Source organism: Oncorhynchus clarkii, chromosome 13 (genome assembly GCF_045791955.1).
Source record: "Oncorhynchus clarkii lewisi isolate Uvic-CL-2024 chromosome 13, UVic_Ocla_1.0, whole genome shotgun sequence".
Classification (NCBI taxonomy): domain Eukaryota; kingdom Metazoa; phylum Chordata; class Actinopteri; order Salmoniformes; family Salmonidae; genus Oncorhynchus; species Oncorhynchus clarkii.
Window position 1 is genome coordinate 54,756,934 of NC_092159.1, and position 72,089 is coordinate 54,829,022.

General features: G+C 42.4%; 1 protein-coding gene across 1 annotated transcript; it reads left to right on the plus strand.

Annotated features, from left to right (window-relative positions):
- The first annotated feature begins 19,785 nt into the window (after positions 1 to 19,785).
- On the plus strand, positions 19,786 to 40,997 carry LOC139365100 (lipopolysaccharide-induced tumor necrosis factor-alpha factor homolog). The gene is made up of 5 exons (XM_071102479.1): positions 19,786 to 19,895; positions 33,243 to 33,439; positions 34,978 to 35,046; positions 39,192 to 39,336; positions 39,520 to 40,997. The coding sequence occupies exons 2-5, from the start codon at positions 33,259 to 33,261 to the stop codon at positions 39,623 to 39,625; spliced, it is 501 nt and encodes a 166-aa protein (XP_070958580.1). The 5' UTR covers positions 19,786 to 19,895; positions 33,243 to 33,258; the 3' UTR covers positions 39,626 to 40,997.
- Positions 40,998 to 72,089: the final 31,092 nt, after the last annotated feature.

The following is a 72,089-nucleotide window of genomic DNA, read 5'->3' on the forward strand; positions in this document are numbered from 1 at the left end:
GCTGGTTGGTCGGGCTAATTGAGGTAGTATGTACATGAATGTATAGTTAAAGTGACTATGCATATATGATAAACAGAGTAGCATCAGTGTAAAAGAGGGGATGGGTTGGGGGGAGGGACACAATGCAAATAGTCCGGGTAGCCATTTGATTACCTGTTCAGGAGTCGTATGGCTTGGGGGTAAAAACTGTTGAGAAGCCTTTTTGTCCTAGACTTGGCACTCCGGTACCGCTTGCTATGCGATAGTAGAGAGAACAGTGTATGACTGGGGTGGCTGGGGTCTTTGACAATTTTAAGGCCTTCCTCTGACACTGATGCAACCAGTCAAGATGCTCTCGATGTTGCAGCTGTAAAACCTTTTGGGGATCTCAGGACCCATGCCAAATCTTTTTAGTTTCCTGAGGGGGAATAGGCTTTGTCGTGCCCTCTTCACGACTGTCTTGGTATGTTTGGACCATTCTAGTTTGTTGTTGATGTGGACACCAAGGAACTTGAAACTCTCAACCTGCTCCACTACAGCCCCATTGATGAGAATGGGGGTGTGCTCAGTCCTCCTTTTCCTGTAGTCCACAATCATCTCCTTAGTCTTGGTTACGTTGAGGGATAGGTTGTTATTCTGGCACCACCCAGCCAGGTCTCTGACCTCCCTATAGGCTGTCTCATCGTGTAGTATTGAGTCATCCATATATAGACACTCTGGCTTTACTCAGTCTGTGGCATGTCGTTAGTAAAAATGTAAAAAAGCAAGGGGCCTAAACAGCTACCCTGGAGAATTCCTGATTCTAACTGGATTATATTTGAGGCTTCCATTAAAGAACAGCCTCTGTGTTCTGTTAGGAAAGTAACTCTTTATCCACTTTTTCCAGCAGCAGACTATGATCGAAAATGTCAATCTGCACTGAAGTCTAACAAGACAGCCCCCACAATCATTTTCTCATCAATTTCTCTCAGCCAATCATCAGTCATTTGTGTAAGTGCTGTGCATGTTGAGTGTCCTTCCCTATAAGGTCCCTCAGTCAGGTATTGATTTTCAAGCTAGATGTAACTACAACGACCAGGGACCTTTTCAAAAGCCTCATCAAAATGGCAGTGATTGGTACTGTAGATGGTTAACAATAACAAATCAGACATTGAATATCTCTTTAAGCATGGTCAAGTTAATAATTATGCTTTGCATTATGTATTGAACCACCCAGACACAAAGATAGTCGTCCTTCTGAACTGAACACAGAAATGTAATTCACTTTTTGTCCTAAACACAAATTCTTACAGTGTGTTTGGGGCAAATCCAACACAACACATAACTGAGTAACTGCCTCCTTATTTCCAAGCATGGTGGTGCCTGCATCATGGTATGGGTAAGCTTGACATCGGGAAACGGGATGGAGCTAAGCACATTCAAAATCCTAGAGGAAAACCTGCTTCAGTCTGCTTTACACCAGACACTGGGAGAGGAATTCACCTTTCAGTATGACAATAACATACACCTTAAGACCAAATCTACACCGGAGTTGCTTACAAAGAAGACAGGAAATGTTCCTGTGTGGCCAAATTACAGTTGAGACCTAAATCTGCTTGAAAATATTTGGAAAGACTTGAAAATAGCTGTCTAGCCATGATCCCATCCTCTTGACAGAGGTTGAAGAATTACAAAAGAATAATGGGCTAATATAATGGGTAATATGTATACCGCTCTTAGACACTTACCCAAGAAGAATCACAGCAGTAACCTTCTGCCAAACATGTTGTGACTCAGGGAGCTGAATACTAATTAAATAACTCAAATCTAGTCGTTGTAGTTATATCAATCTTTAAAATGGTACATTTTTTCTTCTACTTTGACATTACCGAGTATTCTGTGTAGATTGTTCATTAAATTGTGATCCATTTTAATCCCACTTTGTAACAATACAATGTGAAGAAATCCAAGGGGTATGAATACTTTTGCAAGGCACTGTAAGACAAAAGAAACATGACACAGTGTGTGACTGATGAATCAGAGCAGGAACTGAAGAAATGTATTCAAATGCTGCAAGTGAATTCTAGAATTGAACAAATAACTATGCAAATGGAAATCATTGGTCGATAACCAGAGTAAGTTACAAAAATAGGATTTTGATTCCTATGCAATGTTCTACAAATAGTTCATTTTGTCTGCCAGAGGGGGCTGCTCGTCCTGGAGTGAAGGGGGTGGCATCGCATTTGTGGGGTAGACCTGGGGCTCATTAGGATATAAGGCGGGAGTAGGTGGGCGACCCATGTGATAGATGTTTTGAGGAGGTGCATGGGGGTCCTCTGGGTAACAGGGAGCTTGCATGCCCTGGCTGAGGAAGAGACAGCAGAGGAGGAGCAGGAGGGCAACATGTCCTGGGGAGGGTAACCACTGCTGGTCAACGACCCAGTGTTGTATCCAACATGTCTGACAGAAACACAATGACAGAAAGAAGGTTTTGATAATACAAAAGTTGCCACATTGATTGCAATCCTAATAAATAGAATAATATATATAATTTTTATAATAACAATGCGTGTATAAATGCTCAGCCATAACCTCATGTTATTTATTACATTTTTTTATTTTAAAATAATCTTCCAAAGACAAAAAATATCACCTCAGGCGGGTCACCCCCAAGACTGACCTGGCAACAGCGAACTAGCCCGAGTCCTGTGAGAACGAGGAGTTTAGGGTATTCCTCCTCCCTGGGAGGTAGCAGAGGAGACTGGGGTGTAGGGATATTGAGTAGAATAATTGTTCATGTCTCCATAAAACACCTCTACGCTTCAATATCGATCACAAAAACAAAAAACATCACTTCCCTGCAATAGGACACAGTGTGCTCGTAAGTCTTATTACCTTGATAAACAGCTTATTTTGTAAGGCATTCAAGCACCTTGCAACAACTAACCCCTAAACTCTTGCATAACACAAAGTAGCTAGCTAGCTAAAATATGTTTATTCATCTCTGGCACTTAATTCAGCTGACTAACGTTAGCTAGCTAGTAAATAATTGAAATGTACAACCACCACACTAACATAAGACCTACTGTGTAAATTGTTCCTAGACCATGGTTCTTTTGAAGTACTTCGATGTCAACTTTGCTGAAAGTCTTGTTGAAGTCTTCTCGTTGAAATCACAGCTAATGTTGCGGACAGGCAGTGAGTGGATCTCTACGGAGGTGTCTACGGATCTAGGGATCTCTCTAGCTAACTGACACGGAAATTCAAATATTCCCGCCCCAACGTAAGTGGTACTATCTAGTTGGTTGGGTGTGTATTGACGTGACGCTATGATGTCTCCTCTTTCCAAGTGCAAGTGTCATGCAGTTCAGACACCAGAAAACGTCAGTTTAAGTTCATGCACAATAATTGGGAGTGTACGATCCCAGAAATCCTTGTTAACGAGTAACCGGGCATAAAAAGGGTCAGCTGGAGCCATCTGAGCGGTTGGCTTCTGAACCCTCACCAGCTAATGACTTAACGCTGACTGTACTTCGGTCTGACCCACTACAGGCAGTCCGGCAGAAACCAGGCAGATGTTTTCATATCCAGAGCTTTATTCTCTAAGTCACCACCACACAGTTGCACAAACCCACACATCATTGAAGTATCTTTGTGGTTACAGTTAGAAATGGACTTGTGGTTCTGAAAGATAAAAACAGAAACACAGTGTTGGAAACTAAACAATAGGAAGATCTACACAGGAAGGAATGTCCTAACATTACACTTGAATAGGGATATTCACACAGCATATCAACATGTGGATAAACATCTCACTGGAGAGAGAGAGCTAACTAGTCTGACAAGCTAGATATATGGCCCTCTCTCTCAGGCCTGGTGGTGATCTTATCAGATCTGTCTCTGGGGTCATAAATTATACTGCACCTGCATGAGCTCCAGTTCTGAAACGTCTAGTCTAGACTGTTCTAGAGGCTTGCCCTGGTACCTGCAAATGGCAACAATAATGGCTACTATGAAAACGCTGCGGTAGCATGGGTATACAGACTATACAAATTACTCTAGACAAATATGCATCTACAGCGCAGATGCTCATGCAATCAAGGCGAAACTGGCACTTATGCAATATAAACAACATGGAGTATCTGAAATATACATAAGCTGTAGGATAAGAACATTACTTTAATACAGTTGCAGATGTAACAAGGTAACTTAAGGTAAATTACTTGCAGTCAATCATCATTACGTAGCATAAAACATCCCAACAATAAACCCCACAACTCACTTTCTTGGATGCCTGCACAATCTTCCTAGTAAACACAATGAAAAACCTTGGTAGCAAGCCAAAACTTGCATCTTCTTCTTGGAACCACATAAACACTCTGAGCTAGAGTGGGCGGGTGCAGTGTCCAAATGTGCATTCGGGCATGCTGATTGGCTGAAACTTCAGCGTTCTGATTGACAGCTGAGATGGAGAGATATCCACCCTAACGGGACTCTGGGAAAGGTCAGGTGCAAAATAATGGCCTTTTTTTTACATCAGGAGTGTACGATCCCGGAAATACTTGTGCCAGTGCGTGGTCAGGAGTGTGCTCCCGCTCACAATAAATTTCACTGATTGTGTACAGGTTGGAAAATACCCGGAAACACCTATTTTCATGCAGTTATCACTGGCTGTCTAACTGCACCCATACCGACCACACTCTCACACACACATACGAACACACACACTCAGGTACACACTCACTCACTCACACACGCACACACACACACACACACACACACACACACACACACACACACACACACACACACACACACACACACACACACACACACACACACACACTCTTCTTCACCCTGCTGCTGAGCCTATTGATCTACCTCCACAGTGTTCCTGCACACTGTTTCACATTGTTTATTATGGTCAGTTCTTGTGTTCATTTATTAAGTATTGTATTACCTTCTCTTTTTTCATTTACTATTTTTCTCTTGTCTATTTGTGTTACTTTTGCTACCTTACATTTATTCTGCACTGTTGAGGAAGAGCTTTAAGGCAGCATTTCATTGTACCGTTACACCCGCTGCATTCTGTGCATGTGACAAATAAACTGTGGTTAGATTTGATCAACATAGTCCTTCATTATCTCTCTGCAGTTACACAGGGTTCTACTCCATGTATACTGTCTGTCTGTCTGTCTGTCTGTCTGTCTGTCTGTCTGTCTGTCTGTCTGTCTGTCTGTCTCTCACCCATTGCTGCTTTATCCCCAACTTCTTTGCAATGAACACAATCTATTGACTTGTGCATCACTACTCTTGATGCATATCTTTTTGCATTGAACGCAATATATGCTTCATAGTTCGTGACGCATATCACTTTGCAAAAGGTTCACATTTTGTGGCTTATCAATTGATACCTGCCTGGTGTGGGAAATGTATGTTTGAGTCTTTCTCAGAAGATTTTAATAGTTTGCTTCACGCCATGTGAATCTCCGGTGGCCAACTTCGTTTAAAGAGGAACTTCAGCACTTTATAACCTCATATTCATTATCTTTACAAGGATACTATGTAATATTTCACTTCAAATGACAGGCATATAGAGACAGTCACGCAGACAGAGACAGACAGATAGACAGACAGATAGACTGTCAGGCAGACAGAGACAGACAGACAGACAGACAGATAGACTGTCAGGCAGACAGAGACAGACAGACAGACAGACAGACAGATAGACTGTCAGGCAGACAGAGACAGACAGACAGAGACAGTCACGCAGACAGAGACAGACAGACAGACAGAGACAGTCACGCAGACAGAGACAGACAGACAGAGACAGACAGATAGACAGTCAGGCAGACAGAGCAAGACAGACAGAGACAGACAGATAGACAGTCAGGCAGACAGAGACAGACAGACAGATAGACAGTCAGGCAGACAGAGCGAGACAGACAGAGACAGACAGATAGACAGTCAGGCAGACAGAGCGAGACAGACAGAGACAGACAGATAGACAGTCACGCAGACAGAGACAGACAGACAGAGACAGACAGATAGACAGTCAGGCAGACAGAGCGAGACAGACAGAGACAGACAGATAGACAGTCACGCAGACAGAGCCAGACAGACAGAGACAGACAGATAGACAGTCAGGCAGACAGACAGACAGACAGACAGAGACAGACAGATAGACAGTCAGGCAGACAGAGACAGACGGACAGAGACAGACAGACAGAGACAGACAGATAGACAGTCACGCAGACAGAGCCAGACAGACAGAGACAGACAGATAGACAGTCAGGCAGACAGAGCGAGACAGACAGAGACAGACAGATAGACAGTCAGGCAGACAGAGCAAGACAGACAGAGACAGACAGATAGACAGTCAGGCAGACAGAGCGAGACAGACAGAGACAGACAGATAGACAGTCAGGCAGACAGAGCAAGACAGACAGAGACAGACAGATAGACAGTCAGGCAGACAGAGCGAGACAGACAGAGACAGACAGATAGACAGTCAGGCAGACAGAGCGAGACAGACAGATAGACAGTCAGGCAGACAGAGCGAGACAGACCGATAGACAGTCAGCAGACAGAGCGAGACAGATAGAGACAGACAGATAGACAGTCAGGCAGACAGAGCGAGACAGACAGAGACAGACAGATAGACAGTCAGGCAGACAGAGCGAGACAGACAGAGACATGGAGCTGCCTGTCCTTAAGCAGTGTTAAGTCTGTTTGTTCCATGCTGCATGGTGTTACACTCTAGCTGGTGGTCCATGCTGCATGGTGTTCCACTCTAGCTGGTGTTCCATGCTGCATTGTGTTACACTCTATCTGGTGTTCCATGCTGCATGGTGTTACACTCTAGCTGGTGTTCCATGCTGCATGGCTGTTGGCACACATACATGATGATCCTATCGGTGGAGGCTTTTAGAGCGCTCGATAGGCGCACAAGCAGGGTTCGTCCATAAGGGACAACCAGGCATCCTCAACCTCCCTCCAAGGGAGCCCAATCAAATGCTTGTACAGCTTGCCCTCCTCTCTCTCTCTATCTATCTCTCTCTCTCTCTCTCTCTATCTCACTCTCCCTCTCTCCCTCTCTCTCCCTCTCTCTCCCTCTCTCCCTCTCTCTCTCTCCCTCTCTCTCCCTCTCTCCCTCTCTCTCCCCCTCTCTCTCTCTCTCCCCTCTCTCTCTCTCTCTCTCTCTCTCTCGCTACCTCTCTCTCCCCCCTCTCTCTCTCCCTCTCCCTCTATCTCTATCTCTATCTCTATCTCTCCCTCTTGCTCTCTGTCTCTCCTGGTGGCTGAGTCAGTCAGGTCTCTACTATGTGAAACAGTGACAGAGAGACTAAACTGGGCCTGTCCCCAGAGTTCCTCTCCATGTCTACTGTCTGTCTGTCTCTCTTTTTACTTCACTAAACACAGGTCAAACACTTAGTCACTTACCTTAAACAATGCCATCTCTCTCTCTCTCTCTCTCTGTGTGTGTGTGTGCGTGTGTCTGCGTGCCTGCAGCCATGTGTGCCAGTGTCTAACCTGGCACCCTGTCTACAGCCTAACTGTACACATGCATGTGTGCAAACAATGTGCAGGTGTTGAGATACAGATATTTGTGTCTTTAAGAATGAGAGCCCTAGGTCAAGTGTCCATTACCAATAACAGAAAAATAGGGGGAAATCTTTTACCATTATATATTATCTTAATCCACTGCCTCTCAAACTGTCAGTCAGCTCTCCAATGGCTGTTAGGAGTAAATGTATTTTATTTGATTTGTTTTTCATTTAACCTTTATTTAACTAGGCAAGTCAGTAAAGAACAAATTCAATGACGGTCTACCCCGGTCAAACCCGGACGACGTTGGGCCAATTGTGCGCCGCCCTATGGGACTCCCAATCACGGCCGGATGTGATACAGCCTGGATGTGTGTATGTGTATGATAATAGCTTTAATAGGATTTGCTGGAGAGAAGTAGCTGGCAGGGGAATATAGCAGAAACCATGCTAGATGGTCATATATACATTTTACGAGAAAGAGAGGCAGAGAGAGCGCATTAAAAGACCTTTCACTTCTGCTTTTTACAAAGGCGCTGCACCGCGGCTGACCCTTTGCTTTCAACCCTTTCGTGCGTGCGTGCATGTGCATGACCAAGAGAGAGAGAGATGTCTAAGATGAGTATGAAAATATTTCCCAAAGCTCTCTCTCTGGGTTGAACCTGAGTTGATAGGAGGTTGCCTAAAGGATGTGTGTTTGGTGCCACCTGTGGTTCACCAAGAGACACCAGCTGCTCTGATACAGCATCGACTGGTAGAATGGATCTGGGGCTTCAGAGGCAGAGGGGAGGGGAGAGGAGAAGGGGAAAGGAAATTTAAGGAGAGGAGAGGGTAAGAAATGAGAGGAGAACAGGGGAGAAGAATTGAGAGAGCAGAAGAGAGGAGAGGAGATAAGAGGTGAAGAGAGGGAAGGACAAAAGAGAAGATAATAAGAAAGGAGGTTATTTATAACTGAAAGCAATGGTCCAATCTGCTCTCCTCCCAGTTTCCATTCAGAGTGGTGAGGTAGTAACAGCTGAAGCCAAACTTCCTCCATTCTTGCGAACAGTACCCTTTGACCATTAAAGACTGTTTCAGTCTTTCTGTTTCACTCTGTAACTGGTCTCTCTCTTTAATCAAGTTGCTGTGGCTGGTCTCTAGCTGGTTTCGCTCTTCAGTCAGTTTGTTACGGCTTTTCTGCAGCTGGTTTCTCTCTTTAGCCAGGTTGTTGTAACTGGTCATTTGATTTCTATGATAGACTAACAGACTTATGATCCCAGCCAGTAGGAGAGCACACAGCAGCCCCAGACACACTGCACCAACGCTGGAGGGTTCCTTCCACCACTGAAAAGAGACTGAATGTTGAACACCAACTCCACTGGCAAACTGTCAATCCTGTCAAAACAACAGGACACTGACGGAGAGCCACGTGACTTCCACCGAATTCCCCCCAAAACATGAATCACCTCCTTATATACTCTTATTGTGCTTCAGTTTTGCCAGGCGATGAGATTAGTCTGTGTTGGTCATCTGTGTGAAAAGGTATTCAGAAGTAATGCGTCGGTCAGCTGTTTGTTCACCCACACCTGCCCGCAATTGGTAAAACCCCATCTGCAAACGCCTGACTTTACGCGATAAAGTGAAAATCTGAGGCCTGTACCAAACCCTAACCTGCAAACATAGAAAATGGTTCCCAACCTTTTTCTGTTACTGTTCCACCAACTAGGTGTGGTATCCCCAGGACCCCTAGGGGTAATTGGCCTATCTACAAGGGGTACTTGAGAAGACTCGTGAGACCATAGGCCTACTGGGAAAATGCACTTAAGGGGGTACTTCAGGGGTACTCAGGGCAGAGCAAAATTCAGATATTTTGTATTTATTTTGATTTAACCTTTATTGAACTAGGCAAGTCAGTTCAATAAAGGTTCATTTTATTTTATTTTATATAAACTGAATTTTGCTCTGCCCTGAGTACCCCTGAAGTACCCCCCCCCCCCCCCCTCCTCTTAAGTGCATTTTCCCAGTAGGCCTACTATCTCACGAGTCTTCTCAAGTACCCCCTGTAGATAGGCCAAGTACCCCTAGGGGTCCTAGTACCCCTGGTTGGGAACCACTGCCCTAGAAGACTAAACAAACCCTTGCTCACCAGAAAATATGTCATACATCAATAGAATGAATGCTTCAATCTAGTTGACATCTGCACAATTTTCTCTTTCATCTCTGCTTCTCTCGCCCAGCAAAGTTTTTTAGGGACCGGGAGAAAATGCAAAATTTCCAAATATTTGACCGGTTTTAAGGGAATTAAAATCTATGAAAACGACCCATCATGTTTCTGATTAGATTTCAGTTCGACTTTATTATGCATATTTTTTGTGGTTGAAATAATATCAGCTTTTATGATGCTCATAAAGATAACCATTTCACAGGTTTTCTCTTTTTGAATTAAACTCTGACATGGTCCTTTTTGCCTCTGTGGATCATAGTGAATGTGTTTTGCCTCTGTGGATCATAGTGAATGTGTTTTGCCTCTGTGGATCATAGTGAATGTGTTTTGCCTCTGTGGATCATAGTGAATGTTTTGCCTCTGTGGATCATAGTGAATGTTTTTTGCCTCTGTGGATCATAGTGAATGTTTTTTGCCTCTGTGGATCATAGTGAATGTGTTTTGCCTCTGTGGATCATAGTGAATGTGTTTTGCCTCTGTGGATCATAGTGAAGGTTTTTCCCTCTGTGGATCATAGTGAATGTTTTTTGCCTCTGTGGATCATAGTGAATGTTTTTTGCCTCTGTGGATCATAGTGAATGTGTTTTGCCTCTGTGGATCATAGTGAATGTTTTTTGCCTCTGTGGATCATAGTAAAGGTTTTTCCCTCTGTGGATCATAGTGAATGTGTTTTGCCTCTGTGGATCATAGTGAATGTTTTTTGCCTCTGTGGATCATAGTGAATGTTTTTTGCCTCTGTGGATCATAGTGAATGTGTTTTGCCTATGTGGATCATAGTGAATGTGTTTTGCCTCTGTGGATCATAGTGAATGTGTTTTGCCTCTGTGGATCATAGTGAATGTTTTTTGCCTCTCTGGATCATAGTGAATGTGTTTTGCCTCTGTGGATCATAGTGAATGTTTTTTGCCTCTCTGGATCATAGTGAATGTTTTGCCTCTGTGGATCATAGTGAATGTTTTTTGCCTCTGTGGATCATAGTGAATGTTTTTTGCCTCTGTGGATCATAGTGAATGTGTTTTGCCTCTGTGGATCATAGTGAATGTGTTTTGCCTCTGTGGATCATAGTGAAGGTTTTTCCCTCTGTGGATCATAGTGAATGTTTTTTGCCTCTGTGGATCATAGTGAATGTTTTTTGCCTAAATTCCTGAAAGCATTTGGCCATGCTGAAAGCAAGTACCATGTATTTGGCACACATACAGTTGGGCCCTAAAGCTTAGGCGTATGCCCTAATTCCAGATACAAAGAATGAAAGAAAAAGCTAAATGTAGTCTATAGATATGAATTGCACAAGAATGATACATGTATAGGCTCTAAATCCATGTTATTTTAGCCCGGTGTTGAGGTTACTCTGTGTGAGTCATCTGTGTGAGTAGTTATTCAGAGATGCGTGTTTGACAGAGACAGACACTCAGGCAGACAGAGACAGACATTAAATAAAAATGATATTCTGGTATTTACAGTGTTTACATAATCAACATGAGAACTTCTCAAATAAATGTTCCAACATGAAGAATTTCTCAGCTGTGTGATTGGTCAGGGAACTATTTTGGTAATGCCTTGCAGTCCTCCTATAAACACATTGTTTTGAAGCATTACAATCCAGTGTTATTTCCCAGTGGTTAGGCCAAAATACACGAATGGGAGAATGAGTCAATCTATAAAGTACATCATGTGACTTTTTATTCAATTTCTGCCTGCTTACTCTTACCTTCTGATAACAGTCCCTCTCAACAAGATCTCGCAGTCTCACTGCAGAATTAGATGTTCATCCACGTTCTCCAAACGTCAAATTTCAAAGTGTTTTTGTTGCTCCTGGTGCTCTGTACCGTTCCATAAAGGTTACGTTTAGGCACTCAACCCTCACATTAACCATACGGAATAAGGTTTGGGATGGGGTTTAAACATTAAGTTTAGGCACTCATTCCCTATGGTAAAGGTGAGGGTTAAGGCCTGGGATAGGGTTTAAACATTAAGTTAAGACACACATTCCCTATGGTAAAGGTGAGGGTTAAAGTTTGGGATAGGGTTTGAACATTAAGTTAAGACACACATTCCCTATGGTAAAGGTGAGGGTTAAGGCCTGGGATAGGGTTTAAACATTAAGTTAAGACACACATTCCCTATGGTAAAGGTGAGGGTTAAGGCCTGGGATAGGGTTTAAACATTAAGTTAAGACACACATTCCCTATGGTAAAGGTGAGGGTTAAAGTTTGGGATAGGGTTTGAACATTAAGTTAAGACACACATTCCCTATGGTAAAGGTGAGGGTTAAGGCCTGGGATAGGGTTTAAACATTAAGTTAAGACACACATTCCCTATGGTAAAGGTGAGGGTTAAGGCCTGGGATAGGGTTTAAACATTAAGTTAAGACACTCATTCCCTATGGTAAAGGTGAGGGTTAAGGCCTGGGATAGGGTTTGAACATTAAGTTAAGACACACATTCCCTATGGTAAAGGTGAGGGTTAAGGCCTGGGATAGGGTTTAAACATTAAGTTAAGACACACATTCCCTATGGTAAGGGTTAAGGCCTGGGATATGGTAAATCAAATAAAAACAAAATAGTGTCCACGAATGGGATCAAACATGCAACCTTCTGATCCAGAGTCACAGAAATCATCCCTGTATGAAGCATTTCACATCATATGATGCTAAATGCATCATATGGGGATGATTTCTTTCTTTTAAAGTTACATATCTTGAAAAATTTAGTTGTGACATTTTGGGACTATGTCAACAAAGGACTAATGAAGCAAATACAAAGAGATAGTTTTTGGGTGGTGTTTGTCTTTAAGTACAGTGGTGGAAAAAGTAATAAATTGTCATTCTTGAGTAAATAGTAAAAGTAAATGCTTTGCATCAAATTTCCTATATTAAGTAAACCAGAAGGCACAATTTAATTTTTACAAATTTATTTAAGGGCAATCAGTCACTCAGACACCTCCAACACTCAGACATAATTTACAAATGCAGTATTTGTATTTAGTGAGTACGCCATATGAGAGGCAGTAGGGATGACACCACGTTATATTGATAGGTGCGTGAATTGGACCACACTCTGCTGTTCTGCCCCTGAACAAGGCAGTTAACCCACCTAGGCCGTCATTGAAAATAAGAATATGTTCTTAACTGACTTGCCCAGTTAAATAAAGGTAATAAAATACTGTGGTCCTGCCTGAGCATTTGAAATGTAACGAGTCAGGGAAAATGTATAGAAGTAAAAACTACTTATTTTCTTTAGGAATGTAGTGGAGTTAAAGTAAAACTTGTCCAAAATATAAATAGTGAAGTAAAGTACAGATACCAAAAAACATCTTAGTTACTTTACACCACTACCAATTTATACGTCAATCTTGAACAATCTCCCTGGTCCTTCCTGATCCATTTAACCTATCTGGTTATATATATATATATATATATATATATATATATATATATATATATATATACAGTATGTGTGTGCCCTGTTATAGAGACTCAGACAATCCCCTCCATCTCTCTGAGTGACTGAATCACAGCGTCTCAGACTGATGAATAGAAAATGTCTTGAGATTTCCCCTCTGGTGGCAGGTGCTTTGACAGAGCATTGTTCATGTTTAACAGTAACTTCACTTATCCAAGAATAATTTGTTTTCACTGTGGTGTTGAACAATGTGAAAAGTTGCTGTTAGGTGGGTTTGAGTTAAGATAGAATGGACTCTTGCACTTTTTCTCTCACCCTCCCTCCTTCTCTCCCTCTCTCTCTCTTTTCCTTTCCCCCCCTCCCCTCTCCCCCACTCTGTCTCTGTCTCTCTGTCTCTTTGTCTCTCTCTCTTTTCCTTTCCCCCCCACTCTGTCTCTGTCTCTCTGTCTCTTTGTCTCTCTCTCTTTTCCTTTCCCCCCCTCCCCTCTCCCCCACTCTGTCTCTGTCTCTCTATATATTTGTCTCTCTCTCTTCCCCCCCCCTCCCCCACTCTGTCTCTGTCTCTGTCTCTCTATATCTTTGTCTCTCTCTTTTTTCCTTTCCCCCCTCCCCTTCCCCCCACTCTGTCTCTGTCTCTCTGTCTCTTTGTCTCTCTCTCTTTGTCTCTCTCTCATGTTGGTTGAGTTATTCAGGCCTCCATGTGACACAGTGACAGGGTTCACTTCCATGTCAACTGTTTGTCTGTTAGCTTCACTAAACAGAGGTCAAATACCACTTAGTCACAAACAACATCATTAGGTATCTGCTTAATGTACCCCCCAGAACACATGTTGGAGGAAATGAATTCCAAGCAGTGGGTCTGTTGCCTGTACAGCTCAGGGTGGAACATCTGAAGCTGAACCACATATAATATTGGGAAAAAGTTAATTTCACTTTAATGTGTTATCCCCTGGGATGTACTCAGTGCATATTTCCCCCCATTGAATCAAATCAAATCAAAATCCCTTACAGACTAGGTGAACAATACCATTGTTGTTGTGTGTGTGTATTTGATTTCAAAGCCTAACTGTACACATGCATGTGGTTATTTCAGAGCGGTTACACAATGCATGTATGTTTAAAATAAATTGTTGCTGACCCCTGTGTTTCTAACCCCTTCGATTGTGTGTGTGTGTGTGTGCGTGCGTGCGTGCGTTTCTGAAATTGTCCGATAGAAATTCTTGTTCGCCACTGATGATTACACCCTAGATCAGCTAGAGGCAGGCAAGAGTGTGCAAGGCGGTATTGAATGTGTCACTGTCTGTCACCATGATTACAAAAACTGTTCTCTCGACCAGTGCACCTACGTTGTAAACTTTCATTCAGAGGCTAGTTTGTAGCAACCTCATGATGGATATAGGGAAAATTTGAGTATCATGTAGTAGCCTTAACCTATCGATGTTACATTGAGCTGTGTGAATGGAATATGAATGACAGTTATCCAATATGCTGAAAAAAATAAGACCAGGATCATCTTAAATGGCACCAACCGCCACTGTCGTGTAGAGAACAGAAATGTGTATTTTTGCATAGTTACAACCCAACTCCTGAGAACCAATGGAGACATGCATGCACACACACACACACACACACACACACACACCACCATGACCAAAAACAACATGTGATCATAATCAATATTTTATCTAGAAAAACTGTGTCCGGATCCTCTGTTGTCCCTCTGATCTCAAATCAGATCAATACTTATATGGTTAATAATACCATGTTGTATTATTAACCATATAAATGGTGGCACAACAACACTATCCAGTCCACTGTCATGTGACAGATCCATGTTACCGTAATGCAATGTTGACTTATTATGGTATTGTAATGATACTTTATTAAGATAAGATCACTTTATTGTTCAATTGCACACAAGGTCCAACAGGAATTGGAGTTCTTCTTTTAACCCAACATCCGAAAGACACCCATACATACACATACACTAACAGATTTAGGAGAGGTGTGGGGGGATGTCTTGCTCAAGGGCACAACAGCTGGCAATGGCATCTATGATTTGATACCAGCATCCCTCCGTTTGCCAGTTCACTTCCCGACAGATTAAAGTATTACTCAATTGTAAGTATTAGTCAATTCAACACTGACTCCTACTGACGATTTGTTAGAATGAGAAATGACAATGTTACTGACCTTTACTGACCCTGCCCGCATCTGATTGGCTCAGTCTCTTTTGGCAGTCCTGTGACTGGCCATTGTCAACAGTCACTACAAAAAACTCCCAATCATGACTTTTTTTTGAATCACCAATGTCTGTCTCAGATGAATGCTGCCCTCTGCTGCATACACACATCTACTTTACACAGGTCTGCTCTATCCAGCCTGTAATGTTTTCCATGTTTTGACAGCTCTAGGTTTCCATGTTCAGCTCTAGGTTTCCATGTTCAGCTCTAGGTTTCCATGTTCAGCTCTAGGTTTCCATGTTCAGCTCTAGGTTTCTATGTTCAGCTCTAGGTTTCCATGTTCAGCTCTAGGTTTCCATGTTCAGCTCTAGGTTTCCATGTTCAGCTCTAGGTTTCCATGTTCAGCTCTAGGTTTCCATGTTCAGCTCTAGGTTTCCATGTTCAGCTCTAGGTTTCCATGTTCAGCTCTAGGTTTCCATGTTCAGCTCTAGGTGTCCATGTTCAGATCTAGGTGTCCATGTTCAGCTCTAGGTGTCCATGTTCAGCTCTAGGTTTCCATGTTCAGCTCTAGGTGTCCATGTTCAGCTCTAGGTTTCCATGTTCAGCTCTAGGTTTCCATGTTCAGCTCTAGGTTTCCATGTTCAGCTCTAGGTTTCCATGTTCAGCTCTAGGTTTCCATGTTCAGCTCTAGGTTTCCATGTTCAGCTCTAGGTTTCCATGTTCAGCTCTAGGTTTCCATGTTCAGCTCTAGGTTTCCATGTTCAGCTCTAGGTTTCCATGTTCAGCTCTAGGTGTCCATGTTCAGCTCTAGGTGTCCATGTTCAGCTCTAGGTGTCCATGTTCAGCTCTAGGTTTCCATGTTCAGCTCTAGGTTTCCATGTTCAGCTCTAGGTTTCCATGTTCAGCTCTAGGTTTCCATGTTCAGCTCTAGGTTTCCATGTTCAGCTCTAGGTTTCCATGTTCAGCTCTAGGTTTCCATGTTCAGCTCTAGGTTTCCATGTTCAGCTCTAGGTTTCCATGTTCAGCTCTAGGTTTCCATGTTCAGCTCTAGGTTTCCATGTTCAGGTTTCCATGTTCAGCTCTAAGTGTCCATGTTCAGCTCTAGGTTTCCATGTTCAGCTCTAGGTTTCCATGTTCAGCTCTAGGTTTCCATGTTCAGCTCTAGGTTTCCATGTTCAGCTCTAGGTTTCCATGTTCAGCTCTAGGTTTCCATGTTCAGCTCTAGGTTTCCATGTTCAGCTCTAGGTTTCCATGTTCAGCTCTAGGTTTCCATGTTCAGCTCTAAGTTTCCATGTTCAGCTCTAGGTTTCTATGTTCAGCTCTAGGTTTCTATGTTCAGCTCTAGGTTTCTATGTTCAGCTCTAGGTTTCTATGTTCAGCTCTAGGTTTCTATGTTCAGCTCTAGGTTTCCATGTTCAGCTCTAGGTTTCTATGTTCAGCTCTAGGTTTCTATGTTCAGCTCTAGGTTTCCATGTTCAGCTCTAGGTTTCCATGTTCAGCTCTAGGTTTCCATGTTCAGCTCTAGGTTTCCATGTTCAGCTCTAGGTTTCCATGTTCAGCTCTAGGTTTCCATGTTCAGCTCTAGGTTTCCATGTTCAGCTCTAGGTTTCTATGTTCAGCTCTAGGTTTCCATGTTCAGCTCTAGGTTTCCATGTTCAGCTCTAGGTTTCCATGTTCAGCTCTAGGTTTCCATGTTCAGCTCTAGGTTTCCATGTTCAGCTCTAGGTTGAGCAGGTAGTGTGAAGTAGAGCAGGCCAGACTCTAGTGGATGACATAATAATTATGCATATTTGAAATGGTCAAAATGTGGCATCCTGGTTTATTTGACTTCCGTAGCAATTTCCTATCATCCACTAGGGCAACGTAAGCACCTATTACCAGCTAGCGGGCCTCGTTACAGATCTACAGCTCAGAGGATCTTGTGTTCAATCCCAGTGCTAGGCACTCATTTTAATATAGTTTTAAATGTTTTAGCATATGCCTATTTATTTCTGCAACAACACACTCACTCATCACAAATGTTAAGCAAGCTAGTTACAGTGACTCCTATAGACATGATTGACATCAGGAAAAGAGGGTAGGCTATCAGCTGATCGTTGATATTGATGATTGATGTAAATCTGCTAGTTAGCTAGCTCAATACTTTTTTACTGATTGTGATTCATCTTCAATGCTCTTAAATAATAACTTCATCATATAGCCAGGATATATGGCTGGCTGGCCATATAGAGAGAGGCTTGTGAGGATATTTTAGTATAGGGTGGTTAGCTAGAGTCTAGACTACCTGTGTTCAGTGCTTCATTTGTACCAGAACGCATAAAAAAATCTCCTTTATAATAAAGCATTGCATGCATATCAGTGCATTTGCATAGTGGCATAGAGCAGTACAGTAGAGGGACATACAGAAGTTGCACACATGGGGAACATTTTTATTAGCATAGGGTCCAGGAAAAAATGGGCCTTTTATTACCACATTTGATGCAATTATATGTCCTTTTACATGACTGGAGGCTGAGCAAAATCTTTTTTTTAGCACAAATGATGGAAATGACAGGCTACTTTGACACTGACAAACTGAGAATCGAAGTTCAATAAAAACAACCTTGTCTTGAATCAATCAATAGCTCAGGCCTCTGTCTGTGGAGACACACATATGAGGAGGAAATTATAGTCCTAAAAAAGCTTTCCAGTTTTACTGACTCAGATGCTCAGATAGCAGATGAGCTCATGCCAAAAGCATATCGCTCCTGTCCACAGCTCGTCTCATAGACTAGAAGTAAATAGCAAATGTAAATCCAGGACACTGAAATTAGTATGATGTGCTACATTTGGTGTGGTTACATAAGACAGAAGGTCCCACCATAACGCCTGTGCATTTTGGACTTCTAACCCCGTTTAAACTTTGTTTTAGCTACAGAAGTGTATCAGTGGATGGATAAATATCTGTGCACGTGCTTAACAGAAAGGGTAGTCATTTTTCACATGTAATACACAGCAACGGGAAGTTTCCATACAAGTTGAGTAGTAGCAAAAAAATACAGGAAATTCAATGAGCAGCCCAACCCTAAATTTGACCTATGCACATCAATAGCAGTACCAGGTCCAGTAAGCTGAGTTTGCGGTAAAAGCCCTGTGCAATATCTCAAATTTAGGGTTAGGCTGTTCATTAGATGTTTTTTATGTTTTTCTCATATTTCCATGCCATGGGACCATGTTGGATTGTGTTGAAGTTGTAGTGAATGAAATTAACTCTATTTGGAAAAAACAAATCATGGGGAAGAGCCCCCTAGGCCAGAACCCCCAACCCACCCCCCACATCTCCAATCAAAGTTATTCCCCTGTCTGTCACCATGTGCTGTGTCTAATGTTCATAATGTGGAGTCTTACACAGTCAGAGAATCCAAATATTAACAGAAGCATGTTTTCCATTGTGTGCTGCTATTTTGGCCAGGTCTGTCTTGTAAAACAGGTTTCTACTCTCAATGTGACTAAACTGGTAAAATAAAGGTTAAAAGAGAGAGAGAGAGAGAGAGACCAGGCATTAAATCATATTCACCATCCAGGAAGTTCAAATTACAACAGGTTGTGGAAATATTCATTTTATACTAATTTGTTTCTAGAATTAATATCTAGAATATATCCAATATTTCTCAGACATCTCATAGTAAATTAATTGGCTATTGATCGGCTGTTTTCTTGATGTTTCCACTCCTTCTCACAGTAAGATTTTTTCCCCTATTGACAAAAATAGGTGGTGCATTTTTATAACTATTTAATATAAATGATTAATGAATAATTAACTGTATTATAATTTTATTATCCACCCTTTATGTAAGGATGACAATCCCTTAATAAATTGTTGATATTTCCATATATTCTTACAATTATGTCATATAGACTATAGTCCACGATATTTCATGCCCAGTGTTAACTGTAGGATTAAGCTGTGAGCACACGGAACCCTTTGTAAATAGCACCCTAAACAATGCATGCGTTGGTGTGTGACCACTGAAAGGTTGAGGTCAGGCATCATATGAGTTTGTGATGGGCGGGGATTCTCCTGAAAGCTAATGACGGAACAGTCGGCCCAAACTGCTTCAAAATACAATCAATTTTTCAAACACAATCATTCTTTTTATGAATGTCTTACTCCCTCTCTCTCCTCTGTTTCCATTTCTCTCTCTCAATCTCTCTCTCCCTCCCATCGTGACCTCCCTCTCTCTTCATCTGCTTCTCTTTCACTGAAACTGTATTGGAGCAGGTTCTTTTGTTTGCATGTTCTTGTGGAACTCTTTCATTCCTTCAGCCTCCAGTGGTATTTCAACACCTTCCTTTGATTGCAACTGCTTGAACAGCATCACAAAACACAGGAGGTCCCAATGCTAACGTAGGGTAAGAGTTTCAACAGTTAAACCATTTCCTGTAATATCAGAAACTGTAGGAGGTCTTGGGAAGCTTGTTTTTCCTCCTCCCTCTCATACACTCTCCTCCTCCCACCACTTCTTCTTCGCTCTTAAACCAAAGGTACCTCAGTCTTTCTTTTCTCCCAGGACCGGATAGTTCCAGGTCCTCAGCCCAGTCGTTCACCCCAGGAATCCTTCAGGTATTTGGGCCAGGGATTAGAGATTCTCTCCTTTAGGAGACCATGGACTGGGGGGGATAAGGAGGAGAGGAGTATTACGCTCTGCAGTATGCGACACCGTTCAGGTCACGGTCGTCTTGGTTATTTGACGCGTGAAATAGTCTTGTTTGATTTACCAAATAGTGTTATTTGACGCGTGAAATAGTCTTGTTTGATTTACCAAATAGTGTTATTTGATGTGCTCATTTTGACACAAGACCTGAACGGCCTTTCATACTGTAGTAGAGGTTTGGGGTTAAGAGCTAGCCTAAAGCCTGGGATACAGACCGTCACTTGTAAATGTTTGTCTACTAATTCATCTTGTATGGAGCCTACACATGTAGGATCTTAATTTGATCACCCTCTTGCTGGAGAACTTAAACGTTTGAAATTTCCACTTTGAAAAGTATCAACCCCTACAAAATGTCCATTTAATTATAATCTACATAATAGTTCACATTTCCTGTTGCTGTAGGATATTTTCCCTGCTGTAGCAAACTGGTCAAATTAAGATCCAACATCTGTATTTTATCCTGTTTTCTACAGCAGTATTTGTGTTATAGGAGAGATTTATGTTTGTCTGTCCTCTGTTAAATAGTATTATTATGAGAAGAGAGGAGAAGCTGTTAAAATGACTGTGTTGAAAGGGAATGTCTTTCTGTCATCTACAGTTAATCGTGAGGAAATCCTTGTTAGGGTGTGGCACTACTTGTGTACTAAAATTGTTGGTGTGAGTTCATGACAGCATGATGAGATGGCACCGAGCTGGAGGAAATTGACTGGCCGTATTTACTCTGAGTAGGAGCCAACTCAGGGTAGAGTGCACAGGAGGTTGGTGGCACCTTAATTGGGGAGGATGGCTCGTGGTAATGGCTGGAGCGGAATGAGTGTAATGGTATAAAAACAAAATATCAAACACAAGGTTTCCATGTGTTGAATGCCATTCCATTCACTCCGTTCCAGACATTATTATGAGCCGTCCTCCTGTCAGCAGCCTCCACTGGTAGAGTTTAAACACTGACACACAACCTCATACACACTGTATGTTTACTGTATAGACTCAACTTAATATAGCTTGAATATACAGTTACAGTAAGCAATTTCATAATATTGAAAAACACAACCATACTAACAGCTTTACTGTACAAAACAGATACACTACTTCAGAATACAGATGTATTATTCACTACAATACAGATACACTACTTCAGAATGCAGATGTATCATTCACTACAATACAGATGTATCATTCACTACAATACAGATGTATCATTCACTACAATACAGATGTATCATTCACTACAATACAGATGCACTACTTCAGAATGCAGATGTATTATTCACTACAATACAGATGCACTACTTCAGAATGCAGATGTATGATTCACTACAATACAGATACACTACTTCAGAATGCAGATGTATTATTCACTACAATACAGATACACTACTTCAGAATGCAGATGTATTATTCACTACAATACAGATACACTACTTCAGAATGCAGATGTATTATTCACTACAATACAGATACACTACTTCAGAATGCAGATGTATTATTCACTACAATACAGATACACTACTTCAGAATGCAGATGTATCATTCACTACAATACAGATACACTACTTCAGAATGCAGATGTATTATTCACTACAATACAGATGTATCATTCACTACAATACAGATGTATCATTCACTACAATACAGATGTATCATTCACTACAATACAGATGTATCATTCACTACAATACAGATGCACTACTTCAGAATGCAGATGTATTATTCACTACAATACAGATACACTACTTCAGAATGCAGATGTATTATTCACTACAATACAGATACACTACTTCAGAATGCAGATGTATTATTCACTACAATACAGATACACTACTTCAGAATGCAGATGTATTATTCACTACAATACAGATGCACTACTTCAGAATGCAGATGTATCATTCACTACAATACAGATACACTACTTCAGAATGCAGATGTATCATTCACTACAATACAGATGCACTACTTCATCCATGTCCAAGTACACCATTTAGATAATGTGAAAGCTTTAGTAGGTTATCCAGAGGCTTTATCTAATCAATAAGAGGAGAGATAGAGGGACATAGGGAGGGAAACAGGGGGAGTCCACTGTCTCAAGGCAACATTTACAACATTACTCCTTCTTAATGGGTTTATACAGCAGCCAGATAACATATAGCTTGCCTCAATTTCCAAGCTTACTTATAAGCCGAGTGATGAACGAGACGTGGGAGTATTAACATATAGCAGGGTTTCTTTATCCTGGTTCTGGGGCTCAACAGAGGTGCACATATTTGTTCTTGCCCATCACTAACACCACCTGATACAGCCAGTAAAATGCTTGATATTAAGTTGATTTGTTTAAACAGGTGGGTTAGTAATGACCTTATAGTAGTACAGACTAATGAGCAGTGGTGGTTCTAGGTTGTATGGCTCCCTGGGCGAACCCCACCTTCAGGCTAGCCAATGTGCACCGGTTAGTCGGACTAATTTAAGGTAGTATGTACATGAATGTATAGTTTAAGTGACTATGCATATATGATAAAAAGAGAGTAGCAGCAGCTGAAAAGAGGAGATGGGGGGGACACAATGCAAATAGTCTGGGTAGCCATTTGATGATCTGTTCAGGAGTCTTATGGCTTGGGGGTAAAAGCTGTTGAGAAGCCTTTTAGTCCTAGACTGGCGCTCCGGTTCCGCTTGCCATGCGGAAGTAGAGAGAACAGTCTATGACTGGGGTGGCTGGGGTCTTTGACAATGTTTAGGGCCTTCCACTGACACCGCCTGGTGTAGAGGTCCTGGATGGCAGGCAGCTTAGCCCTAGTGATGTACTGGGCCGTACGCACTACCCTCTGTAGTGCCTTGCGGTCAGAGGCCGAGCAGGTGCCGTACCAGGCAGTGATGCAACCAGTCAAGATGCTCTCGATGTTGCAGCTGTAGAACCTTTTGAGGATCTGAGGACCCATGTCAAATCTTTTGAGTTTCCTGAGGGGGAATAGGGTTTGTTGTGCCCTCTTCACAGCTGTCTTGGTGTGTTTGGATCATTCTAATTTGTTGGTGATGTGGACACCAAGGAACATGAAGCTCTCAACCTGCTCCACTACAGCCCTGTCGATGAGAATGGGGGCGTGCTCGGTCCTCCTTTTCCTGTAGTCCACAATCATCTCCTTAGTCTTGGTTACGTTGAGGGATAGGTTGTTATTCTGGCACCACCTGGCCAGGTCTCTGACCTCCTCCCTATAGGCGGTCTCATCGTTGTTGATGATCAGGCCTACCACTGTTACGTCGTCTACAAACTTAATGATGGTGTTGGAGTTGTGCCTGGGCATGCAGTTGTGGGTGAACAGGGAGTACAGGAGGGGACTGAGCACGCACCCCTGAGGGGCTCCAGTGTTGAGGATCAGTGTGGCAAATATGTTGCTACCTACTCTTACCACCTGGGGGTGGCCCGTCAGGAAGTCCAGGATCCAGTTGCAGAGGGAGATGTTTAATCCCAGGATCCTTAGCTTAGTGATGAGCTTTGAGGGTACTATGGTGTTGAACACTGAGCTGTAGTCAATTTAATAGATTTCTCACGTAGGTGTTCCTTTTGTCCAGGTGGGAAAGGGCAGTGTGAAGTGCAATAGAGATTGCATCATCTGTGGATCTGTTGGGTGGTATGCAAATTGGAGTGGGTCTATGGTTTCTGGGATGATGGTGTTGATGTGAGCAATTACCAGCCTTTCAATGCACTTCATGGCTACGGACATGAATGCTACGGGTCTGTAGTCATTTATGCAAGTTGCCTTAGTTTTCTTGGGCACAGGGACTATGGTGGTCTCCTTGAAACATGTTGGTATTACAGACTCAATCAGGGACATGTTGAAAATGTCAGTGAAGACACCTGCCAGTTGGTCAGCACATGCTCGGGGTACACGTCCTGGTAATTGTGAATGTTGACCTGCTTAAAGGACTTACTCACGTCGGCTACGGAGAGCGGGATCACACAGTCGTCCGGAACATCTGATGCTCTCATGCATGGCTCAGTGTTGCTTGCCTCGAAGCGAGCGTAGAAGTGATTTAGCTCGTCTGGTAGGCTCATGTCACTGCGCAGCTTGCGGCTGTGCTTCCCTTTGTAGTCTGTAATAGTTTGCAAGCCCTGCCACATAAGATGAGTATCGGAGCTGGTGTAATATGATTCAATCTTAGCCCTGTATTGGCACTTTGCCTGTTTGATGGTTCGTCTGAGGGCATGGCAGGATTTCTTATATGCTTCTTGTTAGAGTCCCGCACCTTAAAGCGGCAGCTCTACCCTTTAGCTCAGTGCTAATGTTGCCTGTAATCCATGGCTTTTGGTTGGGGTATGTACGTACGGTCACTTTGGGGATGACGTCCTCGATGCACTTATTGATAAAGCCAGTGACTGATGTGGTGTACTCGTTAATGCCATTGGAAGAATCCTGGAACATGTTCCAGTCTGTGATAGCAAAACAGTCCTATAGTTTAGCATCTGCTTCATCTGACCACTTTTTATAGACCTAGTCACTGGTGCTCCCTGCTTGATTTTTGCTTGTAAGCAGGAATCGGGGGGATAGAATTGTGGTCATATTTACCAAATGGAGGGTGAGGGAGAGCTTTGTACGTGTCTGTGTGTGGAGTACATGTGATCTAGAGTTATTTTCCCTCTGGTTGCACGTTTAACATGTTGATAGAAATGAGGTAAAAATTATTTAAGTTTTCCTGCATTAAAGTCCCCAGCCACCAGGAGTGCCGCCTCTGAGTGAGCAGTTTCCTGTTTGCTTATTTCCTTATACAGCTGACTGAGTGCAGTCTTAGTGCTGGCATCTGTCTGTGGTGGTAAATAAACAGCCACGAAAAGTATAGATGGCAAATAGTGTCTTACTGTGTCTTACAAATAGTGTGCTGTTCTATCTAGCCAGTGCAACGTATATCCCGCTAGCTGAATATCCATGTCATCATTCAGCCACGATTCCATGAATCATAAGATGATACAATTTTTTGATGTCTCGTTGGTAGGATATTGATGATCGTACCTCATCTAATTTATTGTCCAATGATTGTACGTTGGCAAGTAATATTGACGGTAGCGGAAGCTTTCCCACTCGCCTTCTGCGGATCCTTACGAGGCACCCTGCCCTGTGACCTCTGTACCTGCATTTCTTTCTCTTGCCAATAACGGGGATGTTGACCTTGTCGGGTGTTCGAAGAATGTCCTCTGAGTCCTGCTTGTTGACGAAAAAAAAATCTTTGTCTAATCCGAGGTGAGTGATCGCTGTCCTGATATCCAGAAGCTATTTTCTGCATTAAGATACGGTGACAGAACATTATGAACAAAATAAGTTACAAATAACGCAAAAAAAAACCACATAGCGCAATTGGTTAGGTGCTCGTAAAACTGCTGCCATTTACTCTGTGCCATTTTTTTAGATGAGGGACAATGGTCGCTACTGTTTCTCTACATGCTTGAGTTAAGTCTCTTCTGGGACCCCCTTAACAACCCCAATGTGTTATTGTCTGAAGTGTTTCATTGGTTAGACCAGATAATAGGGAACTGGCTCACATTTCAGTTCCACAATTCAAGAACCCCAGTCTAGAAAAGTACAAGGGAAGTTTTTGTGAGATCTGTGACATTTATCACCACTCAACAACACCATAAGACTGTTTGTCCACTGAGCTAAAGCCTGGGCTTCAAAGACAGATGGTCATAGGATAGTCACACACTATTGAGAGATGAGGAAAAACATAGTTTTCCACTTCCTCCTTAGTATTCTACAGCAATTGACCCCATTGTTTCACATTCACTTTTTCTTTTAAGAAAAATTATAGAATAAGAGTTGTGTAGGAGTAGCTATAGGTAAACAAACGCATGTTTTTTGTGAGAAGTTGTCATGGCAACCCGCAGGAAGTGTGGTAGGAAGAAAAAGGAGATGGAAATAAGTATGGTAGGTATAGAAACTCTGACCAGGTGCTTAATACAACATAATAATATAATGCAACACAACAACATTGGCTGTAGTGACCATAACATTGTGACAATAACAAGGAAAGCCAAAGGTTGGGCCTAAAGTAAGCTCTAAGAGATCATACAAAATATTTTCTCAGGACTCTTTTGTTGAAGATGTTAAACATTTATGTTGATCTGATGCGTATGGGGAAGTGAATCCAGATGCAGAACTGGAAGTATTTGTAAAATGATTTATGCAAATTGTTGATGTGCAAGAAATCAACTGTGAGAACTGTAGAGCCCCCTGAATTGATGATGCATTGACAAATTGTATGGTTCAAAGATGTGATTCTAAAGAGCTGCTCAGGTTATTGGTTGACATACTGTCAATTGAGAAATGTTGTGACTAAGCTTAACAAAAATAATAAATTATATTACCAAACCAAGATAAATGACATAAAACACAATGGAAAAATACTTTGGAGTACCTCAACTGATAACATGTGCTGAAAACCCAATTAATCTCCATTGTTCATTGAAGTTGATGGGTCATTTACAACAAAACCTTTTGGTGTTGCCAATCATTTCAATGACTCTCACTAGTGAAGTGGAAAACCTCAGAAGGGAAATGACAACACTGAACAGGGAACTGTCATATTTTTGTATAAAATATCTAATAATGAAATAGAAGGGTTATTGTTTTGAATTTGGTCAAGTTAGTGTGGGAGAGGTGGAAAAACTACTGTTATCCATCACTAATGGTAAACCACCAGGTGAAGACAATCTTGATGGGAAACTATTGAGAATGGTAGCAGACTGGATTGTCACCACTATTTGCTATATCTTTAACCAAAGCCTAAAGGAGTGCGTGTCCACAGGTGTGGAAGGAAGCTACCTGAATTCCATTTCCTAAAAATAGTAAAACACCCTTTGCTGGCTCTAACAGCCGCCCAATCAGTTTGCTGCCTGTTCTTAGTAAACTGATGGAGAGAATTGTGTTTAACCAAATACAATGCTGTTTTTCCAGAGTTAACTACTGATTTTCATTATGTATATAGAGAAGGGCACTCAACTTGTACTGCACTGACTTAGGGGACAGGTGATTGGTTAAAATAGATTGATTATAATATAATAGTTGGAGCCGTAGTGTTAGATTTCAATGCAGCTTATCATGTTATTGATCATAAATTGGTATTGAAGAAACTCACTTGCTTTGGCTTTACATCACCTGCCATCACATTGTTGGAGAGTTATTTATCCAATAGAACCCAATGAAAACTTTTCTAACATCAGACATGTACAATGTGGTGTCCCTCTGGGCAGTTGCCTTGGGCCATCACTTTTCTCTATTTTTACCAATGAATTGCCACTGGTCTTACACAAAGCTAGAATGACTGTATATGGATGATTATACACTCTATATGTTAGCACCCAAAGCCAGGGAGCTCACTGAAAGTCTAAATAAGGAGTTAGTCAATATCAGAATGAGTGATTAATAATAAACTGTACTAGTTGTTAAGGCTCTGGTCTCATCTTGATTACTGTCCGGTAATATGGTCAAGTTCAGAAAAGACCTAGCAAAGCTATAGCTGGTTCAAAGCATAACAGCACGCCTTACCCTTAACTGCACACATACCTAACATCAACAAGATGCATTCCAGTCTTTCCTGGTTAAGGGGTGGATGAGAGATGAACTGCTTCTTAGTTTTTATTAGATTTTATTATTTTTTGTTCCTTAAATTAATCATCTAATCTCTGCTCAGGCAGTAGCAGTCATCCAGTGAGGCCATCTAAAGTTATGTGGTCCCAGTACAGTACTGTCTTTACTAATACTATTTAGCTACCCTGCCTATGTAGAGTGCCTTCCGAGAGTATTCAGTCCACTTTACCTTTTCCACATTTTGTTATGTTACAGCCTTATTCTAAAATGTATAAAATCGTTTTTTTCTCATCAATCTACACATAATACTCCATCATGACAAAGCAAAAACAGTTTTTTAATGTCACATTTACATAAGTATTCAGACCCTTTACTCAGTACTTTGTTGAAGCATCTTTGGCAGCGATTACAGCATTGAGTCTTCTTGGGTATGACGCTACAAGCTTGGCACACCTGTATTTGGAGTTTCTCCCATTTTTCTCTGCAGATCCTCTCAAGCTCTGTCAAGTTGGATGGGGAGCGTCACTGCACAGCTATTTTCAGGTCTCTCCAGAGATGTTCGATCGGGTTGAAGTCTGGGCTCTGGCTGGGCCACTCAAGGACATTGAGACTTGTCCTGAAGCCACTCCTGCATTGTCTTGGCTGTGTGCTTAGGGTCATTGTTCTGTTGGAAGGTGAACCTTTGCCCCAGTCTGAGGTCCTGAGCGCTCTTCAGCAGGTTTTCATTAAGGATCTCTGTACTTTTCTCCGTTCATCTTTCCCTCAATCCTGACTATTCTCCCAGTCCCTGCAGCTGAAAAACATCCCCACAGCATGATTCTGCCAACACCATGATTCACCATACGGATGGTGCCAGGTTTCCTCCAGACATGACGCTTGGCATTCAGGCCAAAGAGTTCAATCTTGGTTTCATAAGACCAGAGAATCTTGTTTCTCATGGTCTGATAGTCTTTAGGTGCCTTTTGGCAAACCCCAAGTTGGCTGTCATGTGCCTTTTGCTGAGGGGCTTCCGTCTGGCAACTATACCATAAAGGCCAGATTGGTGGAGTGCTGCAGAGATGGTTGTCCTTCTGAAAGTTTCTCCCATCTCCACAGAGGAACTCTGTGAGCTCCCTGACCAAGGTCCTTCTCCCTCGATTGCTCAGTTTGGCCTGGCGGCGAGTTCTAGGAGGAGTCTTGGTGTTTCTACACCTGCATTGCTTGCTGTTTGGGGTTTTAGGCTGGGTTTCTGTACAGCACTTTGAGATATCAGCTGATGTACGAAGGGCTATATAAATACTTTTGATTTGTTTCCAAACTTCTTCAATTTAAAAATGATGGGGGCCACTGTTCTTAGGGACCTTCAATGCTGCAGAACATTTTTGGTACCCTTCCGCAGATCTGTGTCTCAACAAGCCATGAATTCCTTCGAATTCATGGCTTGGTTTTTGCTCTGACATGCAATATCAACTGTGGGTCCTTATATAGACAGGTGTGTGCCTTTCCAAATAATGTCCAAACAATTGAATTACCACAGGTGGACTCTAATCAAGTTGTAGAAACATCTCAAGAATGATCAATGGAAACAAGATGCACCTGAGCTCAATTTCGAGTCTCATAGCAAAGGGTCTGAATACCTATTTTTTTTTATTTTGAATAAATTTGCATGAATGTTTTCGCTTTGTCATTATGGTGTATTGTGCGTAGATTGCTGAGGAATAACACTGTAAAGTAACAAAATGTTGAGAAAGGGGTCTGAATAGTTTCTGAAGGCATTATATGCTACAGAGCTGTCTGACATCAATAATTTTACTCGTTTGTCAAAGTACATAAGGTATACTTTTTCACAAACTGTCTCTGTCCCTGTCGTACATTCCTCATTGATGTGGTCTGTGTGCATCAAATCTAATTTAGCAGGCTTAAAAGAGTATCCTTCCAGAGATCCATATACAATGACGATGCCATAACAATGAGAGTATTTTCCCCAAAGGCAGTAAGGCAGGTGAAAGGTTTAGGTCCAAAATAAGCCCATAGAAACGCACTTGGTTCATCTCTTCCTCTCTGATCTGTCTTTGAGCTAAAATAAAAACTGGCGCAATGGATTATGATCATTGCAGTTAATTACCACATTTCTGCACTGTATTTCTTTGAATATTTGCTTAATAAAAACTCCCTTCAGCCCAGCATCCCACATGATTCTTAACTTGATTTCTCTCGTTAATTATTTAATTTCTCTCTAGAGAAATGACGTGTTCGGCTCACAAAAAAAAGAAGAACTAAATTGAACCAACTTCAGTCAATTAGTTGTTTAATAACTAATTATTAGTTATTAAAAAATAAAATATGTTGGTTAATCACTCAGCCAACCTACAGGACATGCCACCAGGGGTCTCTTCACAGTCCCAAAGTCCAACATGAATTCACGGCAATGCACAGTATTATACAGAGCCATAATCGATCCATCTCCAATTACTAAAGCAAAAAGCTAAATACCTTTTTAAAAACAGATTAAAAAACATATGGAACGGCAGGGACTGTATGTGGACACGCACACAAACACATGCACACACAGACGCACTCTAACACACACAACATTTTTTAGTTGCATTGTTCGTATTATGCTTTAGTTGTTTGTATATCATTGTATTTTAAATTTGCATCACTGTCCTTGTCAAACCAATACATTTTTCCAACAACTTTAGCATCCCGCCGACTTTATCATCCCTCCAACTTTGTTTCACCTTTTCTCTATGTCTGAAAGGTGTAGCCGGTATCAAAGCCTTTTATTTCCGTGAACTGGCCTAGTCATGATTGTGGTAAAGTTCTGCATATGGCTTAGTATGAAATGTAGCCGTAATGCTGAGGCGGCATTGGCATGCACTACACTCTTAATAACCTCTTGAGACTAGGGGGCAGTATTTTGATGTTTGGATGAAAAACGTACCCAAATGAAACTGCGTATTTGTCAGGCCCAGAAGCTAGAATATGCATATAATTGGCAGATAAAACACTCTAAAGTTTCCAAAACAGTCAAAATATTGTCTGTGAGTATAACAGAACTGATATTGCAGGCGAAAACCTGAGGAAAATCCAACTAGGAAGTGCTGTTATTTTGAAACCTCTCTGTTCCATTGCATGCCTTCCCTCCATTTAAAGGGATATCAACCAGATTCCTTTGCCTATGGCTTCCACATGATGTGAACAATCTTTAGACATAGTTTCAGGCTTTCTTTCTGAAAAATGAGAGAGAATGATCACATTGCGTCAGTGCATAGCTGGGTGTCCCCAGAGTTTTGCATGCACCAACAGCTTGGAGCAGACCTTTTCTCTCTCTCTCTCTCTCTCTCCTATTGAAAAAGCTAAAGTCCGATGGAAATATTATCGATTATTTATTGTAAAAACAACCTGAGGATTGATTATAAAAAAACGTTTGACATGTTTCTACGAACTTTACGGATACTATTTGGAATTTTCGTCTGCCCGTCGTGACCTGCACGAGCCTGTGGATTACTGAACAAAACGCGCCAACCAAATGGAGGTTTTTGGCTATAAAAAATAATCTTTATAGAACAAAACTAACATTTATTGTGTAACTGGGAGTCTCGTGAGTGCAAACATCCGAAGATCATCAGATGATCTTAAGCGATTAATTTGATTGGTCACGAAAGTCAGAAAAGCAATCTACTTTGCTGTTTAATGTTTTGTCTGCTGAGAGAGCTGTCCTAACATAAACGCTTGGATAGCTTTCGCTGTAAAGGTTTTTTGAAATCTTACACGCCAGGTGGATTAACAAGCTAAGCTGTGTTTTGGTATATTGCACTTGTGATTTCATGAAAATTAAATTTGGCGCTCTGCAAATCAGCGGATATTGACAAATGATCCCGCTAAAGGGATGGGTGTGCCAAGATTTTTAAGGTCTTGATGGTTGCTAGGCAGTGGTCATTACTACTATCTTCCTTTCTGAACTTTGCGAGGCATGTCACTTCATCCATCTTCGCAAAGCCCACCACCATATGCACTGTTTCTTAATAACCACAACTGGATGGATCCATAAAGAATTACTTTGGGAATGAATATCACTGAATGACCAAAATATCTGAATAAAAGTAGGCTAATTCAATTGAAGGCATCAAATTGTTGCTTACTGAAACTCCCAAAGTCATCCAATTGTTATAATACATTTTATTGAAGCAATAGCCTGCTGCGTGTGGTCAACTTCAGTGCCGTTTCGGGCTGCTCTGAGACGAGTGGGGACTGGTCTTAATAATTCAATTAATGTCAAATGTATTTTCTTTTCACTGAGGCTCCGTTTGGATATTGGTTATAGGCCACAGCTAGGTTGTGGAAATGTTAGCTACGTTGAGGTGAGTGCTGCTCATGATCATCTTGTCAAGTTGGCTCATTTATTGCCCATGATCAGAACATTTTGCCAACATGCGAATGTAGCGTAACAAATAGATTAGTTTCCTCTTCAGTCGCTTAGTAGCCTAGACCTACTACTGACCCAAAACCTTTGACTTGTCTTCATCAATGTGATTTTGTTTCACTGAATCTCTGTGTGTATATTTGGTTAATTCTCTGGCTGGGCAAATAAGTGAAGGTGGTATAGCTTATCTATTTGTTTTCTCATCTATCTGATCTTTAATTACTTGTTACTTTTATTCCTTATTCTTATCTGTATTTTTTTAAACTGTATTGTTGGTTAGGGGCTCGTAAGTAAGCATTTCACTGTAAGGTTGTATTCGGCGCATGTGACTAATACTATTTGATTTGACTATCACTGATCAGAACCATTTGTCATGCAATAATGTAGCCTAAATTAAGTGCATGATTTTGCTCGATCACGTATAGACAACTCCAAAACCTGCAGAGGTTGAAAAAGGGATGAAATGTGGATTTTAGACAGTGGTTCCACATGTTCCTGTGATGGGAAAATATTATTTGTATTTTATTCCGTTATATTCCATTATATTCTTAGCCTACCATAACATATATAGTTGTTGACAGTGGTCAGGGTAAGTGTGTTTAACAAACAAAATACCTTTTGATTTCATGTTGCCTATAGGCTCAAAATAAATACTTTTTATTAGTCTTATAATGTTTCATAGGACTTCTTAAAAACATTGTCAGATTTCTTTTATTTACTTTTTACCCCTTTTCTCCCCGATTTCGTGGTATCCAATTGGTAGTTACAGTATTTTCTCATCTCTGCAACTCTCGTACAGACTCTTGAGAGGCGAAGGTCGAGAGCCGTGCGTCCTCCGAAACAGTACCCAACCAAGCCGCACTGCTTCTTGACACAATGCCCACTTAACCAGGAGTCACTAGTGCGCAAAGGGATAAGGACATCCCTGCCAGTCAAACCCTCCCCTAACCCAGACGACGGCGGGCCAATTGTACGCCACCCCATGGGTCTCCCGGTCTCAGCCAGCTGCGACAGAGCCTGGTCTCAAACCCAGAATCTCTAGTGGCACAGCTAGCACTGCGATGCAGTGCCTTAGACCACTACACCACTCAGGAGGCCCAGACAGATTTATTTTCAGGCAACATACCATGAAGTCTTTCTGTAGGGTATCAGTGTGTCAGTGTTTTTTTTACTATTCATGTTTTTGTTTTATTGTGGACCCCCAGGAAGAGTAGCTGATACTTCTGCAAAAGCTAATGGGGATACAAATAAATAAACACAACCAACAGTTTCCCTCATTGCAGGTGGAGATCAGTCGAGATGGAGAAAGGTTATCCCGGGGATGGTACTTCTGCCCCTCACCCAGAACCTCCCATGAACTATGGGGGGATAGCCACAGGCCAGGGCCCCCAGCCAGGCTTGTACCCCCAGCCCCCAGGCGGATACCCTGCCTCCCCTGGTCCTCCACAACCAGGGTTCCAGCCTGGTCCCTACCAGGGAGGTGAGTGTCTACTGGTTCATATTGTACTTTAGAAGGCTGGATTTACTGTATATTCTGCATGTGAGAACCAAGCATTTTCACATGAGTTTTTGCAACAAAAAATACCTCTAGCTTAGAATGTTTGTTTCTATATTTTTTTCTTCTTCGCCATTATCAACTACATCTTAAAGACGACAGGACACACAACAAACTCTTTTAAAATACACATTTGGGTCTATGGAGATGAATTGAACGTTCTCTGCCCCTTGTGGCAACTACTGTAGATATGATACAATCAGCCCAAGCCAAGTAAGAACACACAACAACAACAGCTTGGTTGGTGGTTGTCTGTATGTCTGTCTGTTCTGCTCTTTGGCTACACTGTAGATATGATACAATCAGCCCAAGCCAAGTAAGAACACACAACAACAACAACAAACAGCTTGATTGGCTGTTGTCTGTCTGTCTGTCTGTCCTGCTCTTTGGCTACACTGTAGATATGATACAATCAGCCCAAGCCAAGTAAGAACACACAACAACAACAAACAGCTTGATTGGCGGTTGTCTGTATGTCTGTCTGTCCTGCTCTTTGGCTACACTGGTGGAGAATGGAGGCATTGGAAAGTACCCTATTTCTTCAGTTCTCCCAAACCATTCAAGCACTTATAAAGTATGAACATACTGTTTAAAAAGTTCTCAGTGTTCTTTCCCCTCCTTTGAATCATATTGATTGTGTTTTGGATTACAGCACAGAAAACACTTACATCCTTCAAGTACTATTTTGTAACACCACTTTGGAAACACTCCCCTTCAATGTCAATAATGTGTGGTGCCAGATATGTGTGGAAAAACAGGCAAACACCTACGCACACAATAAACCCTGACCATTATATTTAGCTATGCACATTCTAGTCATTTATCACAGTGCATGCTCTTATCCAGACATATGTAAACAAGCTCTTATCAAGGGAAGAACATGGGGTGGAACCCATTGGAACTGGGAATGGGGTGGAACCCATTGGAACTGGGAATGGGGTGGAACCCATTGGAACTGGAAATGGGGTGGAACCCATTGGAACTGGAAATGGGGTGGAACCCATTGGAACTGGAAATGGGGTGGAACCCATTGGAACTGGAAATGGGGTGGAACCCATTGGAACTGGAAATGGGGTGGAACCCATTGGAACTGGAAATGAATTTCACTGGGGGTGAATTTTGTTGATGATATGGTGCAACTATCTGGATCAGTTTGCCCCCAGACCCCCCTTTGTGGGTTAACCCAGTTAAAATGATAGTTCAGCAATGTTACATATTTAGATTTTTTTTTTCCTTACCTTGAAAGGAGTCTGAGCGAGCAACCTTCAACAACACACTGCTTTCGAGGTCAGAAAACTATCTACATAAAGGCAAACCGCTATGTAAAACTGTAAAACTCCCTTTAATCAAGTCCATTTCCACCACTAGGTACAATCTTATTCCACAGTACGTGGTGGTATAGTAACAACATGTTCATTGCATTGTGACCACATTGTGATTGGGATCTTACTCTCCTATTCAAGGTCCCCAAGCAGGTGTGTACACACCTCCACCACAGTACACCTCTGGACCAGGTGGACCGGTGCCAGTCGGTGAGTTGATACTTCCACTTCCACCACACACACAGAGTGATGTACAGCTAACCTTGTGGGGACACAAAATTCAGTCCCATTTAAAAATCGTATTTTCCCTAACCCCTAACCTTATCCCTAACCTTAACTCTAACCCCTAACCCTAACCTTAACCCCAAAACCTAACCTTAACCCCAAACGTAACCCTAGCTCTTAACCCTGACCCTGAAACTAACCCTAGCGCCTAACCCTAAACCTAATTCTTACCCAAACACTAATTCTAACATTAACACTAAACCCCCTAGAAATATCATTTGACCTTGAGGGGACTAACAAAATGTCCCCAGTTGGTCACATTTTGGTTTGTTTACTATACTTGTGGGGACTACACACACACACATAATCAAGGGTTAATTGGGGTCAATGCAAGCTAAATAAGGAACTTACTCAAAGAGTAACCCAAATGCCTGACATGACTTGTGACCTCAGCTTGTGACCTGAGTAGAATTATTGCCCTGGAATTGACCCAAACTGCCCCCTCCAACAATAGCTGTACATAGTTCAGACTGAAACAGTATTGTTTTGTCCGGTTTCCCGCCACAGCGCATTCATATGAAAATGTGAACATATTCAGTCTCTCTGTGTGGGCAGTCTGAGCAGTGCCTGCTTGTACAGGAAGGTCCTGGACAGGAGAGGTGGGCGGGAACAGGAACTCATGGAAAGAATTAAACAGCATTTTCCGGAATGAGAAATTAAAGGGAAATACTGGAAAAAAAACTCCCAGAATATCAATGAACTGTATCCAAAGCTGCTCTGAGAAACCAGGGGATATGAAGTTACATAATGTCTCAGTCAGAGCTACTCTGAGAAACCAGGGGATATGAAGTTACATAATGTCTCAGTCAGAGCTACTCTGAGAAACCAGGGGATATGAAGTTACATAATGTCTCAGTCAGAGCTACTCTGAGAAACCAGGGGATATGAAGTTACATAATGTCTCAGTCAGAGCTACTCTGAGAAACCAGGGGATATGAAGTTACATAATGTCTCAGTCAGAGCTACTCTGAGAAACCAGGGGATATGAAGTTACATAATGTCTCAGTCAGAGCTACTCTGAGAAACCAGGGGATATGAAGTTACATAATGTCTCAGTCAGAGCTACTCTGAGAAACCAGGGGATATGAAGTTACATAATGTCTCAGTCAGAGCTACTCTGAGAAACCAGGGGATATGAAGTTACATAATGTCTCAGTCAGAGCTACTCTGAGAAACCAGGGGATATGAAGTTACATAATGTCTCAGTCAGAGCTACTCTGAGAAACCAGGGGATATGAAGTTACATAATGTCTCAGTCAGAGCTACTCCAGGAGACCAGGGGATATGAAGTTATATAATGTCTCAGTCAGCTACTCTGGGAAACCAGGGGATATGAAGTTACATAATGTCTCAGTCAGAGCTACTCTGGGAAACCAGGGGATATGAAGTTACAGAATGTCTCAGTCAGCTACTCTGGGAAACCAGGGGATATGAAGTTACATAATGTCTCAGTCAGCTACTCTGAGAAACCAGGGGATATGATGTTATAGAATGTCTCAGTCAGAGCTACTCCAGGAAACCAGGGGATATGAAGTTACATAATGTCTCAGTCAGCTACTCTGGGAAACCAGGGGATATGAAGTTACATAATGTCTGTCAGAGCTACTCCAGGAAACCAGGGGATATGAAGTTACATAATGTCTGTCAGAGCTACTCTGAGAAACCAGGGGATATGAAGTTACAGAATGTCTCAGTCAGCTACTCTGGGAAACCAGGGGATATGAAGTTACATAATGTCTCAGTCAGCTACTCTGGGAAACCAGGGGATATGAAGTTACAGAATGTCTCAGTCAGAGCAACTCTGAGAAACCAGGGGATATGACGTTACAGAATCTCTGTCAGAGCTACTCTGAGAAACCAGGGGATATGAAGTTACAGAATCTCTCAGTCAGAGCTACTCTGAGAAACCAGGGGATATGAAGTTATATAATGTCTCAGTCAGAGCTACTCCAGGAAACGAGGGGATATGAAGTTACATAATGTCTCAGTCAGAGCTACTCTGAGAAACCAGGGGATATGAAGTTACAGAATGTCTCAGTCAGAGCTACTCTGAGAAACCAGGGGATATGATGTTATATAATGTCTCAGTCAGCTACTCTGGGAAACCAGGGGATATGAAGTTACATAATGTCTCAGTCAGAGCTACTCTGAGAAACCAGGGGATATGAAGTTACAGAATGTCTCAGTCAGAGCTACTCTGAGAAACCAGGGGATATGATGTTATATAATGTCTCAGTCAGAGCTACTCTGGGAAACCAGGGGATATGAAGTTACATAATGTCTCAGTCAGAGCTACTCTGAGAAACCAGGGGATATGAAGTTACAGAATGTCTCAGTCAGAGCTACTCTGAGAAACCAGGGGATATGAAGTTACAGAATGCAAAGTTCAGAAAGCAGCATCTGTGCATCCATTCATAAGATAGCCAGTTAATGTTTCCATACATGTTTTGGACGAGGCTTTTCTTCTCTGACTTGTATCCCAAATGGAACCCTATTCCCTTTATAGGGCCTATGGGCCCTGGTCAAAACTAGTGCTCTATATAGGGTACAGAGTGCCATTTGAGAGAGACTCTCTCACCCATTTGGGTTTTGACCCTTCTCTAACACTGATGTTATTGTGCTGTGCCAGAGAGGTGCCAGCCAATCATGATTGATTTGATTTGGAGGCACTCTAAAATGTGTAGCAGACTGGTGGGAATGAATGGTCTCTGATCCTGGATCAGCTTTCCTTCCTCAGCTCTCAGGCAGACTCGACTAGCATTGGTCCCAGATGTGCAATCTACAACGCCATTGCTGTAATTGTCACAATGAGCACAAACAGGTCTGCGACCAGGTTAATATTCTACAGTAAACTGGTTCAAAGGAAATAACCTTATCTGCTGTGGATAACTGTTTAGCAGAACAAAACGATGCCTGAGTAAATATTTAGTCTTTAGAAAGGGAAGGTTATTTGATTCTCTTTGGGCTACTATTCCGGAAGTGCAATTCAACTGTGTTTGTGCACGTGCACTTGCGCATGTGTGTAGAACGTTTCTAAAGCGCAGTTGTACTCAGCAGACCACCAGGTGTCAGCATTGACTTTCACATATTTATTTCTGTCTTTCTAGATAAGGGAAATTGAAGTTGTATTCATGATCCACTAAACAGTTCCTTTTACATTACTCTCTTCAATTACACTCCAATCTGTGCCACATCGGTGCCCCTTATAAAGTTGTGAAGAAGGATGGATGGAAAGTGAGAGAGACAAATGACATGGGAAGAGGCAAGAAAAGAAAGATGGACAGAAGAAAAACATAAAAGATTGGGAAATGTTAGGAAAAATAATCATGAAAAAAATGGAACTTGATGGGGAACTTGGTTACCTTGACTCTCCTTAGTGACCCATGTAATAATGTCTCCTAACATTGTCTCTCTCCTCAGTGACCCATGTAATAATGTCTCCTAACATTGTCTCTCTTTCTCCTCACTGACCCATGTAATAATGTCTCCTAACATTCTCTCTCCTCAGTGACCCATGTAATAATGTCTCCTAACATTCTCTCTCTTTCTCCTCACTGGCCCATGTAATAATGTCTCCTAACCTTGTCTCTCTCTGTGACCCATTTAATAATGTCTCCTAACATTGTCTCTCCTCAGTGACCCATGTAATAATGTATCCTAACTTTCTCTCTCCTCAGTGATCCATGTAATAATGTCTCCTAACCTTGTCTCTCTCTCTTTCTCCTGTGACAAATGCAATAATGTCTCATAACCTTGTGTCTCTCTCTCTCCTCAGTGACCCATGTAATAATGTCTCCTAACTTTCTCTCTCCTCAGTGATCCATGTAATTATGTCTCCTAACCTTGTGTGTCTCTCTCTCTCTTTCTCCTGTGACAAATGCAATAATGTCTCCTAACCTTGTCTCTCTCTCTCTTTCTCCTCAGTGACAAATGCAATAATGTCTCCTAACCTTGTCTCTCTCTCTCTCTCTCTCTCTCTCTCTCTCTCTCTCTCTCTCTCTCTCTCTCTCTCCTCAGTGACCCTTGTAATAATGTCTCCTAAACTTGTGTGTGTCTCTCTCTCTCCTTAGTGACCCAGGTAATAATGACTCCTAGCCTGATGGAGGTCGGAGGTTCGACCATGTGTCCCCACTGCCAGCAGCACGTGGTCACCAAGACAGAGACCAACTCTGGCCTGCTCACCTGGCTTATCTGTGGTGGCCTCTTCATTGTTGGGTGAGAGAAATCATTCTGTAATGCTATGCTGTGTATATGACCGACTGGGGTAGGAAACCCGTGCACCACACAAGTGTTAGCCCTCTCAACTAAAGCCTATAGGCATACCTTGAATTAGTGAATTATGGAATAGGGTACCATTTTGACAGAGAGAATTCATTAACTCCACTGTTTACCCTCTAGGTGCTGGCCATGCTGCGCCATCCCTTTCTGTGTAGACTCATGTAAAGACGTGAATCACAGCTGTCCCAACTGCAACAAAATCGTCTACGTCTACAAACGCATTTGATATTCATTTGACCTGACTGTACTACCTTTATCTGAAGGACTGGGACATGGCACTTCAATCAAATCAACGTTTCTGTAAATGTATGAGGTAGGGCATGTGAGGTTGGAAAATGTTTTACAACGAAGAAACAAAAACTCATTCTTATTGGACAAGTCCAGATAGTCCCTCTCTTTTTCAGTCCATTTTCTTCCATTTGGTGCCTAATGAATACAACCCAGGGGTAGCCAAAAGGGTTATGTCTATCCTATATAGTCCCTGAGCAGGTGGTGAGCTTCCCTCAGCTCCACAAAATACTACATAATATATGCCATTTAGCAGATGCTTTTATCCATTTTTGTATGGGTTGTCCTAGCGGAAATTCAAACCCACAAGTGCCAAGCTCCATCAGGTCCCTGGCCAGACTTGACCCTTGTAGTGACTACCAAAGAGAATCCTGATACCAAAGACTGGTAGTAGCTGCGCTATAGCTGTTTCACTGTAGTTCTGTACTCGTCTGAAGTCCATGAAAGTAAAGGAACTTCTAAACCACTCTACTTATTGTAATATTGATACATTGAGATGTATATATCACCATCACTTCTTATTGTAACATTGTCACATTGAGATGTATATATCACCATCACTTCTTATTGTAATATTGTTACATTGAGATGTATATATCACCATCACTTCTTATTGTAATATTGTTACATTGAGATGTATATATCACCATCACTTCTTATTGTAATATTGATACATTGAGATGTATATATCACCATCACTTCTTATTGTAACATTGTCACATTGAGATGTATATATCACCATCACTTCTTATTGTAATATTGTTACATTGAGATGTATATATCACCATCACTTCTTATTGTAATATTGTTACATTGAGATGTATATATCACCATCACTTCTTATTGTAATATTGTTACATTGAGATGTATATATCACCATCACTTCTTATTGTAATATTGTTACATTGAGATGTATATATCACCATCACTTCTTATTGTAATATTGTTACATTGAGATGTGTATATCACCATCACTTCTTATTGATACATTGAGATGTATATATCACTTCTTATTGTAATATTGTTACATTGAGATGTATATATCACTTCTTATTGTAATATTGTTACATTGAGATGTGTATATCTCACCATCATACTTCTTATTGTAATATTGTTACATTGAGATGTTTTTGTTATTACACTCTTGCAGTCGTTCCCTCACCGATCTCGTTCTCTTTTTTCCTCTGAACGTTCTACTGCTCATTTGTCATAAAAGACCATTGTCAATAATTACAATGGATCTTATGGTTGTCTTTTCACTTCCTGTCTAGTTGCTCTGTAAAGCTCTGATTAAAGTTGTCTGTATTGAAGAGATGACTCAGCATGTTTTATTATGAACAGATAGGAAGCCTGAGCAGACTGCCAACAGTTATTTGTCATCCATAAACTGTGAATACTTCAAACCTCACTGGTTTCACAGCTACAGTGCTAGAACTTTATCTCACCAGGGTTGCGTCCCAATTATCTCTCTTTTTTCCAAAGTGTGTACTTGTTCATTTCTCTTCACGGATTTGAGAGGAAATGACTTGTTCTCTCTCTAGCCCATGGACACAACAGGAAGAAGATGTGATTATTGGAACGCTCCAATTCCTGTAAAACTCATTGTATAAATTTCCTGCAACAGTCCATCAACTTTCTGTAACTAACATTTCATCTGTCCAGACCAGTATCACAATTAAGAAATTGTCCCTGTTGGGCTAGATAGAGGAAGTGGAAATTAAACTGAGACACAGTTGACGTCTGATAGAATAAGTGCTCTTCACGAGTTTAAGTGAGTTTTCAAGTTGCAATTCAATGACATACTTGATAATTGCTCCTGATAACTGAATGCTCCAGTTTAGTGCACACTCTCATGAAAGACAATTGCTCTTCAACAATTAGAAAGGGTCACACAGGGAATGAGGGAGAGATGAATACATACGTTAGATGTTTGTTTCTAGAAACTCCAGTGTGCTGTTCAAAACACTCAAGTCCTTTGTGCTTTGTTCAACATCCCCGGACATGTACAGTACGGTCATTTGATGCTGACGTATTCACTGGATCTGACTACCTCAAATGTTCTACTGCTTGAGTTCCTGCACCTCTTATTAGCTCAACAGTATTGTGGAGTTCCTGCACCTCTTATTAGCTCAACAGTATTGTGGAGTTCCTGCACCTCTTATTAGCTCAACAGTATTGTGGATCTCCTGCACCTCTTATTAGCTCAACAGTATTGTGGAGCTCCTGCATCTCAATGTAAATAGAACTGGCACCTATTCCTGTCAAGTCAAGCACTGGATTTAGTGAGAATAATGGGTTGTATTCATTAGTACATTCTTGAAATAAGTTGTTATTTAGAACCTAACAGGATTATTCGGCTGTCCACACAAAGCCTTTGAAGAACCCTTATTGGTTCCATATAAAAATCAATTTTGGTTCCATGAAGAACCCTTTTCACAGTGGGAAAAAAGGTTCTAACTGAAACCAAAAAGGCTTTTACCTGGATCCCAAAAGGATTCTCCTATGGGGACATCTGAAAACCCTTTTGGAACCCTTTTTTCCCTAAGAGTGTACACACCATAGCAAGCCATAGCAAAATGTTTTTTTTATGAAAATTAAAGTGTCCCATTTTGGGCAGCTTGCCTCCGTTTGGTTCCTGTTTGGTTGCCTCCGTTTGGAACTGTAGTTCCAACATGCCAGTAGAGGGCACTCCGCCTTACTGAATTGAATTGAAAAATGTCCTCGCTACAACTCAAGTGGGCTAATAAGCTACTGAAGTTTACCCCCTTGAGGTTTGGGTAAGCTCTAATATATTACAGATACACACAAATAGTAAGGTCTCTGGGCTGAAGACATTGTGAAGTGGATTTGAACCATAGAGGGAGTGGGGGAGAGAGAGAAGAGAAAGAGAGAGTCCCGTTGGAGTGGTGAAGACAACCTATTGCAGCCTTCTTTGCTACCGACCATTCAAATGAATCACACCCTGTTGTATTAAGCAGAGTGGAGAACGATTGGGAGAGAGAGGGAGAGGGAGAGAGAGAGTGCATACCTCCTCAGACTGTTAAGCACTGTGAACTCACTGAACTGAGAGTAAAGAAGAAACTGTAATGCAGTAGATCAAGCTGAGAGGAGAGAGAGACCAAATATTGTACGGTACCCATTGTTCATTTACTGGTACAGTGTGTGGGTGAGGGGGGGTCAATTATTAGCTGATCAATTAAATATGGGGATGAGCTACCCAAATCAAGGCGTAGCGGGAAACACATGACACATTCTCAGTATGGAAAAATATGTTTTATAGTATGTTCATTTTTGAAAATCAATTGTGCTTTAAATGCCAGGATATTATACTCATTTCGGGTTTTCATTTAGTAGAATTTGCTGCACACTTTAAAGGAATTTCAAAGCCACAATGCATTGGAAGAGGGGGGGAGTTTTGATCACAAGATCTCTTCACGTTAACAACATAACTTTGAAGATGGAGAATAGCGAAGCTTCTTGTTCTCCTTCAAATTATTAAAACAATTTAATCGTAACATTACATCTTTGAAAACAGATCTGCTTTATAAGTTATCACAGTTCGAACAGTAACATTATCTACAGGGTTAGCTATTGGCTTGCTGTTGAGCGACAACTTCATATTTAATATTAACATTGTTAGCTAGCTACTTGCAGTAAATACCAGGGCTTGTGTTCAAACTGTTACAGGATCTGATGACAATAGAGCTAGCCAGCTTGTAGTCCTAAAAAACAGAGATGCTTTACCTCTGTACCTCTCATTCAGCCATTCCTATGGGGAAAATGACAGGGAAAGAATAGTGTTTTGGGATTAACACTGAAAATAAGGTCTGAGGTTAACACAGGCTTAGAAGATCTTAAACGTTTTGATTTATGAGGTATTACCAGTCAGTTAACATGACCTTTTGTATTATGAAGCCTTTTGTGTGCTTTATGTGTTTTTTTTATGACAAATGCTTAGAAATTCACAAAAAGATAGCACAAGATGGCGCCGAAGAACATGGCTGACGTTTTACATTCTCCCAACCAATTGTGCTATTTTGTTAGTTTTTTAATTTTGTATAACTTATTTTTTAACTTATTGTGTACATAATGTTGCTGCGACCGTCTCTTATGACCGAAAATCTTTTCTGAACATCAGAACAGCGATTACTCACCGCGGACTGGAAGAAACTATTTCCTTTAACGAGTCCGACGAGAAGGATATCCTGCTTTCACTGGAACAGGCCCAGATCCACGCCTTTTGCGTGAAGAAAAGACGCAGGAAAAGGGGCCGCATATCGGGCAGCCTTCTAGAATCCATAGGTGAGTGAGTAAACTCCCACTGTCATCTGTTCTTCTTGCTAAGTGCAGTTATTGGAAAATAAAATTGCTGACCTACAATTAAGATTATCCTATCAATGGGACATTAAAAACTGTAACATCTTATGTTTCACCGAGACGTGGCTGAACGATGATACGGACAATATAGGGGCTAGAAGGATTTTCCATGCACCAGCAGAACAGAGACGCTACCTCTGGTAAGACGAGGGGTGGGGGTGTGTGTCTATTTGTCAATAACAGCTGGTGCGTGATGTCTAGTTTTAAAGAAGTCTCGAGGTATTGCTCGCCTGAGGTAGAGTACCTTATGATAAGTATTAGACCACACTATCTACCAAGAGAGTTCTCATCTATATTATTCATAGCCGTCTATTTACCACCACAGAACGAACCTAGCATAAAGACCGCTCTCATCCAACTCTATCAGGCCATAAGCAAAGAAGAAAATGCTCACTGAGATCGGCACTCCTAGTGGGACTTTAATGCAGGCAAACTTAAGTCAGTTTTATCAAATTTTACCAGCACGTCACATGTGCAACCAGAGAAAAAAAATCCTAGACTACCTTTACTCCACACAAAGATATGCATACAAAGCTCTCCCCCACCCTCCATTTGGCAAATCTGACCATAATTCTATCGTCCCGATTCCTGCTTACAAGCAAACACTAAAGCAGGAAGTACCAATGACTCGCTCAATACGGAAGAGGTCTGATGTACAGGACTGTTTTGCTAGCACAGACTGGAATATGTTCCTGGATTTATCCAATGGCAATGAGGAGTACACCACCTCAGTCATCCGCTTCATCAATAAGTGCATCGACGACTTCGTCCACACAGTGACTGTACGTACATATCCCAACCAGAAGCCATGGATTACAGGGAACATCGAGCTAAAGGCTAGAGCTGCTGCTTTCAAGGAGCGGGAGACTAATCCAGACACTTATAAGAAATCCCGCTATGCCCTCAGACAAACCATCAAACAAGCAATGCGTCAATACAGGATTAAGATTGAATCCTATTACACCGGCTCTGACGCGAGCCTACCAGATGAGCTAAATGCCTTTTATGCTTGCTTCGAGGCAAGCAACACTGAGGCATGCACGAGAGCACTAGCTGTTCCAGATGACTGTATGATAACACTTTCGGTAGCCGATATGAACAAAACCTTTAAACAGGTCAACATTCACAAAGCCGCTGGGTCAGACGGATTACCAGGACGTGTACTCAAAGCATGCGCGGACCAACTGTCAAGTGTCTTCACTGACATTTTCAACCTCTCCCTGACCGAGTCTGTAATACCTACATGTTTCAAGCAGACCACCATAGTCCCTGTGCCCATGGAAGCGAAGGTAACCTGCCTAAATGACTACCGCCCCGTGGCACTCAGCCATGAATTGCTTTGAAAGGCTGGTCATGGCTGACATCAACAACATCATCCTGGACACCCTAGGCCCACTCCAATTTGCATACCGCCCCAACAGATCCACAGATGATGCAATCTCAATCATACTCCACACTGCCCTTTCTCACCTGGACAAAATGAACACATATATATTTGTGAATGCTGTTCATTCACTACAGCTCAGCATTCAACACCATAGCGCCCACAAAGCTCATCACTAAGCTAAGGACTCTGGGACTAAACACGTCCCTCTGCCACTGGATCCTGGACTTCCTGACGGGCTGCCCCCAGGTGGTAAGAAGAGGCAACTTACTCCCCTCCTGTATTCCCTGTTCACCCACGACTGCGTGGCCAAACACGACTCCAACACCATGATTACGTTTGCTGACGACACAACAGAGGTAGGCCTGATTACCGACAATGATGAGACGACCTATGGGGAGGAGGTCAGAGACCTGGCAGTGTGGTGCCAGGACAACAACCTCTCCCTCAATGTGAGCAACACAAAGCAGCTGATCGTGGACTACAGGAAAAGGTGGGCCAAAAAGGCCCCCATTAACATCGACATGGCTGTAGTGGAGCAGGTCGAGAGTCTCAAGTTCCTTGGTGTCCACATCACAAATTAACTATCATGGTCCAAACATACCAAGACAGCCATGAAGAGGGCAGAACAAAACCTTTTCTCCCTCAGGAGACTGAAAAGATATTGCATGTGTCCCCCGATCCTCAAAAGCTTCTACAGCTGCACCATCACGAGTATCCTGACCGATTGCATTACCGCCTGGTAGGGTAACTGCTCGGCATCTGACGTAAGGCACTACAGAGGGTAGTGCGAACGGCCCAGTACATCACTGGGGCCAAGCTTCCTGCCATCCAGGACCTATATAATAGGTCGTGTCAGAGGAAAGCCCATAAAATTGTCAGAGACTCCAGTCACCCAAGTTATAGACTGTTTTCTCTGCTACTGCACCGCAAGCGGTACCAGAGTGCTAAGTCTAGGACCAAAAGGCTCCTCAACAGCTTCTACCCCCAAGCCATAAGACTGCTGAACAATTAATAAAATCACCACCGGACAATTTACATTGACCCCCCCCCTTCCTTTTGTACACTGCTGCTACTCTCTGTTTATTGCATAGTCACTTGCATAGTCACTTCACCCCCACCTACATGTACAAATGACCTCAACTATCCTGTACCCCTGCACACTGACTCGGTACTGGTGCCCCGTGTATATAGCCTCGTTATTGTTATTCTTATTGTGTTACTTTTTATTATTACTTTTTACTTTAGTCTACAGTACTTGGTCAATATTTTCTTAACTCTTCTTGAACTGCACTGTTGGTTAATTAAGGCCTTGTAAGTCAGCATTTCATGGTAAAGTCTACACTTGTTGTATTCGGTGCATGTGACAAATAAAGTTTGATTTGATTAAGATTATCTCATAGAACAACATGTAGAAGATCTGCTAAACCTGTATTTACCACAGACCTTTTTTATTTCCATAGGCCTTGTCCAACCAACCATGACTGTCACACCCTGATCTGTTTCACCTGTCTCCACCCCCTCCAGGTGTCACCCATCTTCCCCATTATCCCCTGGGTATTTATACCTGTGTTTTCTGTCTGTCTGTTGCCAGTTCGAAACCTACCAGCGTTTTGTCTCAGCTCCTGTTTTTCCCTAGTCTCTCTTTTTCTCGTCCTCCTGGTTTGTTGACCTTTGCCTGTCCTGACTCTGTATCCACACTCCTGACCACTGCCTGTCCTGACTCTGTATCCACCCTCCTGACCACTGCCTGTCCCTGAGTCTGCCTGCCGTCCTGTACCTTTGCTTCACCTCTGGATTACCGACCTCTGCCTGACCTGTCCCTGAGCCTGCCTGCCGTCCTGTACCTTTTCTTCACCTCTGGATTACCGACCTCTGCCTGACCTGACCCTAAGCCTGCCTGCCGTCCTGTACCTTGGCCTCTGCTCTGGATTACCGACCTCTGCCTGACCAGACCCTAAGCCTGCCTGCCTGCCGTCCTGTACCTTGGCCTCTGCTCTGGATTACCGACCTCTCCCTGACCAGACCCTAAGCCTTCCTGCCGTCCTGTACCTTGCCCTCTGCTCTGGATTACCGACCTCTGCCTGACCTGACCCTAAACCTGCCTGCCGTCCTGTACCTTGGCCTCTGCTCTGGATTACCGACCTCTGCCTGACCTGACCCTAAACCTGCCTGCCGTCCTGTACCTTGGCCTCTGCTCTGGATTACCGACCTCTGCCTGACCTGACCCTAAGCCTGCCTGCCGTCCTGTACCTTGGCCTCTGCTCTGGATTTACCGACCTCTGCCTGACCTGACCCTAAGCCTGCCTGCCGTCCTGTACCTTGGCCTCTGCTCTGGATTACCGACCTCTGCCTGACCTGACCCTAAGCCTGCCTGCCGTCCGTCCTGTACCTTGGCCTCTGCTCTGGATTACCGACCTCTGCCTGACCTGACCCTAAGCCTTCCTGCCGTCCTGTACCTTGGCCTCTGCTCTGGATTATTGACCACTGCCTGCATTGACCTGTCGTTTGCCTGACCCTGTGGTTACAATAAACTTTGTTACTTCACACAGTCTGGACTTGGGTCTTACCTTGAAACCTGATAATGACTGAGTTAGTGCCTACAAAAAGACGCCATTATTATTGCGCTCTATACCAGGCATTTAATTCAGTGGTGAACATGGCAGGAGAAATGCAGCTACAAAGGTTGTGAGTTAGTCATGTAGCCATAGTTACTGTAGCTCTCTTGCCACTGCACTATGCACTGCCACTAGTTATAGCTAACGTTAGTAACGTGGTAGCCTACTACTACATTCTTATTTTCCTCAGCGGTGCTGGTCCCAACACTTCTATTTTCTTCTAGTTCTCCTGACTTGTCAAGTCGGTTTGTGTTGTGATGTTCATGCGATGCAATATAACTTTCTACCTGAAAGGTTACAGCCTGAATGGGTCTAGGCTAGCTAGTTTCGTTGCACATAACCTTTTATTTTTTTATTATTTTATTTCACCTTTATTTCATTAACCAGGTCGGCTAGTTGAGAGCAAGTTCTCATTTACAACTGAGACCTGGCCAAGATAAAGCAAAGCAGTGCGACACAAACAACAACACAGAGTTATACATGGAATAAACAAACATACAGTCAATAATACAATAGGAAACGTCTATATACAGTGTGTACAAATGAGGTAGGATAAGGGAGATAAGGCAATAAATAGGCCATAGTGGCAAAATAATTGCAATATAGCAATTAAACACTGGAGTGATAGATGTGCAGAAGATTCATGTGCAAGTAGAGATACTGGGGTGCAAAGGAGCAAAATAAATAACAGTATGGGGATGAGGTAGCTGGTGGTGAAAGTAATGGGAAGCTGCTCTCGTTATTGTTTCACCTTGGCACTCCAGTTTGATAAAGTATTTATCTACACAAAGTTCTACTATCCTCATGTGTTGGTTAATGTTGTACTTGGTCTGACGTCTTTTCATGATCTATGTGAAGGAGTGTGAGCTGAAGGGGCAGCTGTTGCCCTCGTGAGTGAAAAATATGTGAGATAACCATAAGCAAAAATACACAGTACTCTACTATATGTTATCTTGACATTTATTGCGGTGCTGCACTTAGATAATAAAGTTTACTTTTTCTCTGAGAGCAACAACACTTTCCCATCTATTTCCTTCCTAAAGTTCATCTCAGTGTGAAGATGCAGTAGACACGTTAGAAAGAAGTATTCTAGAGAATAGCATAACACCTTTTACAGGTCTTTATGTGTAGCTAGTATGTTAGATGCTGAAAGCTTCCCCACCAGAATCAGGTGGGAGGCCACAGCCACTCCATCACCCAATCACGTCCTCTCCCTCCCAGAAGGGTCCAGATGTGGAGGCGGGAGAAGGAGGGGACTGCCACTCCATCACCCAATCTCGTCCTCTCCCTCCCAAAAGGGTCCAGATGTGGAGGAGGGAGAAGGAGGGGACTGCCACTCCATCACCCAATCTCGTCCTCTCCCTCCCAGAAGGGTCCAGATGTGGAGGAGGGAGAAGGAGGGGACTGCCAAGGAGGCACACCTTATGGCCATTTTAGAGTCCGGGATTAACAAGTAGTTTTATGTACGCTGTATGTAACTATTAGTTGTTTTTGATGAAGTCTTTTTTTTAAAGCCCAAAGTGGATTTCTGTTTTCTCATTGATGTGTTTCTTGTTTGTAATAAAAATAAAAATAAATTGATACAGGTACATCCACTGTTGGTGTGTTTTACTTTCAACATTTCAACATCAAAAAGTGCACACTCACATCTAAGCTATATTGTTGCAGTTGCATGGCAACAATTAGATAAATTGAAAGAACAAATACACCTGCTCACTGCTACTGCTAGTATCACTTTATTATTGATGCTTTCCGTGTCGACCTTTTGGCCTTCTTCATAGATTCTTGCTCTACTAAATAAAATAAATGGATATAATTTGGTAATAATAATTGATTACATTTCTATAGTGCTTTTCATAACATTCTGAAAGCACATCAAAATATGAAAACAAACAAGCAATACATCATGAGTAGCCTAGCTATCGTTGGCTGGGTCAACCAATACATCATTTTTTATTTATTTTTTATTTTACCTTTATTTAACCAGGCAAGTCAGTTAAGAACAAATTCTTATTTTCAATGACGGCCTGGGAACAGTGGGTTAACTGCCTGTTCAGGGGCAGAACGACAGATTTGTACCTTGTCAGCTCGGGGGTTTGAACTCACAACCTTCCGGTTACTAGTCCAACGCTCTAACCACTAGGCTACCCTGCCGCCCCATGAGTAGCCTAGCTATCGTTGGCTGGGTCAACCAATACATCATGAGTAGCCTAGCTATCGTTGGCTGGGTCAACCAATACATCATGAGTAGCCTAGCTATCGTTGGCTGGGTCAACCAAAACATCATGAGTAGCCTAGCTATCGTTGGCTGGGTCAACCAATACATCACGAGTAGCCTAGCTATCGTTGGCTTGGTCAACCAATACATCACGAGTAGCCTAGCTATCGTTGGCTGAGTCAACCAATACATCATGAGTAGCCTAGCTATCCTTGGCTGGGTCAACCAATACATCATGAGTAGCCTAGCTATCGTTGGCTGGGTCAACCAATACATCATGAGTAGCCTAGCTATCGTTGGCTGGGTCAACCAATAGAGGACAAGTCTGAGTGCTTGCATCTTCCAAAGATGGAGAGGAACAGTTCAAGGCTTGATCAGAGGAAGGTGGTCAGGGAGATGGTTGATGAAGGAGTCTGGTGACGATCTTGTAGAGGTGAACCAGCATGAGCCGTGTAGCCACTGCACTTCTCCTTTGCAATGTATGTTACCCACTTGGGTGATGCCTCAGCAGCTCAGGGCGACAGAAAGCTCTCCACACAATATTCTAAGTAGTAGCCAGTCATCCTCATTATGAGCCCGCTGCCTCAGCACTGCATTCCTCTACTGAATCTCCCATTCAAGCTTCAGGGGACTCTTCAATTGATTCATGCGTAGGCCTACGGTACACTCATGTTTATTCCAAATACATAATTCCAAATGCTAGCTACTTAGCTAACATTTGCCAAAACAACAACACGAAAGGTCACTGGGTGGGGCTACAGAAGTTCCTTTCTGGTTCATATGAAGTTGTACAAGACAACAGGGAACTCAGAACTTGTTTTTATCCAACTGGGAAAAATCGATTTAAACTGTCACCCAACTCGAAATAACAAGTCATAAACTCAGGCATCGACTTCTGTGACTTTCCCGGTCAGAGCTCGTTATGTTTCTGAAATCACACATATACACAAGCCAGATTTTGGCCATGGCCAGTGTGTGTCTGTGTGTGTATGCCTGCACACTCCTGTGTGTATATGTGTGAGTATGCTGAATAGACTACAATTACAGACACCTGCGTTAGCATCACACAGATTGGAGCTCAGACTTTGATCGATGGGCTGTCAGGATACCCCCATTTGCGTCCCCTGATACTGAAAACTAATCAGGGAGAGGGAAGGAGCTATGAAGTGAAAGAATAGGGAAAAAACATCCCTTATAGTGGGGACTTCTGTTGGCTTTTGTCCTCTGGTCTCTAGTCTTCTACTCCATGACCCCCTGTCTTAGCCTGGTCCCAAATCTGTTTGCATTGCCTTGCCAACTCATATGGTCATTGTCATTGTTCCTCTGTCACCTGTGCATCATACTGGAATGAGAGGACGTACAGGCGTTTAAGGACAGGTGTTTAAAGACAGGAGTTTAAGTACAGTTACATTTCAGGTGTATAAAGACAGGAGATTAAGGACAGTTGTTTAAATACAGGTTTTTAAAGACAGGTGTTTAATAACAGTTGTTTAAAGACAGTTGTTTAAATACAGGTGTTTAAAGACAGGTGTTTAAAGACAGGTGTTTAAAGACATGTGTTTACAGACAGGTGTTTAATAACAGTTGTTTAAATACAGGTGTTTAAAGACAGGTGTTTAAAGACAGGTGTTTAATAACAGTTGTTTAAAGACAGGTGTTTAAAGACAGGTGTTTAATAACAGTCGTTTAAAGACAGGTGTTTAATAACAGTTGTTTAAAGACAGGTGTTTAAAGACAGGTGTTTAAAGAGAGGTGTTTAATAACAGTTGTTTAAATACAGGTGTTTAAAGACAGGTGTTTAAAGACAGGTGTTTAATAACAGTTGTTTAAAGACAGGTGTTTAAAGACAGGTGTTGAATAACAGTTGTTTAAAGACAGTTGTTTAAAGACAGGTGTTTAAAGACAGGTGTTTAAAGACAGGTGTTTAAAGACAGGTGTTTAATAACAGTTGTTTAAATACAGGTGTTTAAAGACAGGTGTTTAAAGACAGGTGTTTAATAACAGTTGTTTAAAGACAGGTGTTTAAAGACAGGTGTTTAATAACAGTCGTTTAAAGACAGGTGTTTAATAACAGTTGTTTAAAGACAGGTGTTTAAAGACAGGTGTTTAAAGACAGGTGTTTAATAACAGTTGTTTAAATACAGGTGTTTAAAGACAGGTGTTTAAAGACAGGTGTTTAATAACAGTTGTTTAAAGACAGGTGTTTAAAGACAGGTGTTTAATAACAGTTGTTTAAAGACAGTTGTTTAAAGACAGGTGTTTAAAGACAGGTGTTTAAAGACAGGTGTTTAAAGACAGGTGTTTAATAACAGTTGTTTAAATACAGGTGTTTAAAGACAGGTGTTTAAAGACAGGTGTTTAATAACAGTTGTTTAAAGACAGGTGTTTAAAGACAGGTGTTTAATAACAGTCGTTTAAAGACAGGTGTTTAATAACAGTTGTTTAATAACAGTTGTTTAAAGACTGGTGTTTAATAACAGTTGTTTAAAGACAGGTGTTTAATAACAGTTGTTTAAAGACAGGTGTTTAAAGACAGGTGTTTAAAGACAGGTGTTTAATAACAGTTGTTTAAAGACAGGTGTTTAATACCAGTTATTTAAAGACAGGTGTTTAAAGACAGGTGTTTAATAACAGTTGTTTAAATACAGGTGTTTAAAGACAGGTGTTTAAAGACAGGTGTTTAATAACAGTTGTTTAAAGACAGGTGTTTAATAACAGTTGTTTAAAGACAGGTGTTTAAAGACAGGTGTTTAATAACAGTTGTTTAAAGACAGGTGTTTAATAACAGTTGTTTAAAGACAGGTGTTTAAAGACAGGTGTTTAATAACAGTTGTTTAAGACAGGTGTTTAAAGACAGGTGTTTAATAACAGTTGTTTAAAGACAGGTGTTTAAAGACAGGTGTTTAATAACAGTTGTTTAAAGACAGGTGATTAAAGACAGGTGTTTAATAACAGTTGTTTAAAGACAGGTGTTTAAAGACAGGTGTTTAAAGACAGGTGTTTAAAGACAGGTGATTAATAACAGGTGTTTAAAGACAGGTGTTTAATAACAGTTGTTTAAAGACAGGTGTTTAATAACAGTTGTTTAAAGACAGGTGTTTAAAGACAGGTGTATAAAGACAGGTGTTTAAAGACAGGTGTTTAAAGACAGGTGTTTAATAATGTCACGACTTTCACCAAAGTTGGTTCCTCTCCTTGTTCGGGCGGCGTTCGGCGTCACCGGTCTTCTAGCCATCGTCAATCCATTTTTTATTTTCCATTTGTTTTGTCTTGTTTTCCTACACACCTGGTTCTCATTTCCCTCATTAAGTGTTGTGTATTTAACCCTCTGTTCTCCCCGTGTCTTTGTGTGGAATAGTTTGTTTTTAGTGCTTGTGCACATTTGTTACTGGTGCGCGTCGGATTTTGTACCCATGATGGTTATTGTATTAAACTGCTCCGGCTATTATCTAGTTCTGCTCTCCTGTGTCTGACTTCACTGCCACCAGTTACGCACACCTTTACAAACAACAGTTGTTTAAAGACAGGTGTTTAAAGACAGGTGTTTGAAGACAGGTGTTTAAAGACATGTGTTTAAAGACAGGTGTTTAGGACATGTGTTTGAAGATGGATGCTTGGTTTTGTCATAGGACATAAGGAAATGGAAGTGATCTGGTTTGTTCTCTCTTTGTTCTTCCCACACCCTTTCTCCTCCTCTCCCCCTCCATCCCTCCATCCTCCTCTCATCCCTCCCTTTCTCCTCCTTCCTCTCTCTCTGTTCCTCTCTTTGAAGTTGCACAGGATCTACCGGCCAACAGCTGGAAGCAGGAGAACAAATGTCCCTTTAAACCTGCTTTAAATGTCCCTTTCATCCTTGTCAAACATAATATAATAGTCCCTTAAATCAATGTTCCTGTCATTTTCCCTCCTGTTTTGGGTTCCTGGGGGAGGCTGGGTAGAGGCAGGGGGAAGTGGAGGTCAGGTGGGGGGGGTCAAAGGCAGCCGCCTGGAGAGTGGTAAAGGGCGATGCGGAGGATGAGGTCAGATCCTTACCCCCAAAGCGACCCTCGTCACTTGCCCCCCCCCTCCCCCTTTAGCTCCGTGACCCCAGGAGGTTGTGACCTTTCAGGTGTGGCTTTCATAACAGTTTTTTGTTCCATCCAGTCACATACTGTACTGACGCACATACACTCACACGGATTAACTCACATAGCTGTGTGGGAGCATGAAGAAACACACAGACGCAAACAATAGATGCAAGCATGCAGAAGCACCTGCACGTACACACACATACACACATACACACACATACACACACACATATACAGACGGACAAACAGATGCACACATGTACAAACACTGAGGCAAGCACAGGCGCACACGCATGCACACACACGTTAACATATACAGACACCCATTTGCCGAGATGAATATACAATCATTTCTGACTCTAAGGCATCATTATGAACCCACACTTTGACAGTATTCAGTATCTTGATTTTACAATAAATTACCTTCTTTATTGATTAAGCATTTCACTTTTAATTATAATGAATCAACAGCAACAATATTTCTTCTCCTGGTCCCACTGCAATTTATTGATCAACACTTTTTCCATTCTAACCAGATGCAAAATCCATAAAGCGTTACATACTATGACTGTAAGTATATTTTGTGCTGGGTTCAGAAGGTTTACAGTGAAAGACTGTGTTTTGATGAAAGGTTTTTGTCATAGAACAGGCCCAAAGAGTTCAAGTCCTGAATTTCCCTTGTGGGTACTTCGCAGATAACGGAGGTGTGTGTGTGTGTGTGTGTGTGTGTGTGTGTGTGTGTGTGTGTGTGTGTGTGTGTGTGTGTGTGTGTGTGTGTGTGTGTGTGTGTGTGGACACTCCTTATCTTGTAATTTGTGTATGAGAGAGAGAGAGTGCGAGAGGGAGCGAGAGAGCAAGAGAGAGAGAGATAGAGAGAGAGGGGAGACAGAGAGAAAGAGGGGAGAGAGAGACAGAGAGAGAGAGCGAGAGAAAGAGGGGAGAGAGAGAAAGGGAGAGTTTAAAACTCCACCACCTTCTCAGCTCTGCCCATTTATCAGGCATGTTGATCAGCAGTAAGAACAGACAGAGAAGAAGAGAGGATGGAAGATGGGGAGGAGTGCCAGAGAGAGTGAGTTAATCATTATGGCTGCCGTAGGGTTCTTTCATCCATCACTCTGTGTTCCATTGAGATGGCCTGCCCTGGGTAGAATACTGTTCCTTCGTCCATAACTGTGTTCCACTACGATGGTCTGGCCTGGGTAGAATAATGCTCCTTCATCCATCACACTGTTCCACTGAGATGTCCTGGCCTGAGTAGAGTAACACTTCTTCATCCATCACTCACTGTTCCACTGAGATGGCCTGGCCTGGCCAAGACCTCAGAAAAGAAAGGGGGAAGAGAAAGAGTAAAGAGAGAGAGCATAAACTGGTCGTAGAGGATACAAGGTAAAGACAATCCTGGATCAGTTCTGGATGTGCGTCTTAAATGGCACCCTATTCCCTATATGGTGCACCTTTGACCAAGGCCCCGTGGGCTGGGATGCAGTCCCATTGGGGATACAGTCTGGTTCTTCCCGGCTGCCTTCCTCCACAGTCTCATTAAATCTCTAGCCATCCTTCTGTCCATTCCTTTATGACCTCTGCAGGGAGGTGAGTATTTCTCTGTCTGTCTCCTAAATGGCACCCTATTCCCTACATAGTGCACTACTTTTGACTAATACCCTATGGGATGCCTCTATGTGGCCTGGTCAAAAGTAGAGCACTATATAGGGAATAGGGTGCCATCCTTATTAAATACTGTACGGTCTGAAGCCAGGGACAGGATTTATACAGTGTGTGTGTGTGTGTGTGTGTGTGTGTGTGTGTGTGTGTGTGTGTGTGTGTGTGTGTGTGTGTGTGTGTGTGTGTGTGTGTGTGTGTGTGTGTGTGTGTGTGTGTGTGTGTGTGTGTGTGTCAAGGACAAAGAGAACTGAAGTTGTTGGCTTGTTAATCCTAGCTCTGTGTAAAGAGTTGCTGCAGCACAAGCAATATATCTTACCGTACATCCATTTTTCTTCTGGCAAAAAAACGGTGAGGGTTTCTCCATCTAGTTTGTCTGTGTTTGTTGTGTTCATTTAAATATTTACAAATCTATTAATATTAAGACTAATTGCAAAGATACAGAGAGACCCCCCCCCCACCCACCCCGCCCATCCAAACTAATATTAGGCAGTTGCTACGTGTCCCCCACTCTCCCTTCATTAACCATCCCTGTTGTCTTTGTAGTTTGTGTTTGTGTTGATGTATCTGGAGCCCCGGTCCTCTTTGTTGTCCTGTGGCTTTAACTATGCTGATTTAAACACTGCTCTAAGACCAGGCCCTTTATCTGTCCAGATGAAAGGAGAGGCAGCTGAATGAAACAGAATACATTAGACAGGTACAGTGTTCACATGGAGGGGCTGGGAAACTGAGAGGGGAGAGGTGCAACACGCACATGCACACGCACACAAACACACACACACACACACTCTGAGAGAATAGATGTGACAGGAGAGTCGATCAAATAGTACCTGAGTTTAAATCTGGTTTGTCACAAATACTTCATCTGTGCTTGATTGAGCATGCCTGGCACAATGGAACCATTGCAAATGAACTGCAGGCAGGCAGGTAGCCTCATTCAAATGCTCAAAGTATTTTAAGGGGAGAAAATACTGTTCGAAGCCAGGTGTAATACGTCTAGCAGAGGAGGAGGCTGCAGTGTTAGCCCCTTGGCTTGATGGAAAGGGAGGAGAGCAGATCAAACAACTTGTTCCTTCATGAAGGTAATAGGATCAGGTGGAAAGCACAAGGCCACTCTGTTCAGCACTCGGAAGCCCTGTACCTGATCTATGAACCTTCAGTTTGATGTACTGTTTATCTAAAAAATACTGTATTTATATGTAGATGACAGTAGTATTTCTATATATAGTTCAGATACAGTAGAATTGTAAATGCAGATAATTGCCCCCGTGTTATCCTCTTTACATGTTGTTATACTGACACAGATGAGAAAATTACAGCTAATGTACAAACTGCTGAAGTTATGAGTTCATTTGCATGCAAACACTACACTCTCTGAGAGTCAGAGGATTCGTCCCAAATGGCACCCATATGCCCTATATAGTGCACTACTTTGGTCCAGGGAGCATAGGGTGCGATTTGAGACACATACAACTGTGCACAGAACAGTCAGTCAATCTGTGTTTCAGTTGGGTCACAGTGACCTGGAGGCACATGGACCTGCAGGAAAATGGGGTCACACTAACCCTGGGTCTATCAGAGTCATCATAATAATGTTTGCTTTTCCATTTTAGTCATTTAGCAGTGCTCACCGTGGGATTCATTTACAGTTTTATCCAACTGCTTACACATGTTTTCAAAACTGTCTCCTTTTTTTCAAATCTCTACACACAATTCCCAAAACTGCACACACAAAATGCAATATACCTCACATCTCCTTCAAAATGTAACACTGCATTCAAAAGGCCATAAACACATGTCAGAATGAAGCATTTGCATCAAATGGCAAACACTGCTTTCATTATAGTACATGTTTGGATATACCATGTAAACACTGTTGTTCTAAATCTAAAGCTCTTTGGTCTTTCATAGGCGTATATCTACATTTCAATACAATGTTCTACAGTGAAAGTAATCTGCTGAGAGGGGTAACAAGTACACTGTACACTGGGCAGTCCGGGAATTGGTAGGGGGGGGGGGGTGGGGGTGGTCACCAGTGCTAAGCTACGCTTCATCTCTTCTCCGGCCTGGGTCTGGCCACAATACTTTGTCCACATCACAAGATACGTTTTCTCTTTCCAAACATCGAGGGAAGTATCTCCTAGCGTGGCGTATCCAACCTTGGACAGAGGCAACCTCTATGTCCCCACATGGAGGGAAGTATCTCCTAGCATGGCGTATCCAACCTTGGACAGAGGCAACCTCTATGTCCCCACATGGAGGGAAGTATCTCCTAGCATGGCGTATCCAACCTTAGACAGAGGCAACCTCTATGTCCCCACATGGAGGGAAGTATCTCCTAGCATGGCGTATCCAACCTTGGACAGAGGCAACCTCTATGTCCCCACATGTGTCCTCCATTGCCTGGAGAAGTGGCATGCGGGCATAGGGTTGACGATCAGACACTTTCCAGCGCCAGGCTGAGAAGAATTCCTCTATGGGATTTAGAAAAGGTGAATATGGGGGTAGGTACAAAACTACAAATTGTGGATGGGTGGCAAACCAGTTTTGGACCAGAACAGCCCGTTGAAAACTAATATTGGCCCATAAAACCACAAATCTAGCAGGCTCCTGATCTGGACCAGGGACATGCATTGTGTAAATTGCATCCAGAAAAGTGAGCATATGGCCAGTGTTGTACAGACCCAGTGTGGCATTGTGATGGAGGACCCCGTTCTGACTGATGACAGCACACATAGTTATATTACCCCCACGCTGTCCAGGGACATTGGTAATTGCCCTCTGTCCTATTACATTTCTTCCGCGGCGCCTGGTTTTGGTGAGGTTGAAGCCAACCTCATCCACATAAATAAATTCACGGCGAATTACATGGGCATCCAGCTCCAATACTCTCTGTAACAGACAAAAGGATATACAGATGAATAAATATGGTATGTCTGAAGAACTGGAAGTAGTGTTGCATACATACCTCTACAAAGTCATGTCGCATATTCTAGACTCTGTCAGAGTTTCTCTCAAATGGCACCTTGTAAATTTGTTTCATTGTCACTCGGTGCCGTTGGAGGATGCGTTGTGTGGTCGACAGGCTTACAGCATTGATGTTGTTAAATATGGTGTCATTATTCAAGATATGCTCTCTAATCTCTCAAATCCTAAATGCATTGTTGGCCAAAACCTTATTTATAATTGCAGTCTCTTGTACATCTGTAAACAAGCGTCCTCGTCCTCCATGAAAGGCTGAGAAATAGCTTATGGTTTTGGATATTTGGTGTGTAGTTTTGCACTTTGTGTGAGAGGTTTCAAAAATCGTGTGACATGAAAAGGTTTGTGTGTAAGGAGTTGGAAAAAACTGTAAGATACTCTTAGCAACATGGTCTTGTAGTGGATGCGAGCTCAGACTGGAAGCCAGTGGCGTGTGCAGAGGAGTGGGTGACAAGAGTGAACTTGGGAAGGTTGAACACTAGGTGTGTTGCGGTGTTCTGGATAAGTTGCAGGGGTTTGATTGCACAAGCAGAGAGCCCAGCCAATGGAGAGTTGCAGTAGTCTAGACAGGAGTTGACAAGAGCCTGGATTAGGACCTACGCTATTTCCTGTGTGAGGAAGGGTTGTACTCTACGGATGTTGTAGACCATGAACCTACAGGAGCGAGTCTCTGTTTATCATATACCCTGATGCCTAGTCACCTTACCCCTATATATACACAACATGACCAAAAGTATGTGGACACCTCCAAAATCATGGGCATTAATATGGAGTTGGTCCCCATTTTGCTGCTACAACAATCTCCATTCTTCTGGGAAGGCTTTCCACTAGATGTTGGAAAATTGCTGCACGGACTTGCATTCATTCAGCCACAAGAGCATTAGTGAGGTCGGGCACCGATTTTGGGCGATTAGGCCTGGCTCGTAGTCGGCGTTCCAATTGATCTCAAAGGTGTTCGATGGGGTTGAGGTCAGGGCTCTGTGCAAACCAGTCAAGTTCTTCCAAACCAATCTCAGAAAAACAAAAATATGTATGGATCTCACTTTGTGCATGGGGCATTGTCATGCTGAAGCAGGAAAGGACCTTCCTCAAACTGTTGCCACAAAGTTGGACTCACAGAATCATCTAGAATGTCATTCTATGCTGTAGTGTTAATATTTCCCTTCACTGGAACTAAGGGGCCTAGCCCAAACCAGGAAAAACAGCCCCAGACCATTATTCCTCCTCCACCAAACTTTACAGTTGGCACTATGCATTCGGGCAGGTAGCGTTCTCCTGGCATCCGCCAAACTCAGATTTATGGTAAAGCGGGATTCATCACTCCAGAGAAGGCATTTCCACTGCTCCAAAGTCCAATGGCAGCGATCTTTACACCACTCCGGCCGACGCTTGACATTGAGCATGGTGACCTTAGGTTTGTGTGCGACTGCTCGGCCATGGAAACCCATTTCATGAAGCTCCCGACGAACAGTTCTTGTGCTGACGTTGCTTCCAGAGGCAGTTTGGAACTAGGTAGTGAGTGTTGCAACTGAGGACAGACGATATTTACGCGCTACGCACTTCAGCACTCGGCGGTCCCGTTCTGTAAGCTTGTGTGGCCTACCACTTTGCGGCTGAACCGTTGTTGCTCCTAGACATTTCCACGTCACAATAACAGCACTTAAAGTTGACGGGGCAGCTCTAGCAGGGCAGAAATTTGACTAACTAACTTGTTGGAATGTTGACACCTATGACGGTGCCACGTTGAAAGTCACTGAGCTCTTCATTAAGGCCATTCAGCTGCCAATGTTTGTCTATGGAGATTGCATGGCTGTGTGCTTGGTTTCATACGCTCGTCAGCACCGGGTGTGGCTGAAATAGCCGAATCCAGGAATTTGAAGTGGTGTCCACACACCTTTGTACGTACAGTATAGTGTATCTACCGCTATCACTTCAGTATCCCTGGACATTGTTAATACACTACTGGAACTGACCATGTATATAGTATGCTTACTTCTCATGTTCTTTTTATTTCTTTTTTTTCTCTCATGTGTTGTTGCTCTACCTCATAGTTTTTTACTACCACATTTTGTAATTGATTACTGCATTGTTGGGTTTAGAGCTCTCAAGAGAGGCTTTTCACCGTACTTGTCCATGAGACGTTAAAACTTGAAGCTGAAACTTGATGTTTGCAGAGAATGACAGGGTGTTGTCCAGGGTAACACCAAGGGTTTTTTTTCATTCTGAAAGGGGGACACCATGGATTTGTCCTGGATTGGCCGTCCATGATGGAGAGGCCTTGGAGCTTGCGGTGGTGGGCCGACATCCAAACTGGGATATCTGCCAGGCATGCAGAGATGCGTGTCGCCACCTGGGTATCAGAATGGGGGAGGGAGAAAAGTGGTGTCATTCGCATAGCAATGATAGGAAAGACCATATGAGGATATGACAGAGCCGAGTGACTTGGTGTATATAGAGAAGAGAGTAGACGAGAGAAGAGGAGAGGGCCTAGAACCGAGCCCTGGGAGACACCAGTAGTGAGAGCATGTGGTGCAGACTCAGATCCTCTCCCCTCTCCATGTCACCTGGTAGGTGCGACCTGCCAGGTTGGATACAACCCAAGAGTGTGCAGAGCCTGAGATGCACATACCCGAGAGGGTGGATCTGATGGTTCACGGTGTCAAAGGCAGTGGATAGATCTAGGAGGATGAGAACAGAGGAGAGAGAGTCAGCTTTGGCAGAGCGGAGAACCTCTGTGACGCAGAGGAGAGTGGTATCAGTTGAGTAAGACATCTTGAAGCCTGACTGGTTAGGGTGACAGTGACAGCATGAGGAAATAGACAGGTGAGAAAGGGGAAAAGAGAAAATCTCCACTTAGGAGAAATTGGTAGCCCTCCGTCAGGGTCAAAAAAGTGTAAGCACTTAAGGGCAACATATTGGCAGTTCCAAATGCTGCCGGAGATTAGGAATTCCACATGGTTTGTGTGTGCAGGGTACATTAAATTAGAAGTGTTTCAGCCAGGTGGGGAGCGTCTGTAAAGCCTACAGGGAGAGGAGCGAACTGGGATAGAAAGAAAATAATGAGGTGATTTACTCAAGTGAGAGAAATTTGTCATATAATAGGACTGGTCCAAACAGTCTTAAAATGCATCCTGTCCTTCATTCCCACTGACCCTGTGACCATTCTCAGATGAGTCACTGTCATGGGACTAGTCCCAACAAGTCCCTTCATTCCTACATAGGATTAGTCCTAATGTAACCGATGTGAAATGGCTAGCTAGCTAGCGGTGGTGCGCGCTAATAGCGTTTCAATCGGTGACTTCACTGGCTTTGAGACCATAAAGTAGTGGTTCCCCTTGCTCTGCAAGGGCCGTGGCTTTTGTGGAGCGATGGGTAACGATGCTTGTGGGTGACTGTTGTCTGTATGCAGAGGGTCCCTGGTTCAAGCCCAGGTTGGAGCGGGGAGAGGGACAGAAGCTATACTGTTACACTAACAAGTCCCTTCATTCCAACTGATATGCCCTAGTCGGGCATTGCACTTGACTTTTAAAACTAATTTACACTTGTGTCGACATCCTCAGTGATAACCGTGACTGTGATCCCTGTGAACGTCAGGGAAATTGTCGTTAAAGGGGCAATCTGGGATTCAAACAACAACAAAGCTTTCACTGCCACTCTTTTATTTCTCTTTTGGTAAACAGCTATGGGATGGGGGTTCCTAGACGGAGCTGTTGATGCAAGGACTGATGATCCATGAGATCAGAATTATAGTTTCAACGAGGCTATACAGTGTTTGTTTGAAGTGAAATGGCGTTTTGTCCTTTATTCCCACTGACCTGAAAAAATAGGGAGGGAGAGGGGGGGGGCTTGATAGGCAAGAGTCAATCAATCTTAGGGCTGACGCCATATTGCATACTCCAACTCCTTGAGATGCACCCATTTGAACCCAGTGTCCTCTCTATATTTCTGTGAGGTAGCACTGGGGTCACAGGGGACACATACAATAGGAAGAGACATTGTTTGAGCTGGCTAATGTTTTAAATGTTAATAAAGTGATGATGAAGCACGTACATATTGCTCTCTGCAGCTGCGTCCTGGTCAAAAGTAGTGTACTTTAAAGGGAATAGTGCCATTTGGGACTCAGCTTTACTCTCTGTGTCTTATAATAGGGCATAAAGTGCCAAGCTTAAGATGAGGTGGTGTGGGTGTCACTGTCGGCAGGAGGTTATGGATGAAATTATGGCTGGTGGCGGTTTGTGCCAGGTGACTGGGTTTGACTTAGGAGTCACTGAGTTTAGGGTATAGCACAGTTCTCTTTCTTTCTTTCTTTCTTTCTTTCTTTCTTTCTTTCTTTCTTTCTTTCTTTCTTTCTTTCTTTCTTTCTTTCTTTCTCTATCCTCTGCTCCCTTTCTCTTTCCAGCCATGTATAGGTTTTCTTTCATACTCTCTGTGTTACTAGGGCTGTTGCGGTGACCATATTACCGCCACACCAGCGGCCACGAGTCCTGAAGGCAGTCAAATTCCATGTGACCGTTTAGTCACGGTAATTAGACTTCTCCAAGATCTGATGCTGCTGATGGTGATTAGTAGCCTACCAAACTTGCTAACTGCCTGGTACTCAGTCCTCTATTGTCCCTCTAATCACTCTGACATCAATGCAAATGTATTCAAAAATCGAACACTTCATGAGATCTCATGAGCTCATGTTGAGCAACATCTCAATAGGCTATGCAATTGAGTGAGAAAACACAGTGATGGCCTCTACTAAAAATAATCAGGTTTCTATAGTCTAGGCCTATTATATTTATTTCTCAACTTTCCTAATATTAAGCACATTGCTTATATTTACAGCAGGTGTATAGCCTACCTGGCTGGCATGAAAATGAACCAGGGGGAAAAGCGTCCTCCAGTCACTATTTAAGTGTATAGATTACATGTATTTTTTCCCGCAGCTCCTGTTTCCATACAGGTGCATGATAACGATGAATTCTAAATAAATACAAATGTCACACATATATTTATTAGTATATGTGAAGACAAAATTAAATCAAGAATGGTATGATGGGTGACAATATTAGCCTATTACTTCTGAATTATATATTATCACTTGTGAATGATGCCCAGCATAAGAAACAATACAATTAATCTTAGTCGCACACCTCATGTAGCCCAGCCCATAGGCCTAAATGTTTTAATAAGGTTTGTATTACAACTAAAGTGGCCAAATAACTTCTTAAAATGAAGCACATTAATCTGCTTTACAAGGGGTGTAAAGCCTAACTGGCATACTTAAGTAGCGCGTGAGTTTCAAGTTTGGGGAAGATCATTTTCACCATTAAAATGCACCTTTATAATAAATCATTACATGCATAATTGCATTTGCCACTTTTGATAATGGTGTTTTCCGCTAATGGAACATTCACTCTTATATCCTACTGCCATGTACGCATTGATGCACTTATAATGTGAAGAAATAGCCTAATAGTTTATCAACATGCTAAGCTAAACGTTCTGATCTGTTGCGTCAGCCTCATTATATAAAATAATTTTTGATGCTAGTGGTTGTATTCATTTGGAATCTATCACATCCCACAACTGTCCCAGACCATGTTTGGAATATTTATTTCTCGTACAGAATAGAATAGGCCGACCTTTGTACTCTGGGGAATAGTAGATTGACATAAGCTAGTGCTTTTGCTGTTCGTTAGGTCGACTCATATTGTTGGCTGATGAAAAGTAAATGTGGACAGTTCTTCAGATATCATCAATATGTACCTCAGAATTGGATAACTGCGCAGTTGCGTTCCCGATGTGTCTGTCTTCACTTGTAGCCTGTGAGAAAGACCCATCACCTGATGGAGCGCACAGCACTCAGTGAGAAGCGCAGAATGGCCACTGGCCACAAAAGTCATTATCAAGTGCTTGTCAAATTGTGAGTGAGTGACTGATGTAGTGTGTACAGCTGATGCCTTTCAAGTGACTTTTTTCAAATCATCATTAGAGTCGAATCATGCAGCCTTACAATGTATTAAAAATCGAAAAATATTGCCCAACGTTTGTAGAACAACTAAAGTTGCATTAATAACTCTAAAACAAGCATACAGGAATACGTATATCTTTGTTAACCGCTCAACACAGAATAGCTGCATGTGCTCACTCCCTCAAATCGTTTGGAGAACATATCCTTTCTATTTTATTCATCTTTCTTCTATTTTATTCACACACACACACACACACACACACACACACACACACACACACACACACACACACACACACACACACACACACACACACACACACACACACACACACACACACACACACACACACACACACAGGAATATATTACATAACAATCAAATATACAACACCCAGCCACAAACAGGTCCGTACAATGATGAGATATTGGACACTTAAATAATATTAGGCTGTGATATTGAATTATCGAGGGCCATATTGTGGCCTATCTATCAGACACACACACACACACGCGCACGCACACACGCGCGCACACACACACACACACACACACACACACACGCAAACACATGCAAACACACACACCACACACACACACACACACACACACAGCAAACACATGCAAACACATGCAAACACGCACACCACACACACACAGACACAGACACACACACACACACACACACACACACACACACACACACACACAAGCAAACACATGCAAACACATGCAAACACGCACACCACACACACACAGACACACACAGACACACACACAGACACACACACAGAGTAATGGTAGCCCAGGGCAGTCTAATACACCTCTTCATCACTTTACCTGTCATCTAAGTTGAAATGAGATACCAGCCATGTAAAGGAGTTCCAGGAACAATCTCCCAGTGTCCCACACTAAGATACCAGTAGGGCCAATACAAGAGTTTGACATTGCCAGATTCAATCATTTCAAACAATATAGTTTATGTCCTCAGTTTCTCCTAAAAGATGATAGCAGAAGCTTCTGGGATATGTCTTCAAGTTGAATGCTGGAGTGTATTCACAGTAAGAAGCAGGCAGAAGCAAAACGGGACGAAACGGGGAGGGACACCTGAATCTGTCCAATCAGAAATAGTTGATTTTGTTTTTCTACAGTGTGCTGAAATTATGACATGCAAGGTTTATTTCGCCAGTCCAAAAATGTTCTGATGAAGATTATCCTGTCCAATAAGTGGGGTAGTTTGAGTGTTCTTTAGATGATGGATGCATGACTCTCTATGTAGACAAACACATCAATGGAGAGCAATTACTCTTGGGCAGATTTAATGATGAACTGACCACAGTTACAACCATGACTTAACTACTTCCTGTTCTTGCTCAAACAATTATTAGCAACAAATTAGTTGCTAGGTAGATGATGAATTAACATTACAATCTACAACCATCCCAGCTCTGCAGATTTCGCTGTGAAGAGAATGATTAGATAATTTGTTTTGTTACTGTCCATATGTAGCTTGTTTTTGGTCACAGGTTCAGGAATAGCTGAAGAATTGCAACATTTACCTGGAGCCAACTTTGCAAATAGCACTACTGGGTCATTTGAAGAGTCATATTCTATCGATCAATAATATAATACTAGTTTTGGCAAAAATCTTTATCTTTAATTTACAATCTGTATAAACTATGGGTCCCCTGACCCCTCCTGTCTCAGCCTCCAGTATTTATGTTGCAGTAGTTTGTGTCGGGGGGCTAGGGTCAGTTTGTTATATCTGGAGTACTTCTCCTGTCTTATCCGGTGTCCTGTGTGAATTTAAGTATGCTCTCTCTAATTCTCTCTTTCTCTCTTTCTCTTGAGGACCTGAGCCCTAGGACCATGCCTCAGGACTACCTGGCATGATGACTCCTTGCTGTCCCCAGTCCACCTGGCCGTGCTGCTGCTCCAGTTTCAACTGTTCTGCCTGCGGCTATGGAATCCTGAACTGTTGACCGGACGTGTTACCTGTCCCAGACCTGCTGTTTTCAACTCTCTAGAGACAGCAGGAGCGGTAGAGATACTCTTAATGATCGGCTATGAAAAGCCAACTGACATTTACTCTTGAGGTGCTGACTTGCTGCACCCTCGACAACTACTGTTATGTTACTACTATTATTTGACCATGCTGGTCATTTATGAACATTTGAACATCTTGGCCATGTTATGTTATAATCTCCACCCGGCACAGCCAGAAGAGGACTGGCCACCCCTCATAGCCTGGTTCCTCTCTAGGTTTCTTCCTAGGTTTTGGCCTTTCTAGGGAGTTTGTCCTAGCCACCGTGCTTCTACACCTGCATTGCTTGCTGTTTGGGGTTTTAGGCTGGGTTTCTGTACAGCATTTTGAGATATCAGCTGATGTACGAAGGGCTATATAAATACATTTGATTTGATTTGATTTGAGAATAGAAAGGTTCAAAACCTTCAAAGATTCTTCAAAGTTGCCAACCTTTGCCTTGATTACAGCTTTTCACACTCTGATGCAGATACAACTATACTAAATATATTCACATCACCTAATACGTGATTAAAACACATTTTTGCAATATGTCTTGTGTCTATATAACGGTGCCCTCTGTACAGCAGTGGAGGCACCTCAGAGGAGTGCCTCCCTTGAAAAAGTTATTATTTTTAGGTAAAACTATACTAAATATATTCACATGTCACCAAATACCTGATTAAAACTCATTTTTGCAATGGTCTACAGTAGTCTCAACAGCACCCTCTACGGTAGCAACATGGTGTAGTGGGAGGACAGCTATTTTCCATTCTCCTCTGGCTCTATTGATTTCAAAACAAACCCTAGGAGGCTCGTGCTCCTCATCCCCTTATATAGACCTACATGGTAATTATGAAGACTTCCTGAGGACGTCCTCCAACCAATCAAAACTTTTGCAGTATGAACTGACATGTTGTTCATCCAATCAAAGGACCAGAGAATGGATCTTATATTATGCATGTGTGATTTAGAAGCTTGGTGAGTTGGTAACATTATTGGATAGATTGAGTTTGAGATAGTGAACAGTGATAGTTGATCATTTTTAGAATTGTTTTAAATCCGAATTAGTTTATTCAAACTACAGGAAATGGAGGCGATAGATTATATAATGTGTTCTTGGTTTTAAAACTTAATTTTTGTGTCGAGTTACTGTCATTTATTTCAATTTGCTTTGCTAACATGCCCCTCCCACCTGAGAATCTGTCATTTCCATCTATTTCCTGTGTTTGAGGGGTGCAAAAGTCACTTGTCACTTAAATCTCACTGGATTGATTGCTTTCATTCTACTCTTGCTTGTGCCTGCCGTTTTTTCCCCATTAACGTTATGAGCGCGGAAATGTTTGTAATGACCTGTCGAACACACCCCGGTAATGGCTGAAATTTAATACAGTTTAAATGTTTACAAATTAGATGTGCTGAAATGAAAGCAACTTCCAAAAATGAAAACTCGGAATATAGTGATATTATGTCTGATCTTGCAAACAATTTAAAGTATGTTTAGAAAAGTTTAATCTGGAGCCAAGCGTGTTGTTTTTTAATCCAAAGGTATTCTGCTATTGCCACAATTGTTGAATTATTGTCCGTGCACAACATTGTCCGTGCCAGTCAATTGTTTAATGTGCTATAATGCATTTAATAACTGCTGGATTATAAAAATGCAAAATATTTGGAGTGTCTTCCTCCGTTGTCCAATGTTTCATTTCTTCAAATTGTTTTGATAACGTTTTTGATGACCCTTGCTTCTATCGGAGTTCAGTTCTCTCCGTCAGAATTGACAGCTAACGCTAACAACAAGGTAGTAATTTGTTTTGTTGAAGAACCCCTTCATTGACCACAACAGATTCAAGGTTCTGGGAAAAGGTTTAATCAATCATGTAATTGACGAAGGTCTGCATATTCACAATGCCTAACACAACGAGAAGGTAAGAAGAAACAGGTATGGGCTCAAGCAGCTTATTGACACTTCTGCATTTTTTGGGCATATAAGAGTTGGCTTTTAGGGGCATGATGAGCGGGAGGTTCCGCTAACGAGGGCAACTACAAAGAGCTTGCAGAGGTAATTGCACATTACGATGCTTTGCTTGTTGAGCAAGTGGACGTTTCTACTGTCTTTTATTGAAAGTCAAATCAATCAGAATGATTTGAAAGCTTCCATTTAATCATCCATTAAAAGTAAGATTGAAAGAAAAGTTGACGCAGCAATTTTTTCCGCATGGCAAATGGATGAAACCACAGACATCAGCTGTCGCTAGCAGTTCTCCGTTATCAACAGGTATGTGGATGATCAGGGCTTTTTTCCAGGAATGTTTTGTGAATCTTGGGCTACTTTGATGTGTCAAGTGGGCGAGATGCACAGTCTGTGTTTGACCTGAAATGTCTGAGTTTAACTTCATGGAGAAAAAAATTGTGTTGCCTAAACCGATGATGGCACTGCTGTAATTGAATGTATCTGCTATTTGTATTCACAGCTAAATCCCCTCCTGTTCCCTGATTAAGAGGTGATGACCACTACACTCCACTACCAGTGTCAACTCTCTCCTGACATGAACTGAAGCCACGTCTGACGTGTCCTCTAATCCACTGACAGATTGAATGTTTCCTCTGCAAGCACTGTGAGTAGCCCATGTCAGTTTTCACTCATTACTGTATGTAGAGTCAATCACACACACACAAACACAATCCCGTTATTGTTACATTTACATCAATGTGGTTGTAATCCTTGCTTGGACTTACTCGTTCTTAGCTCCTATGACTAACTGTGTTGTGTTGTTGTTTTTTGTCTTCCCAGTCAAATCCTGTCCTGTCCTCATGGTGAGCCTGTCCTGCACTGAAGCCTCTGAACACCTTAACCCCTGTCCTGCACTGAAGCCTCTGAACACCTCAACCCCTGTCCTGCACTGAAGCCTCTGAACACCTCAACCCCTGTCCTGCACTGAAGCCTCTGAACACCTCAACCCCTGTCCTGTACTGAAGTCAAGCCTCTAAACAACTCAACCCCTGTCCTGCACTGAAGTCAAGCCTCTAAACACCTCAACTGAAGCGCAATACCCTCATTCAATCCCTGCCGTGATCCCTTCCACTGTGGAAACAGTGCTCTCATTCCCATTCCCCATAATATTTGACCTTAAATATCTTTATTAAATGTTTTAGGTTAAAATAATTTGTCTTTCACGATTTATGAAACAGTTTGTCGTCTATATCATTGATCTTCCATCCTCCTTAATTGTCCAAGTCACCAGCCTCCACTGCTGAACAGTATTATGTAAGAGACAGGCATTGATTAGCTAGCTGTGTCTTCTGTAAGTGAGGAAGAGACAGTGATTGCCTCCGCCTCTCATCCGCCTTTCTGTGTGGGGTCTGGTTTTGTGAACCCTCTCTGTTCAAATCTGTAAAGGTGTAAAGTTGCCTCTACTCTTTCATTCAAAAGGTGTGTGTGTGTCAATTCTCAGCTATAGAGGTCATCTGGGACAGTGGGTGATAGAGGTTTTACAAGCCAAGTCGCTCTCTCGCCCCCCCACCCCTCTCTTGTGCTATCGTTCTCTTTCGCTCCCTCTCTCTCTCTCTTGGTCTCTCTTTCTTTCGCTCTTTCTCTCTCTCTCTCCCTCCCTCAACCCCCCTCCCCCAGTTTCTCTGTCACACACTCAGACATCTTGCCATCCTCACCTCTCTCAGAGACCCGTATTAGTGCGTCAGTCTGAGGCAGATTCATGCGGTTATTGCCTGTGTTTTTATCAGCCCAGCTGGTATCTGCAGTGCTGTGTAACTGCAGAGTGGTGCTCGTCACTGCATCGTAATATCCCCCTGCATCCCACTATATGTCTCTCCAACTGCTCTCTGAAGCCCACCCACACCAGACCTGGGTTCAAATACTATTACAAATCATTTGAAATACTTTATCTGTGCTCGATTGAGCTTGCCTGACAAAATGGACCAATATAATCATCCCACAACTGCAAACCCCACCCATCGTGGCACTCCAGGCAGGGGAGAGCAAACGCTCAAAGTATTTGAATGATTTTGAATAGAATATCAACCCAGGGGTGCTGTCCCACAGCTCTGCAGTCTACCCACGGTGAGTGAGAGGGGGTTGGTACTGTACTGTTTTAGTGGCTGACAGGTTATAGGGTAGAAATGATGGACTGATCATTCGTTCCCTCGAGGCTGCAATCAGTGTCACGGATCATCAGTCAAACGTCACATTACCTGCCGAGTGTTGCTGTTGAGAATCAACACGGTATGTACAATTACAGCAGAATTCATCCAGAAGTTTGTGTGTGTGTGCATGTGCGTGCGCGTGTGTGTGCGTGTGTGTGTATGCGTGTGCGTGTGTGTGCGTGTGTGTGGATCTTAAATGGCTGCGCAGTTCGCAATTACAGAGGTGTAACCTGTAGAACCTTAACTGTGTGATCATCACCAACGAGTGGCCAATTAAATGTCACCATGACTTCCAACTGCAGCAGGAACACTCTGTACCTCATTGCCATGTACACACTAGGGGTGAATAGACTCTGAGTCGTTATTCCCCCTAGGGGTGTGTGCTTAGCCCTCTCCTGAACTCCCTGTTCACCCATGGCTGTGTGGCCACGCACGACTGCAACTCCGTCATCAAGTTTGCTGACGACACAACGGTGGTCAGCCTGATCACCAATGGCGACAAGGAGGAGGTGCCAGGACCACAATGTCAGTAAGACCAAGGAGCTGATCGTGGGCTTGAAGAAACAGGGCTGGTGCACACCTACAGACACATCAAGGGGGCCACAGTGGAGAGGGTCAACAGCTTTAAGTTCCGCAGTGTCCACATCACTGAGGACTTATCATGGTCCTCTCAGACCAACACAGTCATGAAGAAGGCTCAGCAGTGCGTCTTCTCCCTCAGGAGGCTGAAACGATTTGGCATGGCCCCTCAGATCCTTAAGAACTTTTACAGCTGCTCCGTGGAGAGCATTCTGACTGGTTGTATCACACTCTGGTATGGCAACTGCACTGCCCTCGACCAGAAGGCTCTAGAGATGTATTACTATCACTAATGATTATTGATTGCTATTACCATTAGTATCTATCTACACTGAGCATACAAAACAATAAGAACACTTGCTCTTTCCATGACAT

Coding starts and splice junctions, on each gene's coding strand:
- LOC139365100 (XM_071102479.1), top strand. CDS start 33,259: ATGGAGAAAGGTTATCCCGGGGATGGTACTTCTGCCCCTCACCCAGAA. Junction 33,440..34,977: donor GCCTGGTCCCTACCAGGGAG/GTGAGTGTCTAC, acceptor CTCCTATTCAAG/GTCCCCAAGCAGGTGTGTAC. Junction 39,337..39,519: donor GGTGGCCTCTTCATTGTTGG/GTGAGAGAAATC, acceptor TTTACCCTCTAG/GTGCTGGCCATGCTGCGCCA.